We start from the raw sequence: 72,089 nt of genomic DNA, 5'->3' as shown, positions 1-72,089 counted from the left end.
TTTTGCCATTTCGGCATAGCTCACCAGCTTGGTTTGACATTCTTCTCTGGCAGGGACTTTGTCATTTTTAAGACTGGATTTAATGGTCATAGTGCCCCTCTTCTTTAGAAGATCCTGTTTATCACTTCTTTTCCTACTACGAAATGTGCTAAGAAAGCCCTGCTGCATTTAGGGGTTCCCTCCTGCTTATTCTGCTGAGTGGGACACTGGACCTCTGTCCTAGTCTTGTTCATGTTCATGTGGGTCACAGCCCATAAACGTTCAGTTCTGCGTACAAGACTGTGATCTTGCAACTGCGTGGTTACTTGATTATTGCAGCATGAACTTTCATGGGCAATGGTCTGCTTCATTAGATGCAGGACACAAACAATGAGCCCTCAACGTCTTAATTTGCGGGAAAACATTTTTTTGAAAAAATCCCTAAGGGTTAGAATTTCACCAGACACAGGAAATGTTATGGTTCCTGCCCCAACCACCCTGGGCAAATTTCTTTGGGGGGAAATCGTAAAATACTGCTTATCTCATTGTGATTTGGCGGGGGGGGGGCACAGAGGAGTGCCTGCACTCAAACTTTAAACTACAGGTAGATTAATGGTTTGATTAACAGGAGAGTCTGTGTCATTTCATTTCATAGCGTTAAACTCCACAACAATGATGCTATATTCTTCTGACTCTTCATTAAACCCAAGCTCTTGCCTTCTCACTTGTCATAATGCAAATCTTTTGTTCTCATCTTTCTTATTTGAACTAATATGATTCAAAGCTCTCTGTGGGTGTGTGGGTGTGCGTGTGCACTCGCGAATACACACACATACAGACTGTTGCCCTAAACACGTTATGTGAAGAGAAGGTGACCATTTGCCAGGGCCATAAACTTAGGTCCCCTTATTGCAGGCCCACTTATTGCAAGTTGTGAGTACCGTATTTTTTGCTCTATAAGACTCACTTTTTCCCTCCTAAAAAGTAAGGGGAAATGTGTGTGCGTCTTATGGAGTGAATGCAGGCTGCGCAGCTATCCCAGAAGCCAGAACAGCAAGAGGGATTGCTGCTTTCACTGTGCAGCGATCCCTCTTGCTATTCTGGCTTCTGAGATTCAGAATATTTTTTTTATTGTTTTCCTCCTCCAAAAACTAGGTGCGTCTTGTGGTCTGGTGCGTCTTATAGAGCAAAAAATACAGTATATTGGATCAGATGGCTTGGCTGGATCAGGTAAACTTAGCCTGCCTCTCTTTCCCTGCATATCCTGGACTGCCAATGCTCAACTGAGTTTCCAAGGGCAAGGCTTGAATTCTCCCGCAGTCCCACCACTTTAAAAAAATGAAATAAAATCAAACCAGTAGCTTTTCTTTTTTGTCTTTGGAATTTCATTTAAAGCCCCTGATCTACTTTGAAATGTCCTCTTAGCTGCACACTTTTTGTAGTTCAATTCAGACTATGGCAACACTCTTAAACTTTGCTCTATTCAAAAGCACTAATTCTTGCCCAAGGGTGAAGGGGGGAGAAAGGTGTCATGTTTTGCTTGTTTGGCTTTAGGCGCCTCACTGAGAAGGCTCCTGTCAAAATTAATTGGGGGTCCCTGGAAATGGGTAAGGGAAAGCTGAGGAAGGGGGGGGGAGCAAAATACTTGGCCTGTCCTTTCTTTAGATTTGGATTCCACTCCCATTTTGTCAAACAGCCCAGATCCACATGGATACACACAAACACATGCATGCATGTATGTATCTGAGGTGGAGCGAGATTTGTTCAAGGCAGAACTGAATTCAAAGTTTCCAATTTTAGAATGAAAAATTTTGGCTTAAGAGAGATTATCCACTGACTCAGGCCCACCTTTTCCCGGAACTCGCCATGCAATTTACTCCTTTCCAAGTCAAACTCTGCACACCCATTCTCAGCACACATGTGTCATTCGGGCTGCAATCCTAGGCACATTGACTCAAGAGAAAGCCCCATGAAATATCATAGGATTTAGTTCTGAGTATGCATGCAGAAGAGTGATGTTGAACAGCGGTAGTTGACTGCACACTTACTCAGGAGGAGTTAGGGCTGCAGACAGGACCTTGTGGGCCTCTCTTAGGGAAAATGATCCTTAGCCACAACTCTGAGCCCTGAGCAACGTTCACCCATTTGCTTGCCCTCAGCACCACGGGGACCAAACCAACCAACAAACATGGCATCAGGCTGAAACAAGTACCCTATAGAAACAAGTAACCAGGTGCAGGATAAAGATCAGAAAACTGTCAACAACTCAGACCAGCCTCTGCTCTTCCGCTTCTGTTTCACTACAAGTAGGTTCCACAGGAGAGCATATAGAGGGGCTACTTCTAACAGAGAATCTAGTCAGGACCTCAGTGAAAGCATTCTCATTTGAGGGTTTCAGGAGTCAGGACACAGCCTGAAATAGGAGCTTGATATCTCAGTCCTAATCACACACAGGGCCAGAGTAGATACTATGCTGGAGAAGTGTGAACAGCCTCCATTTTTGAGGGAAAGGGGTGTTGTTTTCTTTAACTAAAAGACAACCACTGGAGTCTATCAGTTCAAATGGAGAAACTTAACTCTCTTCCCCTTCTGTCATTCTTCTGCTCAGAATTGCCCTCCCTAAGCTGCTTTATTCCAGCAGAGAGAAGGATATGGGGATCCCATATCTTTTCCCTGTGGGTGGAAAAGCAGCTGGAGGAAGCAAACACCAGGGGGAACTTGCAGAAGGGGGTAGGGTTAAGCGGCTGCTGCTCTTGACAGTTTTCCAGCTTAAGAAAGGATCAGGAGAATATGTCTGTGACTCCTGCATAGTGTCCATTTTGGCCCTTCCTAGAAAGCACATTCCACTGATTTCAGTGCAACTTACTTTCCAACCCAAGTATGCTTTGGCCTGCACTGGCATGCAATCGAAAAAGGAACATAGTGGCTATGCAAACCTGAGCTTGGTGTCAACTCAGCAGTGCCACAGAGTCATCTCCTCATGTTTTTTCATCCGGTAGAGAACAAACATGCAACCTATAGCGTAGCACACAGGAGACATTTGTCTCCTAAGGAGTGGCACTGCATAATACCAAAAAGTGCCCTCCAGGATCCTCTTCAATGGTACAGACGGGTTGGGGTTTTTGTGTGTGTGTATGGCTAGCCTCTCCAAAACTCTCTAAGGGCTCATAAAGCTAACAGTCCTTGTAACATACATACCTACATACATCTAAACAATCATTATGTCTTACTCCCACCACTCCCCCAATTCTGAGTGAGATGGAAGTCAGCTGAAATTCCTACTATGGCTGTGTTTACTGAGAACTCGCTGCATCTGTGATGATAGACTGGGCAAGAGATGTAGGACATAATATAATGTTGGAGGATTAGGAAAGATTGTGGAAGAAAGGGATCAAGTTCACTGCATGTACTGTGTTAAAGGAAAATATAATGAAAATGATGTACAGATGGTAAAGATATATCATAACTGTGACAATCTATGTTGGAAATGTAAAGAAAAGGAAGGAACCTTTTATCATATGTGGTGGACCTGTCCCAAGGTGAAAGACTTCTGGGAAAAGATTTATAATGAATTTTAAAAAATGTTGAAATATACAGTTATAAAGAAACCAGAGGCCTTTCTTCTTGGAATAACAGGCTTGGAATTGCCCAAGAAAGATGTTAAATTATTTTTGTATGCTACAACTGCTGCTCAAATTTTACTTTCCAGTGCTGGCTTTCAAATCTGCATCCACACAACATTAGCCACAATGCACAATGTATCCTATACTTTGCTATCAAATGCTACTGTTTAATGCATTGTTTCTCAATGCATATGTATCCTATACTTTGCTATCAAATGCTACTGTTTGATGCATTGTTTCTCAAACCAGCTTCACATCGATTGTAGTCCTTACACTGTGCCTAATTCATTTCTAACCAAGGTACAAACACCTTTGCATGGGGTAAAGACATCCCCACTCTGTCAGCATCCTTGGGTCTGTACACAAACAAAAACGAATCTGACACAAATGAAGCTGTGCTGATGTGAACATCTGGGGAGAGAGGTTTGTGAAACATGAGGGGGGCAGCTTCACTGAGCTCTAAGGTGGTAATGTGAATGCCACCCTAGAATTCTTTGAGAGTTGCATCCAAACCTTATTCATGCCTTTGGTGAATGAATTTGGAGCACAGATGGGAAACTTAAGGACATGAGGGTTGCTCTTCTCTCTCTCCCCCCCCCCCTTTGGCATTGGCTTAGAGATGATGATGGGACAGGACACACATGCATAATAAAACTGATTAGCCGGAGTGACATCTGATTTTTTTCTGACATTCTGTTAAACCAAAGAGCTGTTTCCTTGAGGTTAAAGGGTTGTAGGACACATTGCAGATTTCATATAAGTAGTTTATTCCAAAATTAGAAATCCAACTAAACTGTGAGTCTGCTGTCGTTTCGCATTCACTGACACCAATCAAGATGACTCAGTGTCTACCATTTTTGCACCAACTGGTGTGGAGCTTCAAACAAGCCCTTCTGCAATTCACACATTGTAGGCCAGTTGTACTGTGTTTTGCTGGCTTTCTACCACCAAAGTCAACAGCAGATGTGGCAACGCATTTGCTAACAGATAGGCCTGTGTGACTTAACTATCTATCTACTTCCACCAACAAACACTAATTAATAAATGGTGATGGTGATAATGACGAGGATTCTGCTGTCCCAAACAGATACATGCAAAAGGTCAGGTCACTGCAATGTGGCTGTTATTAATAATCATCATTATGTCCACACCTAGAGTGACGCCCACAAGCCAACTGGTTCCTCAGGTAGCTAATATTCCTAGGAGGCTGGGAGAGAAAGGTGGCCTAATGAGTCTCTTGCCCAAGTATAAACAAAATCTTCCCAGCAGGAAGCCACAAGCTTTGTTCTAGAATTAGAGGCGCCATGTTTTCTTTGTCATTCAGATGACCATCTCTCCAATCCCGGACTGCTTGGTTTCTGTGAAGTGCCTTTTAACCTCCTTCCTAAAATACCAATTGCTTAGAATGAAGAAAGTGTGTCCACAGCCTTACAGTCCTTCTCCTTTAGGTGAAACTGGACATTTTGCCACAACATTTCTCTCTCTCTCTTGTTTGCAAAATGGAGGCCGATTTTTGTGGGATGGATGGACACATCAGCCATCATTCCAACATCCCTGACAAGCAACAATCCTGCAGACCTGCTCCCTGAGAACAAAAGCCCAAGGAGTTTCAGGAGGGTTTATACTCCCAACCAAGCATGGTGAAGGCTGCAAGCCTAAACACACTTACCTAGGAATAAGCTCAAAGGGGCTTCCTTCTGAGTAGACATGTACACAATTGCACTGTAAAAATCACCATTGCAAGGTACATTTCCCTTCTGTTTCTCCTACAACCTAACAAAGCACTACCCGAAAACCAAAGAATGCATTGGTTCTACATTTGTTAATGTGACAGAAGTGCACACTTGCAAGATGGCAAAGAAAGTCACTGCCACAAAGTCAGCCATCTCCGAAGCTGGCCCAATTGTTGCTGTGCAATGGGGAGGGGAGAGGAATCCTTCAGCAGTGCAGTTTGGTAGATATTATATTTTCGATATAATAGTCTTGAGTATGGGTGGATGGGGGGAAGGCTATTCAGTGTATAACTTGCCTTACTTTAGGAAAAAAAGAGCCCTCCTGCTCTTTCTGCTGAGTGAGAGTCCTGGACTTGCCCACCCCCAAAGCCCTGTCCTGGAGGTATCACTGACTAAATTATTGAGAGATCAATTTAGCAAACCTCTTGGAATTATTATTATTAGTAGTAGTAGTATTAGTATTATTACTACTACTACTACTATTGAGAGATATCACCTTTTAAAAATGAAGTAAAACTGAAATAACTGCAGTTCAGCTGTCAGGCCTTGTTGGTACAATCCCCTTCACACGCAAACACTGCGGAGCCTCGCGTGCAAAAGCTGACCCGGCCGGCCTACACTGTCTCGTGGAAATCTCCCGTTCCCAAGAAGGAAAGAAAGCAATATTTAATTCAGCTGCTGCGATGATCAAACGCTTTAGGGCTGCATCTCCTCCGTAGTCCTGACTGCCTTATCGGAATAAAAAACGTTAAAGCAGAAGGGAAATAAAAAAGGAGGTGCACCCAAAAAGTTACCCCAAAAAGTTGCTTTAAAGAGAGTCTAAAAAAACCTCAAGCAGCTGTTTTTAGAGCCAGATTCCTTCTTCCTCCACACAAATACAGCCCCCCAATAGTTTTTTTAAAACACCTTGTGCAATAAAAATAAAATTCATTTCTGCAGATCCGAAGGCGCTGGCATTCAACCAGCAGAACAAAGCAAAACTTCTTTGCGCAAGGAAAGGGAAAGCGCGGCGCTCTCCAGACCTTTGCGCAGGACTTGCCGCGCCGGGAAGTTCTCCTGCGCCAGCTTTTGCCATGGCTCCCCTTCCTTGCGCAGGAAAACTTCCCAGCAGACCGGGTCCTTGGCGGTCCTCCCCGCTACCCGGGGCCTGCACTCCTAAGGGCTGCCCGCGCAGTGCCCGCACAGAGCGGCGCGGGGGTCCCTCTCCTCCCCCGCTTCCATTTTCAAGGCGCCGTAACTTTTTCTCTCGAGGTAGAGACAGGCGCAAAAAGTCTGAAATAAAACCCTGGAATCGCCCCAAGAGACGGCTCTGGACTTTATCTCCTCACCGCTTCGTGAGGCCTCTTGCGCTGCTTGGAGCTTTTCTGTTTTGGCACAGAGGAAAAGTCGCGCGGGGGGAGGGGAGGTGGGAACGAGAGAGAGAGAGAGAGAGAGCGATCGAAGATCCCCAAAGATCGCTTTGGCCCGCCACAGCACCAAATTCGGAAGCAAGGGCCGGTACCTAAGTTCGAGGAGTCTTGGTGGATACAAGCACGTCACTGCCTGGTTTAAATGGGCTGGGGGCATTTAAGATGGCTAAGCAGTTCCACCAACAAGTTGAGGGAACACGGATCGCGCTGGAGCCTCATTCACACGTTCACGCGCGCGCACCGAAGGGACCCCTGGCGGGTTCGCGGCGGTACCTGCGCTCGCGCTCATCCCCCGGTGCCCCGCTGCTGCTCCTCTCCTCTCCCGCCTCTCCCTCACCCTTTCTTTCCCCGACGGCCGAAGTATCGACTGTAAGCTCCTCCGGGCAGCGACCTCTTTACGCCGCTCGCAAAAGCACCGCGCGGCGCGAAATAGTAGCAATAAATAAATGGAACGGCGACGACAACAACGGCAACCTAAGTAAGGACTTTCCTCCGAGCGGCTTCCGAGATCTTCCTACCAGGGAAGGAGGGCTTTTGGCCTCTCTCGCTCTGGGTCACCCTCTCCCCCCATTTTGGGGTAAGATAACGGCGGGCGCGGATCCCTTGCGCCAAGCTGACAATTGGTAAAGGCACGATTTGTACAGAACGGGGGGAGGAGAGGAAAGGAGAAGCCGGAGGGGCACCTGTGGACTTGCTTGACCTGACACCGCTTCAAATGAAAAGGCGCGGGTATTTGGGGACGGGGACCTCTGGGTTTGGTTCTCTCTGCGTCTTTTCTGTCCCCACTGGGAAAACATGAGTCTAGAGAGAGGAAGGGGGACCCTCCGGGACCCCCCACCCCAATTTGTTCTTTGTTCGCATAGAAAGCAGCAGCGCCTTCGACCCGGTCGTGACCTTCGCCCATCCTGACTATCCGGCCGCCACCTCCCTCTTCGCGCGCCTCCAGGGTTAGCCACACCCCGACCCGAAGGAGGCTTTGATTTCGCCTGTTACTTTGCAAAGTCGAAGCCCCCGGGTCGGGGCGGCGGCGGCGGCGGCGGCCGGGCTCTGGCAGGCCGAGCACAAAGGCGGGATTGTCCGCCGCTGCTTCGGAGGGAAAGTATTAATCAGAGAGGAAATTATTGATTTCCACGGCACGTACCATGACGGTGGAGAGAATTTGGCCCAACATCAGACTCCCATATATATATATTTTATCCTCAGACAAAAATAAAAAAGGAAAAAGCCAAGCACCACCAAGCGCAGGCAGGAGGACAGCGCAATCTCTCTCCACAAACCCTTCGACTTCTTGCTGCTGCTGCTGCAGTGGAGCAGGCGGAGGAGGAGGCGCAAAGTGTGGCTCTTCGACGAAGGCCCGAAGTGGACGAGCGGCGGCTGCAAAGTCCGGCGCGGCGCAGGCGGGGAGCGACCCGCCCAAAGGGGACGAGCGTTCGCCCGGCACCGGGCAAGCGAGGAAACCGCGCCTGGGCTCGCCGATCTTCCCAACCCCGCTTGGATCGTGTTTTACTCGCGCGGCTGCTCGAGTCGGAAGGAAATTGGCCTCCCAAAGACTGGAGAAATGCCACTTTCTGTGCCGCCCGATTTGCAACACTTCCAAGCTGGAGCGGTGCACTTTAGCGGAAGGGAGGGTGGCGGAGCGAGGGAGAGAAACCGGGCGCGCGGGGGGGGGGGGAGAGAGAGGCAGAAGTGGGGAAAGAGGGGGAGAGAGAGATAGAGACCGAGCAAGCGGAGCCGCGCCGTGTGTTAGGAGCTCCCGTGGGCTTTCCACTCTTTCGGGGTCTCGGCTCCTCGCTCCTTCCCTCCCTCCCTTTTCCTGCCCCGACCTACAGCCCCACCACTGCTCTATTTCTGGGTGTGGGGAGAGAGAGGGCGTGTGAGTTAGAGAGCGCGAAGGAACCGCGCGCTCCCGAGTGACTGAGCGAAATCGCGCCCGCCGCCGCCGCCTTCGGAGTTCAGTCGAGGCCGCTCCTGAGCCAAAAGAAAGGAGGCGCGCGGTGGGGGGGGGGAGAGAGAGAACAGGCAAGGAAATCTGGGGGTTCCGAGAAGCGGATGGAAAGCTAGAGAGAGATCAAACATCGTGGTCCAAAGGTGGCCCCTCGGGAGTGTGCACCGGGGGGAGAAGGAAACCAGTGATCTGGGGTGGGGGGGGGTGGAGTGGAAGAGGGGCGTCTTCCCCGAGTGGCCAGGAATCGGGGGACGTGGAGAGGAAATTGCCCGAGGAGTTCGACTGCTGTAAGGGATCGATCTCGGGGAGACCCGCCGGGATCTGGAAATCTCAAGAGAGGAGGGGGAAGGAGGAGGACCCCCCCCCCCCCGATTCCCGGCCTGGCCTTGTGCAACGAGCACCGCGCGCGCGCGCACAAAAACTTCGCTCTGGTTTCTTGTGTTTCCTCCCGCCCCCGTGGGAGTGAGGGTGGGATTTCATCCTTTATGTCGAAAAAGAGTTTGAGCCAAAGCAAAACTAGGTAACGGATGCGGCCGAGAAGGGGGGGGGGGGAGAGAGAGAAACGCCCCACCCGCCACGTTTGCTGCCCTGGAAATCTAGGCCGGCCCTGCTTTGACTCCTCCGCCGCCGACTGACTCCCGTTTGGCACTTCCCCCGCCCCCAAAGACAGGAATGGCTCCGGGGATCCTCCGTAACGTGCGCCGGTCTTGTTATAACGAGAGGCGGCCCCGACCCCCCCGCCGCTTCTTTCGCACGGAGCCCTCTCTTCAGGAGGTGGGGGCGCCTGGACAAAGACGTCCTGCCCCATTTTCCTCTATTCAGAAACAATAGCTTAGACCTTCCCTCCCTCCCTTCAGAAGCCAGAGAAGAGCCAAGCTTTCGGGATTCCCCCCCCCTTTCTTTTGGCGGGAGGGAAGCGGCAGAACCAAACGCGCCGAACCTCCCCGCGCCCCTTCCGCGAGCAAGCGCTAAGGGAAAAGTTCAGGCGCGGGCCTGGCGGGGTCAAGCGGGCGGGGGGAGCCTTTCGCCGGCCTGGCTCTTCTCCCAGGGCCGGGGGCGCGGGCAGCTGGCTGGGGCCCAGCTCCAGCCTCCCCCTTCAGCTGGACGGGGCTGCGGGGTGAGGGTTGCCGACGAGGCTTGCGCGCCTCAGGCGGACAGGGACGTAGCTGGACACTTGTAGTATGTGGCGTGTGTACGTGCCGCCTCCCCGCTCGCCATGGAACTGGCCGAGGCGCGGTCGCTCCGAGCGGCTCCATTGGCGCCCCGCGCTCCGGCGGCCTCCTTCGCGCCTCGCCTCTCGCCGCCGCGAGCGCAGGGGCGTTGTGAGCGGCGCTGCGCCGCCAAGCTTGCCTTTCGGCCTCTGCGCCGAACGCCGTCACGTGGAGACTAATATGCTAATCAAGGCAGGTGACTCATAGGAGGGGGAGGGAGGGACGGACAGAGAGGCTCCCCGCGGGGCTCGCCGCGTGCTTCCCCAACCCGGGAAATGCCCCGTCTCGTGGGAATGGTCGCTCCAATGCTGGTCGCCGGGAAGTTCTGCGCCCTTCGCTGTCCGACTGCGGCGGTCATTTTGGGAGCCTGTTGAACCCAGCGCGAATTTGCTTCGCGAGTAATCGGGACCACGGCGGCGTCAGCTTTAGAGAGAGGAGGAGGAGCGGGGAGGGCTTCGGCTCGAGTCCGTTTTCGTACCCCCCACGGGTGGAGAGAAAAAGAGAACTAAAAGAGAAACTTCCAAGCGTCTTTTTTGGAAGAAGCTTTTGGGGGTGGTTGTTTCTGCGTTTTGCTCCCTTCGCGCGTCACACACACGGCCCCCTTTCATTCTCCTTACCCGAAAATAAAATAGTCGATTAAATAAATATCAGAAACCCAATTTATTGTTGTTGTTATTACAATTATTAACGTGCTCGTCATCAAGTCCCAGGTGCATGGGATGAATTCCACAGGCTGCTAAATCCCTATTTTCTTCGGGCCCATCGTGCGCCCCCCAACCTTACATTAATCAACCTGGTTAATCTGGATCTAGACAGTTGGGTTTTATACGGTCCTATTGGCCAGCTGCTCCGAAGACGCTGCTCGATCCGGCGTTGCTTTCGGCAACAGGTTCCAAGTGGCTCTTTTGTTTCCCCTCTGCTTGGTTTGGATTTCCAGCTGAAATGGCTCCGAAGGAACCAGTCCGTGTAGACAGGCCGGCTGCAAAGCGGAGCGCCTAGCTTGGAGAAAGAGGGACGGCGGGCGGCGATTCCCTCTTAGTCCCCGGCCTTTCAGCCTTTCCGACCGGGGCCGCTGCAGTCGAGCTGCTGCTGGGAGGGCCGCGAGGAGCCACCTTTGCGCTTGGCAACCCGCATCTCCCTTCGGAGCTCAGGCAGCCCGAGTTGCCTCTTAGGCCCCGATCCTAGCTAGCCACGTTGCACATTCTTCTATGCAGCCCGACTGGGGAAGTTAAGCCTCCAGGCATTAAGTGGGGATGGCTGGCTTAGTCGCCATCCCGCCTAGGATCGCTCTGCGCGCAAGTCCCATCCGTTTCAAGGAAGCGCGTTTTGGGGGATCGCTCTCTCTTTCAGTCTCTAAGGAGAGCAAGCGCCCCCATCTCCAACCTCTTCCTTCCTTGGTTTAAGCGAGTTGTGGGGAGCGCTAACGTATTTGATGCGCTTAATAATATTAATATTAATGTTAACAACACCAACTCCTTACGCTGGAAGCATTGCGCACCCAGCAGAGAAGGGCGCTGCTGGGCCAAGAGTTGCCTTCTTTACCTTTGCCTCTTTGGGCGCCCACCCCACTGACCAGTTCAGCCTCTGCAGAATTTGCAAAGCAGCCGCTTGGGTCCCGTTTCATTTCCTGGAAGCTTCCGCGCAATTTCCCTGGGTGATTCAGGCAGGGACAGGGCTGTGGGGAGCAGAAAAATGCCCTGGGAGCGGCCCACCCAGAGCGAAGCCCTTTCAAAGGGGAGAGCCGAGTTGTTGCCACTCTTTACCCATCTCACTGAAATCCCTGAGACTTGAAGGAATTTCGGTTTGTCTGTCTGCATCCTGCTCTCTATTCCCCATGCCCCACACTTTTCAGGAAGCGCAAAAATAAGTCTGAAAGCGGATCGGAAAAGAAACGTTTCCCCCAAAGTAACTTTGGTAAGGAGCGCAGCAGGGATCCGTTTCTAACGCGATGCAACTTGCAGCCTGGGAGAGAGGCGGCTCTCGCAGAGTTCGCGTTCATTTCAGTGGGGCTTGCGCAGCAGACCTTGCCGGACTGAGACCCGTGTTCTGTTTTCATGATATATTTAGCCGAAAAGAACTTCCACTAGAAGTTGGTCATTTGCAGCATTTAAACGGAGATCTGGCAGTCGGGAATTTAAAAAATAATAGTGAATCAGAGCCAACAATAATTACATTCTTATTCTTCACGATTTTAACGTTGCACAAGAAAAAGGCGCTGGGCAATTAGCTCCAGCCTTTCTTTCATATAAGGAAGAGTTCAACGTTTTGTACGAATTGGGGAAAGTGAGCCTTTAGATGCTGCGTTTGTTTCCTCCAAACCCCCCAAATTAAAAAGCCGGCGCTCCCCCATAAATCTATGACATTTTTTATCTGTTTGTTTGTTTCCCAAGTATTCGCAACTTCCTAAGGCAAGACTTATGTGGTTTTGTTGGCTGATGTGCTTTAATTACAACATTTCCCCCCTTTCCCTGAGGGTGAAAAACCAATTTTTTTATTTAAAAAAAAATATTAAAGAAAACGGATCTTCCAGCATTAGTTAGAATTTAGGAATCATCAAACCATCGAAACTAAGTCAAATCACGGAAATTTCCTTCCCCCGACCCCTACCAAAGCAAAAACTAAACAGTGCATAGATTTACACACACACACACACACGGAAGTACTAAATTGAAATCAAAGTAAGTTTTAATTTAAAACAGTATCTTTGCTGGCCAGTTTCATCGCGGCCTTTGCTTTTTGTTCAGGTGTTTGTTTTAAAGCAGCGCGTCACACTTTTCTCTTGAGCATTCCCATTTCTTTCTACAACGAAATAGACATTTTCCTGCTTTCCAGGGTAAATCTAAACATTTCGGATGCGAGGGCGGAGTGGTGGGACAGGGGGTGGGGGCCGTCTTCGGGACGCCTACCTGGGAGTAAGTCCCAGTGATCTCAGCGGGACTTGCACGCAGGAAAGCAGATTTTATTTATTTCGGAAGGTGCGCCTCTCTGCACCAATAAACGCAGCGAAATGACACTTTGGGTGTGTGACATTCGTATGTGTGTGTGTGTGTGTGTGTGTGTGTGTGTCCCACTTCTGAGAAAAAACAACCACCACCCTCCTAATCTCAGCAGGGACACAAGGCAGGGGCGGCAGCCCGTTTGCGCAGAGACCTGTTGTGGGCTTGGATTTGCTGTGCCTGGTTGATTTTCGAAAGTGCCAGGGAAAGGAGTCGCCCCAGAAGAAATATCTGATCCGCATTTGCCATTTGAATAGCAAAAAGAGGGGAAAGAGGAGAGGAGAAAAAGCCATAGAGCCACGGCTAGAAAAACAAATTGTGAAACGCATAATGCGCGTGGAAAGTGGAGAAAGTGACTCATCCAGCTAAGCCTCCTTGCTATCAGCCTATTTGAACCGATACTGCCTTTTGAGTGGCAATGTCTGTCCGCCTGTCTCTCCGCCATTGCCTAAGGAAACAACGGAGTCCTGCGCGTATTTTGCACAGCGATTGCCAAGTGACCCATTGCCGCTGTTGGATGGGAATACGGAGGCAGGGGAGTCAATGGAAGCGCTCTGGGGTCCGCGCTCCTGGCCTGCGTCTCCCCCACCCCAGCGCGCGCGCAGTGGCTCCGCAGCGCAACGCGACTCCCCGCCCTGCGCGCATTCTGTGGCTGCTTATATAGGGCAAGGCAGCAAGATGATCTCCCTGCGGGGCTGGAGGCCAAGAGGACGGACCCAGCTGGGTCACTCTCAGCAGTACTTTAGCCAGCTGGTCCCTCTCTCTATCTCTGGACTACCAAGGGAGTCTTCCCCCACCACGGCCAAAGCTGGCAGTGCCCCCGTTTAGCAGATGCTGAACGCCATGCAATGATGTCTCCTAATTTTGTTGTTTTGTTAAAAACACACGCGCAATGTTGTTCGCTGCTCTGCCCAGCGGCCAAAGGGCCTCTCCTCTAAGGGACGGGGGGAATATTCCCCACAGGCCCGGCTGAGCTTGCCGCTTCCTTCCTGCACATCATGGGAACACGCAGCCCAGCCTTGCAGATAGCCTCAGTCTGGTACAGGTCTTTGCAAGCCACGAGTCAGTCGCTCCCCGGGCCTCTAGTTGTGGTTTGGAAATGGAATGCGTATAACAGGGAATGGGCGGAGAGCTGTCAACCAGGAGGTCTCCTTTGGGTTCCGAGCCCCCAACTGCAGAGCTAAAATATAAAACCACAGATTTGGAAAGGAAGCTCAAAAGGTCCTCTAGCCCAACCCCCTGCTGATGAACGAAAGCTGCTTTTTACAGCACCCATGAGAGGCGGCCATTCAGCTATCAAGGATGCTGCTGCTGTGTGGGGTTTATTGCACTGGCAAGGGACAGGGCATGATGAAGAGGGTGCCAGGGACTGGCAGGATGCTGATGAGGGGCTGGAGTCTGACTTGGGAGAGGGGGTCAGTGATATGTGGGCAACTGTTCTGGCCAGGAGGTAAGAATCAGAGGCAGGCGAAGCTCCAGAGCTAGAAGGTGGAGCACAAGATGGGTAAGAAGAAAATAAAGAGGAAGGCCAGGTGAGTGAAGAGCCATGTATATCCTTACCCTCTCCTGCACCACTGCCTCCCAGAACCAGGTGGGGATTGAAAAGGGATGAGCATAGGAAATTTCCATACAGGCCCAGTCTCTGGCTACTTGTGCACAGCCCAGCAGGGGAAGGTACCAAAACTGGTGGAGGGGGAGTGGCCCCCCGTTCCTGCAACTGTTCCATGAAATGTGGACCTGGGAATAGCTGCCTAGCCATTAGATTGTTGTGTATAGATATCCAGAGCTGTAGAAGCAACTGTGCTATTTTTAACAATAAATAGTTAAATATCTGCCAGGTGCGTTCTTTTGGCTGAGAAGCACCCTTGATGGAGTGGGGGGGGGTCACAGAATTACTTCTTAAAACCTTGTCAAAGTTTTAATTAGAGATGCACACACAGAGAAGTCTCTGAGTAGAAAAAAAATAATCAATCAAATGTGTGTCTTGTCTATTCTCCAATGAGCTCCGGTTACCTTTATAATAACATCACAACACTCTTGTGAGGCAGACTGCATTAAGCTGAGCGTGACTGGTCCAAAGCCATTTTGTGAGTTTGGGGAATAGGAAGGGCTAGAACCCAATTCTCTCCAGCCAGCCCCAGCCCAACATCCTGTCCAGTCCAGTATTCTAGATCTACAAGTGTCTTTATTGTTGGCCCAGGACACAATGACAAGGAAGAAGACACCTGGTGGGTCTGCCCGCCATAAGGCATATTGGAAAGCTATAAGGCACACTAAACATAAGAGACAGTGTCTGTCCAGGCAACTGGCAACTCATTACCATAGGTTGTTATCCTCGGTGACACTACTGGGAGTAGAAATTACTAGTTGCTGCATGATTAAGGCTCTTTGTGGGGCAATGTGAGGTGGGAAGATCTTTGCATCCTTCCTCTGAAGCCACAAATCCTCAGTCTGCAGTGCCTCTAAGGAGGCACAGTTGCTGGCAAAGGCCCAAATCACCCTCTGTCCCCTTCCCACTTATGGTTGTGCCTGTTGGTTCTCCCTTCCAGCCCTACAATAAGTGAATTCCCTCAAAAGGGCACAGCTTGCATGAGCAATGAGGGTGTGGTACCACTCCCAACTTTTCATGGTTTTCTGGGGTGTTTGTCCTCAGGGAATTCCAAGCACACTGCGTTCTCTCCCTTGATCTCCTTTCCCCCACGGTCAGCTGGATTGCAGAATGCCAATTGCCAAAATATTTGTTATTCCCATATATTGTGGCAGTTTTCCAGCTGGGCCACGGCCCTTGAAATTCAGGAATTAAAAACGATGACATTTACCTCCAGAATGCAAAGCAAACTTCACCTTTTATCTCTGTGGATCAAGGTTTTGCGCAAGGCACAGGGTCGGGTCAGTCTCTCTGTGTGTGTCTCAGTCCCCTGTCAATCCTAACCATATAGCTGAAACTATTTCCATGATCTTTAATTTGCTTCTTTTAAGCATGTGCAAGGATTGGTGCACTTATTGCCCCTTGTGCAGTGTGCTACGGGTGCCTCTGCGCTGATGAAAACAGACTGTGTTGGTCACTAATATTTTTCATGGCTACCAGGGGTGCCATCTGGGGAGGGGGGGTTGAGGGTCCACACCAGACCCCTCCAGGCCTTCTCCCGACACGTGATGTCACACTCGCATGATAGGCCCCCACAAAGTTGGGCGCAGCCTGGCGCCTGTGGTGGTTACCATGATCATTGTGGACAGCACAGTTACAAATCATGACAAAATCAGCATAACTGCCACCACCCTATACTAATTAGTAGGACCTCTTCCTTAAGATATTATTCCAGACTTAGAATGGCTACCTCCCATTGCAGTCTAAAACAGTACAGTCCGGAATTCTAGATGAACCTTGGGGTCCCTTTTAACTCTACAATTCTAAGATTCTATTATTCTAATTCCACACTCTCTCCCCCCGCCAAAAAAAAATCCAGTGTATTGATGTCATTCTGTCATGCCAAATGAGGTGGTGAAATTCCAGACGGTACCATTTTAGACTGTAGCGGGAGGTGGCCGTTCTAAATCTCCCTCATGTTTTGGTTTTAAAGGCTACATGTAGCCTTTTAAAAACAGACAAACATGGGACTTGTTGTTGTTTAGTCGTTTCGTCATGTCCGACTCTTGGTGACCCCATGGACCAGAGCACGCCAGGCACTCCTGTTTTCCACTGCCTCCCGCAGTTTGGTCAAACTCATGCTGGTAGCTTCGAGAACACTGTCCAACCATCTCGTCCTCTGTTGTCCCCTTCTCCTTGTGCCCTCCATCTTTCCCAACATCAGGGTCTTTTCCAGGGAGACTTCTCTTCTCATGAGGTGGCCAAAGTATTGGAGCCTCAGCTTCAGGATCTGTCCTTCCAGTGAGCGACACCACTGCAGTCTGAAGAGGCACAGCCCAAAATTCTACCACCATGTTTGTCTCTGTTGTGTAAAACAGCTAGTAGAAGTCAATAACGAGCATGGTCAAAGTCAAAAGCAGGCAACATTCAGAGTTCTGAAAGACCACAAAGGCTCCCGTGGTATTAGGGACCTTTGAGCTCAAACCAGGAAGCTTTTCGCCTGGAAGAGGGGTCTCACCTGCTGAGCTAGATGGGACTGTGTTTCGTCAGGGGCCTTCAGGCCAAATGCTGTTGCAGGCAGCCTGAAGTCTCTGAATTGGGCAGCTCTTACAAAGATTTGACTGGTGGTCAAGAGAGTAGTAACTCATCATTGCCAGCGTTGCCTTGGCACATGGGATGTGACCATCACCACTAGGGTTCTTTGGATTCTAGTTTATTCAAAAGGCAACACACACACACACACACACACACAAAAACAACAACAAACACCCCTACTTCATATGGCTTAGGTTGCCTAAGTGGCAACCTTTGCCAACTTATTGATGGTGAATGCTGCTGCTGACACCAACCTTGCAAGCCTCCTAATGGGGTCCTCCATTGGTTTTAACTCTTGCTGGATCCAGGAATTAGAAGGGATGCAGGCATACAGCCTAATCACCCCACCACCCCAAAAGCAACTCACAACACCTGGCTTGTTGCTATTCTTGGCTGTCTGTCTGTCTGACACTAACCCTGGTGGTTCTGTTGATGCTGCACTGAAGCATTTGTCTGAATGAACCCACAGCTGTCCATGGAGGCACAGGTCAATTCTGTGTCCAGGGCAGCTGTCTACCAGCTCCATCTGGTATGCAGGCTGAGACCCTACTTGCCTGCGGACTGTCTGAACAGAGTGGTGCATGCTCTGGTTATCTCCCGCTTGGACTACTGCAATGCGCTCTACATGGGGCTGCCTTTGAAGGTGACTCGGAAATTACAACTAATCCAGAATATGGCAGCTAGAGATCATATAACACTAGTCCTGTAAAACCTACATTGGCTCCCAGTACATTTCCGAGCACAATTCAAAGTGTTGGTGCTGACCTTTAAAGCCCTATATGGCCTCGGCCCAGTATACCTGAAGCAGCACCTCCACCCCCATCGTTCTGCCTGGACACTGAGGTCCAGCGCCGAGGGCCTTCTGGCGGTTCCCTCACTGTGAGAAGTGAGGTTACAGGGAAGCAGGCAGAAGGCCTTCTTGGTGGTGGCGCCCGCCCTGTGGAACGCCCTCCCATCAGATGTAAGGAAATAAACAACGATCTAACTTTTAGAAGACATCTGAAGGCAGCCCTGTTTAGGGAAGTTTTTAATGTCTAATGTTTTACAATTTAAGCTGCCCAGAATGGCTGGGGAAACCCAGCCAGATGGGTGGGGTATAAATAAAATTATTATTATTATTATTAAACAGGAGCCAGGCAGAGTGGTGAGTAAATGATAGTAAGGGATTGGAAGACAGAGCTGTGTTCCATGTAGCCCACCCTGTGCCCCCTAAGCTAACATGTCCAGTTGGTGTCTGTATGAGGAATGAGGGGAGGGCACCATGTTTCTCTTGGTCTCAGGCAGCAAAACACCTTGGGCTACATTTACTTCAAACCACAACTGCATGTGATGCTTTTTTCTTATTTGCAGCATACCCTGTTTCAGTGCAATCGTTTTTCAAAAAAGCAGCTGTGCGAGGCTACAGAGCACAGGGTGGGTGGGTTCAACAAACAAAACCATTTAATTATTTCCTTCTCTCTTCTGTTGTCCTATTTCCAGTTCCTGGCAGTGACCAGCCAGGCGCAAGAAGGGTGTGAAGCCCTCCTCTTTTATTTGTCCCCAGCACCAAGGATGAAGAGGTACACTGCCCTTGAATATGGAGGCTCCATCACAGCTTTCCATGATACCTTTCCATGACTTTATCCCCCTAAACTAATCACAGTACTTTGTGGCAGCAAATCCTATAAAAGATGGTTGTGTGAAGATATGCAGAAGAGGAGCCCTGCGCGGTCAGACCAAAGGAGTATCTGTTTCAACATTTTGTTCTCACAGTGGTTTAGTTTGTCCTGAATCTACTACCAATCAATTTCACTGGGTGATCCTGAACGCTAGTATTAGAGACAGGGAGAGAGACTCCTCTTTCCACATCAATCGTAATGGTGTAAGCTCTGCCAGGTCTCTCCAATACACCTACGCAGCCATCCTCTATATAAACTAAAATGTCATCAATGTTTTAGCCTTTCCTCCTAGAAAAGGAACTCCAGCTCCTTGACCTCTGGAGGTTTTTTCCTGTACATGATAATCTGAGTTATAATTTGGCATTTACAGCTACTTATTGAGATTTATAAGTTATGCCATCTTTAATCCTCCCCCTGAAGTGTTTTGCAGATACTGCATCACGCTAAATTTTCAGTCAGGACTCTGTATCATATCCAATACCAGACACAAGCCTAAGTATTCCAAGTCTCACACGAGCATTACTACAATTAAATCTGAAGACAGGCATACCAGATAGAGGAAGGGGGAAGCGTTTAATAACATTTGAACCAGGCAAGCTATTGAGAAATCCAAAACCATGATGCAATTCCTGGAATTTGCTGGAGCTGCCTGTGTAGGCTGTGCTCATGGGCATCCCATAGTTCATTTTTAATTGCATGTTGGCATTTCTGGACCAGGAGTTCTTCTACATAAATTTTGTAATTAAAAATTGCAATCAGGTAGCTGGGCATTTAGCCAAATCAAACTTCACAAAGATCATTTGTTTCCTTGGAAAGAAAATGTGTGGGTTTGAACAAAAATTTGTGAGATGAAATCTATTTTTATGTGACTGATCTGAAGTGATATGCAGCAGATTCTGACTGTGTGATCAGTCCAGAGTGTGTATAATAAATTTAACTCTTCTTTCTTTCTTTCTTTCTTTCTTTCTTTCTTTCTTTCTTTCTTTCTTTCTTTCTTTCTTTCTTTCTTCCTCCTTCCTTCCTTCCTTCCTTCCTTCCTTCCTTTATCAGATTGATTGAATGGGCAGCTAGACTATTATTCCTTCCTTTGGTGAAGATTTGGAACTGGAAACCAGTGTCAAAGGAGACATTCTTTATATAAGTGCTGGTGGCCATCTCTGGGCTCCCAGCAGGTGTCCCAATAGACAAGAATGTGAGTTGCAGGGATTTCCCCCTTTGCTTGAACAAAAGGCTATCATTGCAGGCTACTCGAGCTACCTGAATTTCAAGAATGGACCCCTGTTACATGCACTACTTGACTGCCCACTGGGAGTCTTCAGAGACCCCACTTCCGTTAGTAGCCTGATCAGCAATCAGACAGAAGTAGTCTTTCCAGGGCTGTGTCTGACCTGGTCCAGGAAGAGGGGTCTCACTGGGTTTCAGTTGTGTTGCACAGCCTTCCCCAAGCTGATATCTTACAACTCCCATCATCTCTGATCATTGGCCAGGCTGGCATTTGGGTGATGAGAATTGGAGTACAACAACATCTGGAAGACACCAGGTTTGGAAGTCTGGGTGAACTCACTCAGCAGGGAGAGGAAGGAGTTCTCGCCTCTGCCCTCATATTCTGGGCTTTGTCCCACTTCCAGGGAGCAAGGGGTACATCTCAATAAATGCCACAATAAAGACATTTGCTGAGATCAGAGTGGGCTTGATTAACTTTCCCTTTGATGACTTGGTTTGTGGCATTCCTTCATACCCATGTTTCAACTGTACACCGTATCTGGGACTGGGAAGAAAATTTCTTACAAGCCATATTATCTTGTGACCCCAAGTCCTCCTCCAATCTCCCCTGTAGTGTGTGTGACTGGGCTTACTTCAAGAGGACAACTCAAGTGCAGACAAGTGAATTGCTCTCCACTCATGATGCTGTGGAATGGACTGCATTGTCTCAGTGAATGATCGATGGAGGAGGGCACCTGGGGTAGGTGGGTTGGGCTTAGGTGGCGTTTTAGGGATGCGATTCGGTGATACCACTACCTCTGGTGGGCAATTGATTTCAGCCTCAGTCATGAGGATCTGTTTTGCTCCTGATATCTGTAAAATAGAAAATGAGGTAAGGGTATTTTAAAAGAGAGAAGGCGGAACAGAGCAAACTCTGGTCATGAAGAATATGCACGAGGCATAAGAATGTGGCCCATTTATTTGTTTCCACAAATATTTGGGCACTTGATCTTAAACATTTGCCCTGTAATATTTGCTCAGAGAGACATCCTGCTTCCAAGCACTTATTTGTTAGAATGGCAAGTCTTAAGATCATGCTTTAATGTCTAAATGATGCAAGTTATGCCCCTAAATCTGCAATATGGTAAGACTTAATAAATAACCTATTTAAATGAGAGAGAGAGAGAGAGAGAGAGAGAGAGAGAGAGAGAGAGAGAGAGAGAGAGTGTTTCCTTTAGCACATTGGGAGACGGTTGTTATTGAGCAACCACAAAGACTAGAAGTTATTAAATATTTCAAAAGTTAACCATTATTTCACCAGGAATCTCAAGATTTACTGTTCTGGGGAATTTCTGAAATGGAGAAAAGCAGTGCCTTAATCACAAAAACATTTGGACATCAAAGAGTTGCTTGGAAATGTTTTTCTGGTCCAAAAAGAAGATGCTGAAATCTTTATTCCAGTCATGACTTTTGGCTTTTGTTGGGGCCATACATTTCAATTTTGCACTGTAGCTATTTGTATCTCTCATAATCTAAAATCAATATGACAAAAAAAAGGTACAGCCAGAGCAGAGGAAATTTCATTTAGCCACAGATTCACTATGTAAATGTGAATGTAGAATCTAACATCTGCCGCAGAAATGGGGCTAGTTTGCACAAACTGCAATTATTTTGCTCTTTGCAGTCATGGAAATGGCTACAGCCAGGCCTCTCCCCACATGTAAGCTTCCGATTCACACTAAACCTTTGGCTGATATACACAGATGCATGCTTCTCACTGATGACTGCAATATCAAGTGACAAGTTGCTTGTGCAAATGAGCCTTCATGGAAATAATGCAACTGAAACAATGTTCAGGCCACCTCACAAATCATGAACAAAAGCAGCTGCTGATCATCATCAAGCATGGAGAAATCAATCAATCAATCATTGTTGGCTTACTTCTCGGAGCTGTTGTGAAGATAAAACTGTAAGGTACTTTGTCCACACACAAAAGTTAATACCGTAAATGCCATGGAACTATAATGAAACCAGGGTAACTTCATGCCAAGGTAAAACAAATTCTGCACCAAGAAAAACAGAATGCTGTGTTATATAAAACAGCAAATGTGTGTACTTCTGCTTATTTTCCACATTTTTTTCTGCTTCTTCTAGTCTTGGTAAAGGGCAAAGAGTAATGTTACGGTATTGAAACCAGGGCCAGATTTAGGTTTGATGAGGCCCTAAGCTACTGAAGGTAATGGGACCATTTATATGTCCAGCTGTCCTTTGTCAACAACAAATTGGCGCTGTTTTTTGTGTTGAATATATGCTATATGGTCATTTATAGACCTAATAGATATCTAAAGCCATTTGCACATAACAAAATATGCATTTTATCAAAGTAATTGTTGAACTGAAATACAATTAAGAAGAAGTATTTTAATAGTGAAATACAATTCAGAAGAAGTATATTAATAGTGAAATAATTATTAAGCTCTAACTGTATGTAGGTTTTATTTTATTTGTTTTTTATCTTATATTTTAGAAATGTACATCCAGGTTTTTTTTCCTTTAAATTTTTTTGGGGCCCCCGAGAGAGTGGCGCCCTAAGCTATAGACTGTTTAGTTTATACGTAAATCTGGCACTGATCATAACCCTACACTCTGATCAGCTCACCACTCTCTGGAAGCTGAGAAGTCATCAGGCATTACACATGTCACTTCCAGTCCACCTCCACTTTCAAAAGGGCTAGAAACAAAATTGCTGAGGTTCTCACAATAGCACTCTCTGTGCTCAATGCCAGTTTCTGAACTTGCACAACGTAGCAATGAATTCCACACAGGCCTGCTTCTCACTTTGTGTTGTAAAAACCATTCACACACCATTTCCCAGAAACCAAAAGATTGTTTTGCTGGTCCTCAGCGCACTTGCCATCATCATAGAGAGATGCCAGGTTGCTTCCAGAGAGTGAGGCAGAGCCGGATGTGTGGAAAAGCAGCTGCAGGGGGATTTCTGGTGGCTCAGGAAAAAGGTATGGGCATGACTCAAGAAATCATGTAACCTTTGCAAGTAGCAAACGTTTGCCAAGTCCCTGTTTTGTGGATTATGCAGGAGGACTGTGGGGGAAGAGGCCTGGGGCCCCGAGAAAGAACACACCGTGCGAGGGCTCTGCTTTCATCAAGAACAGTCATTTACTGTTAATGTCTCTCCTCTGCCTCCTTGGCATCAGATAAACTCTTGAGGAAAGAGTCCTGGGCCAGTTTCCAGGGCTTCCATGTTACTCTGCTGTGGCAACCAATGTGTTACTGCAAGCCGCATGCCCTAGAGACTGCTGCAATCCTCAGCCACAGCACGAGAGAGCAAGTGAGTGTTCTACTCCTCTCCTGATTAAAAAAAGAGAGGCCCTGATTCATTAATATAAATATATTAATATTGTTGCATGCCACTCCAAGTGGTGTGAGATTGCAGGGGTTTGCGTTTCCTTTTGGGAATGAGGCACAGCAGAGACTATGGTGTTTCTGATACATGGTTTATTTACACATATCTACACAACTGGAGCCTATGAGGGAGGGATTCACAGCATCAAAACGTACTGGATCCAGGGGTTAGAATGACCTCATTTGCAGTCTACTTCCTCCCCCACAACTCATAACAATATTATCTGGCCTATATCTCCTTGTTACGTTGAAGCTTACCTTCAAATTTCACGCCAACAAGAAGAGCGGCAATCTGATTATCACATGAGTCACCTATCCATTTTATCACATGAGTCACCTATCCAGTCTTCCTCCAGGAAGCCCCCATTTTATCCTCACAACAACTGTTGGAGGCTGAAGGTACTGACTGACCCGACAGGTTAACCAAGAAGCTTCATGACAGAGCAGGGATTTAAACCTGTATCCAGTGTGACCTCGTCAGGTTGCTTCTCAGCTTTGCAGATGTTCTGCACCAGATCCACCATCACTGAGGTTTCCCAAGCATTGTTATTGGCAGTTGAGACAACTTTTCATTCATGAGCTAGATCAAAGCATCAGTCTTCATAACTATGCCCTTTATCAGTTAATTTAAATGAATGTTGCTAAACCTAAGCTGCCAATTAGCTTAGATGCAAGGTTCTTAGATGCCTAAATAAATAACAAAGAGTAGAACTGATGCTTGTGCTTTCAAGCCGGCAGTCGGAAGCATCTTGATGTCACTGATTGCAGCACGTCTTGCAGTATATTATTTGAATGAATGCAATTTTAAAAATATATGCCCTTTATTTCTTTCACAATGGAGGCACTTGGGAAGGCACGGTCAAGGTAACCTGTTTCCAAAGTTGTCAGCCTGCAGCCTACAGATGGTTTCCTCCCCTTTGTACTATCCAACTGGAAACAATTTCTGATCCATTTGGACTGGGCAGAGGGGTGTATTGAGGCTCTTGCTGAAGAGTACTTGCCCCAAATTTGGGTCTTGGCTTCCAGGATTCAACAAAGAGAAGTTTCAGGCAGCTGTTTGTCCACAAAACCCCAAAGAACACTGACACATTGTTTTGCAGGTACAGTGGTACCTCGGGTTAAGAACTTAATTCGTTCTGGAGGTCCATTCTTAACCTGAAACTGTTCTTAACCTGAAGCACCACTTTAGCTAATGGGGCCTCCTGCTGCCGCCATGCCACCGGAGCACAATTTCTGTTCTCATCCTGAAGCAAAGTTCTTAACCCGAGGTACTATTTCTGGGTTAGCAGAGTCTGTAACCTGAAGCGTCTGTAATCTGAAGCATCTGTAACCCAAGGTACCACTGTACTGATTTCAGTGCTGGACCACCAACAGGCTTATTTACTCAGAAAATGCAGAAGATTAATCTTCTGCAGACAAGGGAGTGCAGGATGCAGAGAGTGCCATGCACAGCCTCTGAATGATTTCAGCCCATGGCTCCCCATAACTCCACCCCACTCCACAACTCTCACACCCCTGACAGGTAGCAGCATGCAAAGTCCTGTCCCAGCCCAATACCCCCTCTTTACTCTGTCAGATGATCCATTTATAGTGTAATAAATGAGCAGTTTGTTACTCATTTGCTGTGGGGAATCCTCGAGGCTGAGATTGGGGGGCGGGGGCAATAGTATTCATCCCAGTGACAAAAATATTGCAGTTTGAGTGCTTTAAAAATTCAGGCTTCCCATAACAGAAGTTCATCCTCGAGAGCAGATGGTTGGATCTTCATGGCATGAAATGACTAAGTTTTTAGAAAGTTTCTGGGGAAATGTGTTCTTCCTCGAGCCATGTAATTCTAATTGTCATTGCACAGTGGAACGCAGTTGCACAACTATCCTTGGATAATGGCTATAAAATCAGCAGGCAATAGCAGCTTAATCCATTGCGTCAATGCATGTGCCATGTTGCAACGTTTATAGGGTTCCTTAAAAATTGTTTAGAGGATGAGAAATCCAGTGCCGCAGCACTCTCAAGCATGGTTGCACAAATGTAGTCCCATGATCCTTTGTAATGCTTCAGACTGCTTGGATATGACTCTTAAGTCTACTCTACAGCTCCACAAGCTGCACATTATCCAACAATCCACATCCAAGCATCCTCTTAAATGTAAACAGGATCCTGGTTGGGACACACCTTTCAAACTGCACATTGTTTGTTCATACCCTTTAAAATATAGCCAATTGAAGACCTGTTTTGGTCGCTTGTGGAGTCTGGTTGGGCTTGGTTAGAAGTTCTAAATATAAAATTTTGACTGACTTGAGTTTTGGCATCAGCGCCTGGATATGCCACATACATCTAGCACTCCAGCAATTAAGGGGTGCTTTGCATCTTTAATTATCACGTTGTCACTATTGGGCTATCTGGGCCAATTATCTACTGAAGTCCATTAGTATTCACAGTAAGCAGTGCCTGGCTTGTGAACTTTGGTTAGAGAGCAGACTTTACTTATTGCAATTACACACAGAGAGAGATGCTTGTAGGGAAGAAAATAATAAAGTTGTTTATTGCAGGAAATATATAACTTGGACAGAAAAGGTTTATAGTTCTAGTCTAACGAGAAGGACACGGCAGCCATGCTCAATCCTTTACTCTCTCAAACAACAGCTGAAAGGTGACTTCTCATCTTGAGGTCCAAGAGACAATGAGGAGGAGGAAGAAATTGCAAACAGAATGTAACCTAAGATGTATCAGTCTAAAGAACAAAGAGAGAGAAGTCAGCCTAGAGATAAAAGTACGGGGATAGCTTGGGATCTGGAGGTTCCTAACTTTGTCTGAACTCCATTCAAACCCTTCTTTTGCATGCTGAGTTGCACTCAAATGTACAACAATTACATCCTCCCCTACAACCCTTACGTGCCTAGCTGTACCCACATCCTCCTCACATTAAATCCTTGCCAAGATGTCCCCCATTTGCAACTGACTATAGCTCTTTTTTAGGTTACCCGGGTACCCTTGCCTCTACACATGTGGACTGACCTTATCTCCTTCTAATATGTCAGAACAAGAAGTGGGGATGCACCATGGATGGCTGTTATTCTTCCCGGATTCACCTGAATCCAAGGGCTGCTCGCACTGTCACTCCAGCTGGCCCAGGACTTCCTGGACACACCGTTCAAAGGGGCAGGAAATAAAAAGGGATGGATTCTATTCTTGGAGGAAACATGGCTTTTATTCACTTTTCTGGATCTTCATTGTGCCTTACTATCCTTGCATGGAATCTGGGGCCACCCAATGAACTTAACGTTGGAATATTCAAGGTGGACAAAAGCAAACACTTCTTCAAACAGTGCAGCATGGAGTTCATTACCACAAGCTGTAGTAATGTTGTTGATGATGATGATAAAAATTTATTTATACTCCACCCATCTAGCTGGGTTTCCCCAGCTCCCAACAGAATATTTAAAACACGATAAAACATCAAACATTAAAAACTTCCCTAAACAGGGCTGCCTTCAGATGTCTTCTGAAAGTCAGGTAGTTGTTTATTTACTTGACATCTGATGGGAGGGTGTTCCGCAGAAGGCCCTCAGAGCTGGACCTCAGTGTCCAGGCTGAACGATGGGTGTGGAAAAGCTCCTTCAGGTATACTGGGCCACCAACCTGGGGTGTGTCGGTGTGTTTCTGGAGGATAAGGCTATCAGTGGCCTCTAGCCGCAATGCCTGTGTACAACCCCCAGTGTTGGAGGCAATATCTCTCTGAATAACAGTTGCAGGGAGTCCCAGAGGCATCTGGATAGCCACAGTGAAATTTGTATGCAAGGCTAGATGCGCCCACCTGCTCCAACAGACTCTTCCAAGGCCCTTGCATTCTTACAACTGCAGCACAAGTCAGGCCGCAACATAATGACAACCACAAGACAATCTCAGGATAAATCCATTTTAAAAATAAATTCCCGATCCCAAAGTGATTAGCTGGAGCTGGGGCATGGCTGGGAGCAAGTGGAAGAGATGTGTCTGTGGAAGCTTAACAGCTGGGACATTCTGGCTGCATTTTTTACAGTCTCGGGTAGCTTACAGATGGAGAGAATGCTTAGATTCTCCTCTTCCCCGCACCCACTACCCTGCTCCTAACTCTGGTGACAGAAGAAGTTCCAATGAATTGAGAGAAAAAGAGTTCATGCCAAAACGTCTCCTGGATCTTGACATGCAATGAACACCTTGCATGGCTCTGCTGCTCTGGGGTGAAGGGGGCAAAGGGAGCGCCTCTTTCTGCTTTCAGGAATGCCCACCAACCAACCACCAGATGACTGGAAAGCAATTCAGAAGATCTGGGCCTGGCCTGGGCTAGCCAGCTCTTTTCTGGCAAGCCCTAGAGCAGCTGCAGGCCACGCCTGCCATCTCCTTTCCTCAGCCCCGCCGTGTCCCACCTCCAGGGCCAAGCTCCCTGCAGCTGTGCTGACTGCATCTCAAGGCACCAGGCCAGCACCACTGCTGTACCTGTGCTGCCCTCTACTGATTCTTCCACAAAAGGACTGAGCGGCCAGTCCCAAGTGTCGGCAAATCGAGCAGTGTGAGACTGTCCGACAGTCATGAGACACTTTGAAAAGAGCCAACGGACCCATTTGCTTCCCTCTTGTTCTGAGCCTACGTTGGATCCGCTCTCCAATCGTATTTGCACCCATTCGAGCTGGAACAAAAGAACACCCATCCTCCTGATGGAAAACAAGGCTTTTGAGATTTCACGGCAAACCTTTTTTTTTTTTTTTTTGCTTCAAAATGCATCTCTGCATCTATTAAAACTATCTTGGCTATGTCAGAAAAGTTGTCAACACTGCAAAATGCACAACAGATGACTAAATTGACTGGTTTGTTCATCTGCCTCACTCATTTCAGTGGAGACTGCTGCAGGAACATAGGAAACGGCCTTAGTTATCTATTTTAATCCAATATCATATTCTCTGGCTGGAAGGAGCTCTCCGGGTTTTCAGGCAGGGAAGGGTCTCTCCTATCACCTGCTACTACCCAGATCATCCCAAGAGGAGAAGCCAAGGACTGAACTTGGATCTTTCTGCATGCAAGGTGTAGGCTCCAGCAGAGAGGCACGGCTCCACTCATTATCTAAGCCTTAGGCCAGTGGTTCTCAACTTGTGGGTCCCCAGATGTTGTTGGACTACAACTCCCATCATTCTTAGCCAGCTTTGGCTTATGGATGATGGGAGTTGTAGTCCAACAACATCTGGGGACCCACAGGTTGAGAACCACTGCCATAGACTCTAATGGCTCTCATGCGAATCCAGAGGACAGGAATGGTATTCAGTGGCAATGATCAATTCATTAGCCATCACCACCTCATGTGGGCAGAGGAATTCCATGAATGGCAGCCACACAAGCCCAGTGCCAGCAGACAGAAGAGCCTCTTATCAGCCTGATCTGGCCATGCCGCCACTCACTGGTCTCCCCTTGATGGCCATTTCAGTAGTGGGCTGGCAGCAACGCTGCTTTTGAACAAGAGCAAAGCTCAGTTCTCACCTGTGGCTTCCAGCCAGCTCATATTGCAATGCCTTGGCCTATAGTTAGAGCAAGGAACTATACTTTGTGAGGTGGAGGACAATCGGTGGCACCATGCCAAGGCTCCCCAGTCTGGCGCTGGCCCTGCCTGAGCTACACCAAGGCACTTCTATATGGCAGGAGAATCTTGAACAGGGTTCTCCTAAAGAGAAAACCATTCCTGTCTTTGCCTCAGAGCTACCAAGTGCAGTCAGGCATCTGCCAGAAAGTAAAGCAGGATTTCCGGTGCCAGAAACTGAGAAGATCTCACTGGGGATCCTTGTGGGTCCCACTTCCCAGCAGGTTCCCTCATCAGTGGAAGGAGGGTCTCACCATTTTGAGGGGTCTCGCCAAGTTGTGTTGGGATCTGTCACCTCTTTCTTCTTTGGCGATCACTCGTAGCCGAGTAAGATTGTCTTCCATAAACACGGTTTTAACAATGAGCCCATAAGTGAGTGTGGAGGCCAATTCTGGACCCACACGTCCTTCCACAGTGGGGATGTTGGTTCCCGGATGGGAGTCCCGGGTGGGAGCACAGTGTGGATTTGTCAAGCATGCCTTCCTCTTAGCACATTTCTCCCTTGCGTTCTGAGTCTGAGTGTCTTCAAAGTCCATGACACCTTTGGTAAAGGCTGTTCTCCAACTGGAGCACTCACAGGCCAGTGTTTCCCAGTTGTCGGTGTTTATACTACATTTTTTAAGATTTGTCAAGATAGTCTTTAAACCTCTTTTGTTGACCACCAACATTATGTTTTCCATTTTTAAGTTCAGAATAGAGTAGTTGCTTTGGAAGACGATCATCAGGCATCTGCACAACATGACCAGTCCAATGAAATTGATGTTGAAGAATCATTGCTGAGCTTTGCTTCATCCAGTACACAGATATTAGTTCACCTGTCTTCCCAAGTGATGTGTAAGATTTTTCAGAGACACCACTGATGGAATCTTTTGAGAAGCTGGAGATGGTGTTTGTAAGTGGTCCATGTTTCACAAGCATACAGTATGGCTGGTAGTACAATAGCTTTGTAAACAAGCATTTTGGTTTCCTTGCGAATGTCCCGGTCCTCAAACACTCTGTACTTCATTCAGGAGAAAGCCACACTCGGAGAGCTCAGGTGATGCTGGATTTTGGCATCAATGTTGACCCTTGTGGAAAGATAACTGCCTAGGTAGGAGAAGTGATTGCCATTTTCCAACGTTACACCATTGAGTTGGATTTGTGGCGCTGCAGAGGGGTTATTTTGTACTTGTTGGTGCAGTACTTTGGTTTTTTGGATGTTGGATCTGTCACCACCAGGCACCTGAAGCAGGAGGGACTTCCAAGGCTCCGTAACCTCAGCCATGGAGCAGAACTTGGGGACAGCCACCAGCCATCAAGGAAGCTGAATCCACAGGAAAGCTAAAGCTAGAAGCCCTCAGTCGGTCTCCTCTGCACATCTCCCAGCTAGTCAACATCCTTCTTAAATTGTGGTACCCAGAACTGGACACAGTACGTGAGATGTGGCAGAATAGAGTGGGACTGTTACTTCCCTTTTGAATTATGGTGCTGAAAGAGACTCTTGAGAGTCCCATGGACTGCAAGAAGATCAGACCTCTCCATTCTGAAGGAAATCAGCCCTGAGTGCTCACTGGAAGGACAGATCCTGAAGCTGAGGCTCCAATACTTTGGCCACCTCATGAGAAGAGAAGACTCCCTGGAAAAGACCCTGATGTTGGGAAAGATGGAGGGCACAAGGAGAAGGGAACGACAGAGGACGAGATGGTTGGATGGTGGTCTTGAAGCTACCAGCATGAGTTTGACCAAACTGTGGGAGGCAGTGGAAGACAGGAGTGCCTGGCGTGCTCTGGTCCATGGGGTCACGAAGAGTCGGACACGACTAAACGACTAAACAACAACAACAATTACTTCCCTTGATCTGGATATTATATTTCTGCTGATGCAGCCAAGAACAGCATTAGCTTGTCAAAACAAAAACAAATACAAAGAAAAATTGCACAGCCATGCTGCAGAATATCTCACAGTCTGAGCCTCCATAGTTGAACAATGTCAAACAGAAAAGTCAGGGACAAACTGACCATGATTCAATTTTACTCATATTTTAGCACCCCTGCTCCACCCCCTCCCACACCCCATGAAGATATCCAAAGAGCTGTTCTCGGTGTGAGAAAATCCATGCAACAGCCCTGGGAGCAACTCTTGTGTGAAGGGGGAACAGAAATGGCAAGTGCTGGAACAGCTGGCCTTCAAATGGAAAAAACAAATGACACCTTTCCCACTTCTTAAAATGGGGTGCAACCAGGGTTTTTTCCCCCACTAGAAATCAGTTCCAGCCCTTCTTAAGTGGATGCCATTGCCACCCTAAGAGAACGAGGGGTTATGCTGAGTTCCGGCACCAACTGCAAAGTTCACTGCCGTGCTCTCGCACAACGCCTCCTTCTGCAGGAGAACTTCCTGATGGTTTGCATTCCACATTCCTTCCCTGTTTACTCTTGCCAGCAGCTTCCTCCTCTGCTTCTGTCAGTGGCATTGTGTGGGGAGAGCCAGGGGTGGTGGCCCTGAGTGCATTGGGGAGACACATTTTACTCTTTGTCACCCTGCCAGCCCCATGCAGGGCTGAGTAAGGAGGACACAACAGACATGCACCCTTCCTGTTCAGGGCCTATGCCTGTTGCATCCTCCTCATGCAGCCTTGCAACACCACAATGTAGCTCAGGGCTGGAAGGCAGCGTGAATGTGCCCTTCAGGTGAATGCCTGTTGTGCCCACCAAGGGCTGTGGGCAGGCAGGGGCACAGCATGGCGTGGCCCTGCTTGGCAGCAGGGGGTTGGCAGGGGAGCGGGTTGGCCACTATCTGCACTCCACCCCCTGTTTTTGTGACTTTCTCACACTGAATTTTAGATGGAAGTTACTTGATGGAAGGGGACGCAGGTGGCTCTGCGGTGTAAACCACTGAGCCTTGGGCTTTCCGATCGGAAGGTCGGCGGTTCAAATCCCTGGGACGGGGTGAGCTCCCATTGCTCTGTCCCAGCTCCTGCCAACCTAGCAGTTCAAAAGCACACCAGTGCAAGCAGATAAATAGGTACTGCTCCAGCGGGAAAGTAAACGGTGTTTCCGTGCACTACTCTGGTTCGCCAGAAGCAGCTTAGTCACGTTGGCCACATGACATGGAAAAACTGTCTGCGGACAAACGTTGGCTCCCTCGGCCAGTAAAGCGAGATGAGCGCCACAACCCCAGAGTCGTTTGTGACTGGAATTAACTGTTCGGGGTCCTTTACCTTTTCTTTTTTTTTTTACTTGATGGAAGGGACCTATCCTTTTGTATTCTGCAAAGTCTATCTGCCTCTTGAAGCATCTTCCTCAGCTTGCCTCATGCTGGAGTCGACTTAGCCCCCCTCAAATTATCTGCCTCAGGTCACCAGCCGACTGGGTGTGAGTGTGTGTTATTCCCTTCATCTCCCACATCTGCCTCAATGGATGTCCCTGTGAGGAGGGTAGGGCCACGTAATGTGTTAACAAGCTAGCAGGGGGACTAACTCTCCAATGGGACCCACTCCCTGATAATGAGGCAAAAAGGTGCTGTGATGATCACACAGCACTGAGGTTAGAAACCATGTTATTATCCACAGAGCGTAAAGGCCAGATCAGGAGGGATTTGGTGGAAGTGGGGGGAGGGGAGCAGCTCAGCAAATACACTGTGTTGGGGGATGAATCACTTTCCCTTTCAGGCATTGAAAGGGCCTATAAATAAACCTCAGAGAGACCAAAATAGCTTCCTTTCCTCAAGAACCTTTTGTTCAATGAGGTTAAGGAAGCGAAATTACTTCGCCTAGCATTGGAAGACAACCCCCCTTCACCAGGCATGGGGCAAAGGCGGGGCAGGAGGAGGGGTGGCTATTTCCCCTTGGGTTCCCTTGCTGGGCTTGGAGACAGAAAACGAGTCTCTTGCTGGTGGTGGGCATAACACAGCTGATAAAGGGGCCCTCCCTAGAACAGATTTGCAGCCTCATGTGCGTGTGGCGGTGGTGGGGCAGTTGCTGTGGGGGCTGCGTGATTCATGCATTGTGTTTGGGGCAGAGAAGGTACAACAACCAAGGCAATTTGCCTGCAGATGTCATAGGACAGGCTTCCTCAACCTCGGCCCTCCAGATGTTTTTTGCCTACAACTCCCATGATCCCTGGCTAGCAGAAGCAGTGGTCAGGGATGGTGGGAATTGTAGTCTCAAAACATCTGGAGGGCCGAGGTTGAGGAAGCCTGTCATAGGAGGTCCCTGTTCAGAGAAATTCAAAAGTAGCTGTGGGGGCTGGATGAATTGGCCCAGGGCAGCAGCTGTGCCTAACCCAGAGGTGAGCATCCTGAGACTTTAGGTTCAGCCTAATTTCATGCAGGTAACAAGAAGGGGGGGAAACAGCAGGGAGGGGTGACAGAGGGAGGGAGGGAGAAGGGGTGCCAGCCCACTTTTGGCTCTGGTGTTTTTTCCACTTTTCCTTCTGCTGATTCCACCTCCTCTGTTTTGAATACCTTCTCAAAGCACCATTCACCTGCTTAATGGTCTTCAGGTATGCCAACTAGAATAAATTATTGGGATGGCAGATAAGCCTTGCCCAGCATAATCCACCACATGACATGGTGCATATGTGCATATTCACACAGCATATGAATGGCAATGTTCATCAACTTAGGAATGCCTCTGCCCCCTCAAATATTTTATTGGTGGGAGGGCAAAGGGACCTCGGCTCCTAGGAGTCGGCTCCTTTGATGGTCTTCACCAGCAGATATCAGCCCCACTGAGGGAAAAGACAGGTGCCCCCATTATGCTTCCAAAGTGGTTATTGTCTGCTTGGAGGAAGGCCCAAGTTGATCTGGAAAGTGGGACGGAGATGAGGGGGCAAATGTATCCAGGCCAGTACAGCTTCTTTGAGCCAATTGCCTCTTGACAGCTCTTTTTAAACAAACAAATAATAATAATAATAATAATAATAATAATAATAATAATAATGGCACCAGAGGATCTGATCGTGGATCCGTCGCATCACATGTAATGTGGCCCTCTCTCCAAATGACACTCTTGATAACAGAACAAATAAGGAAATAAAGTAAGTTACTGAAGGTTTGCTGCCCTGCAGTAGGACTCAGAACTTGTTGCTTGAGTCAAGGAAAGGATTGCCACACATCTGGGATTTCAAAGGCGGAAGTGATGTCTGGGGGGAATTTCAGAAAGGCGGGTGAAAAATCGCATTATTGTAAAAAAAGATTTTTAAAAAGCTCAACCGGGGTGTCCTGGTTTTTACTTTTTGAAATATAGCAACCCTAGCAAGGAGCCATCAGCTTGCCTCAAGTGGAAGGGGGCTTGCTGTGTTTCAAATGTTGGGGCTGAGCAACCCCAACTCTTCATCCAGTCGAAACAAAATAAAAAAAAATCCTTCCAGTAGCACCTTAGAGACCAACTAAGTTTGTTATTGGTATGAGCTTTTGTGTGCATGCACACTTCTTCAGATACCAGTGTAAGTTAAGAGGCGAGAGGCACAGATCCTTCCTTAGAGCCCTGCATGGTTGTTCAGGTAAGTAAGGGCAGCATTTACAAAAAAAAACAAAAACGAAACAAAAAAACCAAGTAAACCAGCAAAAAGTTGCACCATCTGTTTTGGAGGTGCCATTTGCCTTCCCTTGATGACTATTGATGGAGGTATGGTCCTACCTTATACCACAGGTCCACCTAGCTCTGGCTAGCAGTGGCTCTCCAAGGCCTCAGGCAAGGAAGGCTATTTTCTAGACTGCCATACTTTCTGACAACCCTTTTAAACTGCAGGCACAGGCAGGTGCGGTGGGGTGTTGAGCCTATGGCCCTCCTTGGGAGTGCAAAGCAAGTGCTTTACTGCCGCCGAGCAGCGAACGTCAAGGATGACGAGCCCGGAAATCTGTCCTGGTTTAAAGAACAAGGGTGGTGTGGAAGGGCACCTGTGGATTCCAGGTCAGTTGGGGCAGGGGGAAAGGCGAGCCCAGCGCAGCTTGGGAGAGTGAAAGCAACTGGCAAGAGAGAGCAGCCTCGCTGGTGTGGCAGATGCGATGGCTTCAAGACAAACAGCCACTTAGAAGACGACACTAGTTTGCAAAGTGAGGGGAGAGAATGTGGTCCCTGGTCCCCAGCAGCCTCTGAGAAACAACAGCAGCTTTGGGAAGAGAGGGGCACCAGGAGGGGGAATAGGGATTATGGAGCACTACAAGGGGTGTTGTTTTTTTGTCCAGCGAAGAAGAATTCCACTGTGCTGCCCTGTCAAGGGAGGAGAGGGGGCTGGCACTGGCAGCAGCAGGGTGGGACAAGGGGAGGGCTGTTATAACTGGTGTTGGCTTGTTGGCAGTTCTCCTGCAGGCAGAATTGTCTGGCTCCTGACTGCTGCAGACGTTTGCAAGGGCAGGAAGGGACCACCTGTGCCAATGCTGTAGCTAGGTAGGTAGAAGGGGCAGTGCCAGGGGGACGGGGTGGTTTGGGACGGGTACTTTATTTGTGCTTTAAATATATAGATATATATTTCATTCCCAACTTTCTGTCTCACTTCTGAATGACCAAAGGCAGTTCACTGTCACACACAAAAATTAAAACAATTCTATAATGTTAAAGGCGCCACTTTGCTGGTGTCAGTACAACACAGGCAATGTGGGGCACAGGTGGGCGTTGTCATGCCTGGGGGAGGGATTGATTGAGATGCTCAAGCCTAGCCGTACTGTTTATTTACTCCAGTGACATACCTCTGAGAAGGAGGGGAGGGGAAATGGCTGGTGCTTTGAACGCTGGACTCTCCCACAGCATGCAGAGAGCGCGCGAAAAAGTGGTCTCTGTGAGAAGGCTGTCAAAAAAGTCACATCCTACTAAGCGAAAGAATGAAAGATCATTACCCGCCTTCTTTCTCTTCCCCCCTCCCCAATTTGCTCTCCTACAACCTCACAAGGTCTATGACAGCAGTGCCTCGCACTGAATGCAACTGACTTGTAGAAAGGACTCTATGAATTGAAAACAAAGATGTTGAAGGTGCCCTTGTTAACTATGAAAATCATTGAACAGAAACATTTTTTTAAAGTGACATGCTAGCTTGAGAGAGTCATAACCCCCCTCCCCCAACTCTCTCTGTCTCTGTCTTTCTCTTTTTATAAATTTGGGAACAATGACTCCAAGCCCAATAGTGTCAGCCTGACACATTCTGGTCCACCCTGAAATGTATTTGGGTGGTGTGAGGGCTCCCTCACATATGACAGAAATATAGGAAATCTGCATGTATTCCCATGTACATGTTTGCCATGCTGAACAGTGTGTACATATGGTGAAAAGGCTGCATCTCAAGTGATGTTGAGCATGCCAATCCCTTTGTAGAAATGATGATAGCAGAGGCAATCAGCCAAAAGTGTTGGTGCTGGTGGCGTACAATCCAAATTCCCCATCCCGGTGGTACTCCCAAATTTTCTACCTGGAGCAGTCTGCCTCACTCTTCCTGACGGTGTGCATTATGATCCCCAAGTCCTCCTTTCTCCTGCTTTCTGCTGTTCAAATGAAGAATTCCTAACACCAGCCACATCAGATGCATTGTGGGGCTTTAAGGCTCAGAACCTGGTCAGAAAATCCATCCATTCATTGACTCGTTCAGGGTTTTGTTTTTTTAAAAAGTGAAGTCAATGTGACTTACAATCAACTATTTAAATAGTAAACATTAAACTGCAAACCAGTAAACTAAAAGACAGACAACAGCAAAAGAGAATAATCGAATGAAAATAAAAGTCCCAGAAAAATAAAAAAACAGAAGCAATCAATAAAACAGGGGAACAAACCTCATTCCAGCAGCAAAACAGCAGTAAATGCTGCTTAATCCACCACAGGAACACAGGAAGCTGCCATACTGAGTCAGACAATTGTGTTTAGTGACTGATTGAACTTCGGAACTTTTGCATGTAAAATTCTCCTTCCTCAACCTTGCAATATATATATATATTAATATTAAAGCTGCTTCTGAAGGACTTCTTGAAAAACTGGTTCTTTTGCCTGATGCTGAAAGTGCTTGGTGTTGGGCCAAGCTAGACTCTATGGGGAGGGCATTCCATAAATTTGGTATCACCACTGAAAAGGCCCTGCTCCTATTACGCACCTTCAGTCCGCAGGGGCACACAGAGCAGGACCTCAGATGCTGAAAGTTGTGTAGAGGAAGGGCGAGCTTTAATATCAATAATACCACTAAAATAGGTAGAATTTGCACAGGTAATTTTATGTGTTCTGAGTGCTCTGCATACATACTCTCAATAATCATTGCAACAACCATGTAAAGTAGGCCAGTATTATTATTCCCTGTCTTGCAGATGTGGGGCTCGGGTTGAATAGTACTGGCTCACCTAAATCCAACCAGTGAGTATGTGGCTGTGCTGAGGTTTGTTTTGTTTTTTTAAAATAACTATTAGGAACTTGCCAGCTGCTAGTCAGGCTTTACACTGCCTACAAGAGTTCTATAAGTCAGTGGGCTAAAGGAAATCCCACCCCCCACTGTTCTAAACCTTGTTTCTCTACAACAAGGAGGGAAATTTTTGGTGGCATTTTGCATTGGTGACATATTACTTCTACCTTCGTTGGTTTCCTATTTGTTTCTGGACCTCGTTTATATCAACTTTATAGTGTTGGTGTTAGTATTAAGACTCCTAAATGGACCAGGACTCATTTACATTAGGGACTGTCTATCTACTTCCTTATGAACCTGCTTAGCAATTAAGCAAGCAAGGATGGAAATCTTGTAGATATGTGAAATCACATCGGAGTGCGTATTCTCCATGGCAGTGGGTACCAATTTATGAAATGTTCTCATTAGAATTCTAACAAACCTAGAGGACATATTTCCTGACCATAGAAGAGGTACTCAAAATGAAGTCAAGATACTCAGTAATTAAAATATATTCCTTTACCGTGTACGTGTGTGTGTGTTTAAAAATGACTTTACAAGGATAATCTAATTGGCCAATGAGATGTACAAATATAAATCATAATGTTAATATTATGGCTTATTTTTGTATGTCTCGTGTGGCCAACAAGTTTATCCTTGTAAAGTCCTTTTTAGTAATATATATATATATATATATATCTGGTACAGAAATACATTTTATTGATTTAGTACCTTGACGTCATTTTCTGCGCTCACTAGTAATCTGTTGTAGGTCTTCAGGTATCTTATAAGGACATTTCTGTTTCAGCAGGCTTGGTTGGCTACTGTGATTTTAAATCTGCTATTTTTATAGGTTTTGTATTTCCTGATTGAGATTCTGTTATTTCATTAGACTTTTATGCTGCTATCAATTATAGAAAATCTATTGAAAAGTAACGATATTGATTCTTCATTTTTGTGTTTTAAATTTTGTACACTGCCTTATGTTTTTTTTCAGAAAAATGATTAATAACAATAATATAAAAATATTAGAAGTAGGGGAAGTAATAGCTGGTGTTTGATGCCTTTATCATGATGATAATCTACATCACCATTCTTCCAGCTACTAACTCATCGCTGTTCTTGAGCACTACTCCCATAGCATTTGAGTCGCACATCAATTTGACAACTCCTACTTTGTCACTCTGGTTTGTCCATGAGATAATTTCAAGTCAAACAAAAAATACGATGATTATTGGGTGTGTGTTTTTTCTACAGTAAAGTGCTTTGCATCGGTCTTCATTCACCACCCGATGCGATAGGACACTTCCACTCCCCCACATTTTGTAAGTCAGTAACCAGAGACAGTGACTTCTCTAACATAATCTAGGGAACCATGTGACATCTACACAAATGCTGCCATATCTTCCACACACATTGCCATGCGGCAACCCATGTGAGATAACCTACTGCATACATTGCCAGCTGTGTTCTTGCCACTGGTTGCCTCTACCACCGATACAAGTTGTCCAAACAGGTGCTAGAGACAGACAAAACGAATGGCTGAACAGCAACTGATTTCTGTTCATGGTCACCTAAGTACCTCTGCTTCAAAAACCCACAAATGTCAAATTTCAGTGTGCGTCTCCCTCATTTTAAAGTAGCCCATAGCATTTCAGAATTATTGAGTACCATCCCGCAATAGTTTAACCCAGATGTTTTCAACCTTTTTGACTCCACGGCTCTCTTGACCAACCACCTTCTTCCTGTGGTGCACCTGTGGGGCTCAGGAGCCCAGTTCTGTCACCTCTTGCCTGCAGAGCTGGCAACCTCTCACACTTCTCTGAACACCCGCCCTTGTGAAGTGTTTCCTCAGCTTCCTCCCCTCTCCCCTCTCCTTGGGAGTCCTCTGGGCAGCCGCTACTGCTGCCCCTGGTCTCTGAGCTGCCCCCTGACCAGCCCCAGAGGCACCATTCACCTGCACAGCTTGTAGCCAGGGATGCTGCAACAAACACCTGTGCAAGCCTTTGGGAGGCAGAGACGCAAGAGGGCATCAAAGGAGGGAGGGAAGGAAAGAGGGACAGAGGCCAGCGTTGCCCACGGCACCCCTGACCATCATTCAAGGCAGCCCAGGGTGCCACGGCACACTGGTTGAAAACCACTGGATGATGTGGGCAGTTTATATTCTAGATTCAGAGGTGCCTTGACCATGAGATAAGGGGAGTCACCCACTTCTGGCCAAGCTGCATTGGAACGAATGGAAACTGCCAGGCTGAGTGGGGGCTTGAACCTGGAACTGGTCCTGGAAGTTGCTATTCAGTAAGGCTAGCTCATAACTGTCCTGGGTTAGTTAATAATAATAATAATAATAATAATAATAATAATAATAATAATAATAATAATTCATACCCTGCTCTCCCCGGCCAGAGCTGGACTCAGAGCGGTTAACACCAGTAAAATTACAATAAAAACATAAGGGGGGGGGACAATTTAAAATACAGGTTAAAATGCAATTTAAAATGCAGTCTCATTTTAAAAGTAGCCCATGGATCAAAACCGTAAGGTGAGGGAAAACATAAGGGTCAGACTGAGTCCAAACCAAAGGCCAGGCAGAACAGCTCTGTCTTGCAGGCCCTACGGAAAGATGTCAAGTCCCGCAGGGCCCTAGTTTCTTGTGACAGAGCGTTCCACCAAGTCGGGGTGAGTTAGCAGGAACACCATTTGGATTCCCAGTCTGACGTTACGTACGTATTAGCGACTTAAAACACAACGAGGTCAGTGCAGTTGCACATTGTTGTGCACACTAGAAAGGGAACGTAGATGCCTTTACCTGATGCGCATTACCTGCTTGGTCCCCCTGCCCCCAAACTCCTGTTCATGAAGCTGCCACCTGCGCCATGTGCAATGCGGTATTTCTTAAGGTATTTCCCAAGAAGCTACAAGACAGCTATGCGTCATGGGCAGTGTTGTGTGCACACAGATTCAAAAGCCAGTGCTGGGTGTGCACTGGAGCTAGAGAAAATGGTAATGTGTACACAGCCTCAGGCATCAAATTGTCTTAGGCTGGTGCGAACGTACAGTCTGTGAAAGTTCTCCCCGCTACAGGACTCATTATGAAACTTACGCTTGTTGTCAAACGTTGGACTTTCTTTGAGCCAGTGCCAAACCGAAACAGAGCGTCAGCTCCCATGCCAAATAGCAGTTTGCTGCTGTGGGGGTGGGGCTCCATTAGGATCGGTGCCCCGATGGAAAATGTCAAACCCTTCTCTCCCCACATGCTGCAGCCCCAGTCCTGAATAGGGAGCCCAGCAGCTGCTGTTTGCAGTGAGAAATAGATACATGAAATATTAAACAATATGCTCAGTAAATTAATAGTAACATAAGTAGTAGTGGTAGTAATTTTAACAATAAATTACCTGCCCTTCACCAGCAGAACTGAGGGTGGTTTACAGCCAGGGCCATCTTTACCCAGGGGTGCAAGGGGTGCGGGACACCCGGGCCCCAAATTTGGGGGGAGGCCAAATGTATACCTACTGTATACTGGTCCCTCTCGATCGGCGGCAGTGAAAAGCAATGGATTGAAAGTCCCTGCACCCCTCCTCAACAACTTTGAGTTCACCTTCCCTAAAAAAAAAGCTCAATTAAAGTTAATTTGGAGGTTGGCTAAACTAAATTTGGGGGCGCTGGCGGATCTTTGCACCCCAGCGGCGCATATGCTAAAGACAGCCCTGTTTCCAACCATTTAAAATTCATTATAAAGAAGGATAAAATAAATTACAGTCACAGGAATAGGGTGGGTCTTGAAAGCATACATCTCATATGTCAAAGCCTGGGTAGAGAAGTGAGTCTTCAGCATTTGTCAAAAACTGTACAGTGAAAATGCCAGGCGTACCTCTAACAGGTAGTTTGGACAGCTGATCTACATCCATGCTGAAAACCTAGGGGCTGACTGTGTACCTGTTTGTTCTTCCTGTGCCTATACACTCTCTGGCACAAAAGGTGACATAGATAGTGCCATTTACCTCCTTTTACTTCATAACAATCTCTTGCACATCTGTGCAAAACTGCAACATAATTTCACTGCAAGTGTGGTAACATTGCACCATTGCAATTCTCTTAAATCATTATAAAAAAAACCCCACATGCAGCAAAAGACCCTCTAAAACCCTAGGGTGGCAGGTGTGCATAACTTGTCTGTGCATTCCCAGGGCAGCCTAGTTTCTCCAGTTTAATTCTAAGGTACGTGGACACTGTGGATGTATGTAAAGCCACATGGAGTGTATTAGGAAGCAGACAAAATATAGATGATCAAGTAAACAATTGGAGCCAGCTGCACCAAAAGGAAGAGAAGCCACCTGTCGGGTGAAAAGGTCCAAAGTATTGAAATAGTTAGTAATGGGAACTGGAGATGAAAAATATGACGTGATCATCGTTCGGTACAAAAAAACCAAGTAGGTATTACTTGTAGCACCACACCAAACCATTATCCGCATGCACATACCAAACACCGCTGTGTACACACAATTAAAAAAAATTACAGAGATGCCAGAGTAAATATTAACTGTTTGCAGATAGCTAAAATAAAAATGCTTTTAAAATAGAATATTTTCATGCTGTTTTCGGAGAATTTGAACATTTGCAGGTCCCTTTATTTAATAAGTATTTTAAATTCTTGATCAACTTAATTCTAAACTGAGCAACTTTCAAAACACAAATTTCCTTCCTCTCTGTTTGAGATTGCACTCTAAGCAAGGTATTGCATTAGCACGCAATGCTATTTGCAAATGTAGTTGCCGGCACAAGGAGTTTGACAGGGAGCGCTTTGAAGAAAGCTGGCCCAGCCTTCTCTTGCGCCTTTAACAGGGATTTATCTGCAGAGATCAGCCCATAAAGCATTTCATGGCATGGAGATAAGCAAGATCACCTGCAAATGTGATCATGGAGATCAAAACAGCGCTGAGGTAGCAGCTTTCAAAAGCTGACAACCAAACTCCAAGGGCGATGGTCTGCTTGTTTGGTGCTGCTATCTATTCTGTGCCACCCGCAATTATCCCACAAGTCGTTTTTGACTAACAGTGATGCACATAAAGACTGGCACAGTCCAAATGTGGCTAAAGTATGTCAGGTATATTAATTCAGCAACCTGTCACTGATAAAACATTGCTAGAGGAAGCAGCTGTCTGGAAGGGGTGTCAGAATTTGCAGATGTTCAGGTGCAGTTATGCTCCTTACAAATGCGACTCAAATGACGGTGCTTGGAGGAAGAGAGATTTTTCTCACTCTCACAATTCACGTCTGTGTGTATATGCACATGGGTAAATAGGTAGCATTTTCACTTTTCTGAATATGTATGGCAAATACAGTATGGCAAGTATATCAAAGAGATATAGAAGTACAGGCCTCCTCAGGATTGAGAGGAGAATCTTCATTAGCAGTTCCTCCAACTGTCCCTATTTTCTAGGGTCATCCCTGATTTGTAGAAGCCGTCCCAGTTTCTGAGGTGGGATCTATACACATATAAAAATCGCTGTGAAAATGCTTTTTTAAAAAAAGTTCTGAAAAATATATTGAATTTGCCATAGCTCACCATCGCCATCTAGTGTCACATTTGTATATTGCACTTTACAGCACATTTAAAGCATTTTATTTGCAGCAGTATAGCTGAATCCTGGTTTCATCCAGGAATGTCCCACTTTTCCTTAGGATGTCCCTATTTTCAATGGGGAAAGCTGGAGGGTATGTTATCTGACCCCCGAACTTTCTGAAAGCAATCCTTTATAGGGAAGGTTTTTTTTAAAAAAAAAAAGTTTAATGTTTAATTATGTTTTAATATATGTTGGAAGTGCTCCAGAGTGGCTGGAGCAACCCAGTAAGATGTGTGGGGTAAAAATAGTAAAATTATTACTATGGAATGGGACGTCCCTATTTTCATCAGAGAAATGTTAGAGGGCGTGCATTGGCTGTTAAATGTATCTTCGCTGAAAATGCAGAAAGTGGTGTGGGAGGCTTCGGTTGCCTCAGGCACTTCTCTCCCCACCTCCAAAATTGGAAGTGAACCACCAGCTAAGGCAGAAAAATACCCCAAGCAATTGGAGGGCTGGGATTGCCCCCCCCCCCCATTTATGGCCTCTTTTGAAGTTAACATTACACACTCTCCACCCTTTGACAGCCATTATATGTATGTCAGTTCACAACCTTCCACTTTTAAACATACAGCTGGAGGCAGACATGTGAACAAGCACGGTTGCACCGTCAAATAGTTAAGGATGCTGGGAATTATAGCTCTTTGAGAGGTAAACTACAGTTTCCAGAGTTTCTAGAGGGAAATAACAGGCTTTCAATGTTTGGTGTGTACACGGATCGGCTCTCACAGGCAGATGAGGTAGTGAACCTCTGTTTGGGCTGTCTCATGGGGGGGGGTGTCGCATAATTGAACTATCCGTATAGATATATAGATATAGCACTGTACATAGAAAACTGGTTGTCAGGAATAAGAGTTCTTCACTTGAAAGGTTGGGGAGGCAGAACACAAAGAGGGGCAGAAGACATGTGTTGCAAGGGACAGCAGGAAAGGACCAAATTTGGGGGGCAAGAAGAGGTGGGAAGGGAAGTCTGAATTGAGATGGAGGGTCAACGACCTAAGTGGGCATGGAGCGGGCAAAAAAGGAGGGAGGTGAAAGATGGAGAAAACCCTCACACACACGACTGTTTGCTTTTGTGTAGGTGGTTTGGGAGGGGATGCAGCCAACGTTTCACTCACTGATCCAAATAGTTTAACTTACTCATATTCCATGCTGACTCCTTTCCCAAAGCACAGTGTTAACACATAAAAGTACACAGTACAATATCCAATTAAAAAGTCATAAATCGGATCTGTGTAATGATTTTAATCTATTTTCCTAATACAGTACCGAAAAAGGGCTGACCAAATAAAACCAGCGGTGGTTTTATAAGGCATTCGTAATAACAACATACAGAAGGAAATTCACGTTACAAAGACAGTTCCCACTTCTGTACGGCTTTATCACAAAAGCCTTCCCACTTGTTAGGGAGGGACACTGGGGGTGCGCTCGTGTTAATGCCATTTCTAAAGGATCCCAGAGCAGGCAAACTAAAGGGCGATGGGTGTGGAATCATGCTTGATATGTCATATCGCAGGGTATGGAGATTTCCAGTTCCCTTTTGCTACCTGAAAAGGATGAATAACATGGAAAGTTCTATCCTGCTAGATTGTTTAGATTATAATCCATGCATATCACCTTCATTTGTCTGATACTGTAAATCTTCTTTCTGTCTTCCAGAGACAAGCCTCCTATGTTTGGGGCTTTGCTGATGATGCGGTCCCACCATTTTTGATAAATCAGACATCTTGTTGATGCATATTCAGTGCTGAGATTTTTAAGTGAAATCTAAAGTTGCCTGCTTTTCTCAGTGGTGGCTATCTAGTCTTTTACATATTGTATGTGTTTGGATTATTAATGTATTTGGACGACTTTGGGTGATTTTACAATTTTATTGTTTAAACCTATGCCAATAAAGGCCAATAACAACAATAATAACAATAACTTAAACAGTGCCACTAATAATTCAAACATCCTTCTCAAATTTGGAAAAGGAGTTATTTCTTTAATTTTGGGGGAAATCCAAAAATTCCCTTGACCACCGCAGAGCTGAACACCAAATGTAGAGCCTGACATGCAAAAGTTGTCCCCAACCAGTATTAGAGACCCTTCAGAACTAGGCTGCTTATTAATTTGATTATAACTTACATTTATTAATCGCCTATTAACACTAGTTTCCAAAATGAAATAGGTGATTGTGTAGCAGGAAGATTGTGTGGCAGGATTTAGTATATTATGTTGTTTTACAATCTAGCATAAGGTGACACCATTATATGATATATTGTGAACAAACCATGGATGCAGTAGTACCTGAGCTATATATTTAAAACCTCGCAATTGTGGCACTAATTGTCCTGTTAATACATAGAGAAACAGAAATGGGTGCAGAAATCAGGGATAGTGTTTTCCTTAATAATGGATTGGGGACACCAGCTCCTGCCCCACTGCTTAAAGTGGTGTCCAAACTTTTTTCAAAGAGAGCCAGATTTGATGAAGTGGAGGGCTGTGAGGGCCGACCAAAGCTGTTGACCTTTTTTTTAGGATTGAAGTTGTTAAGCTTTTTTTATGGTTTAAGTTGTCAAGGTTTTCTTTAGGATTTTACCCCAGGAAATAAAACTGCCACAGAAGCCAGAGATTAAACCGACTGGCGGGCCGGATTAGGCCCCTGAAACGGACTTTGGACAGCCCACTTAGACCCCCTTCTCTGCTTTTCCAGAATATGGGAGAGAACCCAGGAGTCCTGGTGTCAGCTTCGCCTCATTCCACTGCACTCCTCCTCCCCCCCCCACCTGCCCTTTCTCTTTCACTTGCTTTCACTCTGAAGATCGGCTTTTCTTGTTTCGTCTGCTCTGCTGCCTGCTAGCACTCGCCCCGTTCCCCACGGAAAGCCTATCCAGGAGGGGGGTGGGGGTGGGCATGTTGGCATGGGTAGAAGGGAAGGGGGTGGCACAAGGAGACTGGCAAAGCTGCCAGCCAGGGGCAGACTGGGTCATGGCTGTTGGCACCGAGTCTCTGCCTTCTCTGTGTGAGCTGCATTAGTGATAGAAACGCAATGCCCCCTTCGGACAATAAAAGTGTTCTCTCCCCCAACCCAATCGCCCCCTAATCTGATGCCAGGGCTTTGGAGATGAAGTTCCCATCGCTGGAAGAAAACAGATGCCACCTCCTATTCAGCAGGCTGGTATAGAGCACAACAATGGCCCAGCACACAGCCTGTGCCAACTGAGGGGGGTACCCTATTGAGCCTGCCTCTCCCCAAATAACAGCTGCACAGAGACGGCTTAGGAGAGGAAACCGCTGCCAAGCCATCCCTACCCAGGGGCATGGGGTGGGGAAGGGGATGTGCCTTCTTTAAGGAGAGTGCCCAGGGCAGACAATTGCCGTCCTCCTCGGCTGCGGGGATTTCACAGGTTTACGCGCGCCTCTCGGGCGTCACCATGGCACCTTCTTGGCACACTCTGCCCATGCAAGACAGAGCCGGCGTTGCCATGGCACCAGCGGGCACCTCGTCAATCGAGGCTTTGTTCAAAGTTCTACCCCTTGAAACTGGAATTTCAGGACATGAGAGGCGGCTGAGGGGAGATCCCTAAGCCCAATATAGCCCCCACCCCTGCCAGGACTCCAGACATCCAACCCCCCCACCCCCCACCCGCCCGCCAATATCTCCAGTCTGTCAGACACTCTTTTCTGCTCTAAAGGCCTAGCTCTGTCCCCGCTCAATAGCCTCCGCAGCAAAGAGACACTCAGAGACATTTTGGCAGAACAATCTGCCTCCTCTACCCATTCCCAGCAATGGCAAAATAATAATAATAATAATAATAATAATAATAATAATAATAATAATAATAATATCTAACCCACAATTCCCTGTACTTTAATGGCACCCCAAAATCTGCTGCCGAATGGAGCCACGGCCTAACTGCAACGAGGCTTGCTGATCAGCCCTTTCCTGAAGATTTCTCCCTCAAATTTCCCATTGCCACAGGGTCCACAGAGGCATCATTCACTGGCAGTGTCTGTGTTTGTGCAGTAAGGGGCCTGGGTTACAGTGGGGCAGGTGCTTCCACCTTGAATCGTGTGCAGGTGTTGCTTACACATCCCCTCCAAGTGTCCCAGCTTTCCAGGGACAATCCCAGAATTACAAAAGCCGTCCCGGTTTCTGCTCTGATGCCCAGTTGCCCTATCCACAACTTGGAGAACAATTAAAAGTGGTGTGGGGTGTGTGTGTGAAAAATGGAGTCCTGTTTATACTGAAAATAAAATACCTGCACCAAATGAAGGAAACAGTGAAGCTGGCATACAAAGTCCTTCCTATAATTTTGAAGGCAAAGGTACCTTATCCACTTTAAATTCTTCAATTGCAATGCTTCCTGAGCCAGCCATTTTTTTAAGGAAACGTGTAGAGTGTTTATTCCTTTATTGGAAAATGGAGCCTGACCCTGTCTACTCAGAAGTAAGTCCTACTGTATTCAATGGAACTTACTCCCAGGAAACTGGGTAAAGACTGTGCGGCCTTACATTGCAATCCTAAGCATTTTTACTCAGAACTAACTTTCGCTGAATTAAATAGGATTTACTCTCTGGTATGTCCCTGATCATTTTCACAGTTTCTATTGATTGATTGATTGATTGATTTAATATACCATCCTATACCCTGGGCTCTCAGGGCAGTTCACATAATAAAATCAAGATACAGTATAAAACCCACCTTTTTCTCTGACAAGGACTCAAAGCAGCTCACAGCTAGCATTTTATTTCATTCCATTTATCTATTGAAAGCGTTGAACATTTGCTTGTATATTTTTTCTTTACAACATTCCTGTGAGGGAGGTTAGACTGAGAGGTTGTAATTGCCTCAAGGTGACAGATGTGTGTGGCAAGATCAAACACGGGAGAAGCTTCCTGATGTAGAAGAGAATGTCCCTATATTCATTTGAGAAATGTTGGAGGGTGTGGGGTCAGGATGGGGTATTGCATAGGAAGAGGGACCATTTTTCAGAGAGGGGAAGGAGGGTACGCTTATAGGCCAAGCCAGGTCTGCTGAACTTCCCCTCTTCTGCACAATTATTCATGGTGACGGAGGAGCCTTGCCCTCTCTTTCACCTGCGGCTGCCTCAGAACAGGCAACTCCAATGGGGAGAGAGGAAAGGAAGGCCTACTAATCTGAGAAAAGAGGGTGCCTCTTGGCACATTGCAGAAGAGTCCAGAAGAATAAATGGCTGCCTGCTGGAGCGGAGGCCACAGAAGAATCTCGAAAGCACAACTCTATTTTGCAGGGGTGGGGAAGGTCTTTTTGAGCCTGGAGAGCCACATTGTCTAGTGAGCAACCTTCTGGGGGCCATATGCCATGGGTAGGCAAACCAAGGCCCGGATCCGGCCCAGTCGCCTTCTAAATCCGGGCAGCGGACGGTCCGGGAATCAGCGTGTTTTTACATGAGTAGAATGTGTCCTTTTATTTAAAATGCATCTCTGAGTTATTTGTGGGGCATAGGAATTCGTTCATTCCCACCCAAAAAAAATTTAGTCCAGCCCCACCACAAGGTCTGACCAGCCCCCTGCTGAAAAAGTTTGCTGACCCCTGCCGTATGCCAATGGTGAGTGGGGTCACAGGCAAAACTGGGGAGGGCAAAGGATGTGACTCTTTTGCACAGTAGGCTGAATTCCAGCCACACACACACACACACACACACACACACACCAGTGGTTACTACACCCACATATCTCTCCATACTACATTCAGGCCAGCAAGATGCTTTCTTGCAGATTGAAGGCACATTGCAGCCAGGCAAAAGCCCCTGGGAAAAACACAAAGGCTGGCTTATGCAGAGTGTGGACAAGAGGTAGGCCTGGGGGCACAGGTGCTGGGGCCCTGGGTGCCATGGCTCCCACAAAATGTTGAATGAGGGTGCAGGGCACCCATAAAGTGCAGTGAGATGGCATCATCATGCCCACCCACCCCCAGAGTGGTGACAACACTATGTCAGTGCGCCCTGCTACGTGCGCAAGTGACGTCATCTCGCTGGGGGCTTGATGACGTAGTAGTGCGCACACCACAATGGGTGTGATTACATAGTATGTGCGCCTGGCAGCATGCATGTGCACCCTGGAGACAGTGTGCAGCCCCAGGCACCTGCAGTTGTGGGGTGCAAGCCGGCGCCACTGCCCAGGGGCTAGATAGAGGCGCCTGCTTTAAGGACAAGGTTCCCCCCACATTATTCCCCACAGGATAAGGAATAAAAGAGCTGTAAGGTTATTGTAGCCCCTTCCAGCCCAGCCCAAAGACAAAGCAATCTGCTCACCAACCTCCCTTTCCACTGAAGTAAAGGCAAGTCTTGCTTTCCTTAATCAACGAAGGAGCTCCATGGTGTCCGACAAGGAGTGGTTTTTCGGACTGCTTCGTGTATAAAGAAAAATTATTCACGAAGACAACTGCTAGGAATGAAAAGTAGTATATAACCGCGTTCGTCGTCAGGTATGAAAATCATACAAGTATCTCTTTGGCTACGATTATGCTGCCTCTGCTTTTGGCCTCTGCAATTGCAGCAAAAGAGATTAAGGTAGGTAGGCGTGTTGGTCTGACGCAGTCAAAGTATATTAAAAAAATTAAAAAATTGTCCAGTAGCACCTCAGAGACTGACTATGTTTGTTCTTGGTATAAGCTTTCGTGTGCATGCGCACGAAAGCTTATACCCAGAACAAACTTAGTCAGTCTCTGAGGTGCTACTGGATATATATATATATATATATATATATATATATATATATATGCATTTTTCTTTAAGGTTAGTTCTGTGTAGGGAAAGGGCCATGTGAGACATACTTTTTAAATGTAAAGATTTAGTTTTTTAATACAGAGAAATAACTCCCATCAAGATCCCTCACCCACTCACAACTTCCTAAAACAACCCCTTCCCCACACTCAACATTACCTGTTTATCAGCAGCCAGCAAAAAATGATGCTTTGTTAACAAAAACCCCTCTCATATTTTCTTTCTCTGCTTTCAAAAGAGGAGCCTAATTCATGATTTGTGTAGGCTACCGCTTTCCGATTTTTAACGAAAGGTCTAGACTCACCATTAGTTTCTCAAGTACAAATACAGGGTTGTGGTGGTGTCATGCCGTGGTTTTTTGTGTTCTTTGCTTTTGTGTGTTCTCTGGACTCTAAACAGTGGCTAATCTTAACTATGGATAACAAAAACAAGCCCACTTCATAAACTATGGTTTGAAAAAGAGCTTGATTCCAACAATACCTAGTTAAGATTAACCTTAGTTTGTCTGGGTTTAGATGGAATGAAAAGCTGTGGTTAATCTAAAATGGGAGTGAAACCTTCCAAAGCCTCTTTGCACCAGAAAAAAAAGGGAGAGTACAATTTCTCATAATGTCGAACTATGGCATAGTGCTACATTTGAAACGGCCAAACGTGTGTAACTTGAGTACTTTGGAAAAGTTGTCCATATGCAATTACTATCAACAGTACTCTGTGATCAACAATAATCATAAGAGTACATTTTACCTGAAGAGCCTATTGAGCGAAGACTGGTGTTGCCAAACAATTATTCAGGAATATGAATCCGAGTCCTTTGGACTACAGTATCTCCAAATAGCCATATGTCAGTATTTATCAATATTTTAAAAGAAGGGGTTTGAAAGTTCTCCAACTTTATACAGTACTATAAACTGCCCTGTGATCCTCAGATGAAGGGTGTATATAAATTTGATTTAAATTAATAAAAATAACTCATATCAATGGCCCTTTTAAGGTCCCTACTAAGTATTTCTAATGTGAACTCACCCATGACTTTAAAGTTTTTTATACAGAAGGTATTTTGTCCCTTAGAAGAGTCCACAGATACAATGAAAACATTTTTATTCAAAATGGATTACCTAAGGATTCATTGTCATCTTATCGTCACAGATCTTAAGTAGAAAAATAATAGTAGTAGTTATTTCATAGTAAAAGCTACACCCTCGGAAAAGCTCAGCCCCAATGCTAGAAACATGTCTCACAATTGTAGATAATTTTCATTATCTTATTTTTATATGAAGTTTCCTGAAGGAAAATTAAATTAGCCTTTAGTTTTCCCATAGCTTAGCCATTGTTTCCCCCCCTCAAATTATGGTGGTTTTTTATCACTGTTATTATCTTTCTAAATATCTGTATATATAAAAACAAGAGACAAGTTTCCTTGTAAACATATTCAACTATATATTATTCCTTTACAGTAGAAAATGAGGCTTGAAGCTGCTTTAGCTTTACATATATATAAAGATGCTTATCTTCTGTCATTTGATTGTTTTAAAAGAAAAAACAGGTTTTGTGAAATTATTTTAAATACACTAAGCTAATTGGAATGTCGCCGTAATTAAAAGGCATTCACCCAATCAAAAATTATGCTCTGTAGAAAAATTTAGGCTATCAATTCAAAAGCTACACAATTGTTGAATTAAAAATATCAACATTTACAATCTATCATATACAGAGTGGAAAATTAATGAGGAATATAAAATTACATGTGTTAAACCAATCAGTGGTATACTAATTATTATTTTTTAAAAAATGAGTAAATTAGAAAAAAATATTAGAAGAATACTGGCAATTCACATGCGAGCAAAAATGGAAAGCAATATTTGAATCTAAATATACCCTTTTGACACTTTTGAGGGAAAAATGCTGATATTGTTGCTTCTGCAATAATCATATCCATTCTTTGAGGAACAGCTGTCTACAGAGTAACGGGGTGCAGATTATTATAGCCAGTGCTTTTTTCTGGGGGTACGCATACCCCTAAACATTTTGTGAATCTAAGTTGGGCCTCACTGAGGGGCAGTATTTCAATATGAGTAGGAAAATGAGAGTACCCCTAAACATTTTTTTTAAAGAAAAAAAGCACTGATTATAGCACCTTGAAGCTGCTTGTGATAGGTCTGAGGATCTAAAAAGTTGCCTTCAGTTATAGCCAGTGTCTTCCCTCCTTTCTTGGGTCCTCCATGACTCTCCCCCTGGTCTGAGCTCCAGGGGTAAATAGCTGTTTCGAGGTGTGTGTGTGTGTGTGTGCAGGTTGCGAGGGAGGTGATTTTCAGCAGGAAAATGGCACAGGAGAAATGTTTTTTAATTAATCCGGACGCCGCATGGTCCTAGTCCTCATCAGGTGCACCCACATATTGTTTTATCTAAATAGGAGAAAACCTCCATCACAGGAGCCAAAGATACGGCTTAGGTTACACTACTTTGGCCCCCAAGACGATGCCTACATGCAAACATACGTGACCAAACCCTTGCGGCCTTCAGCACTCCCACCCCCCAGTCAAGGAAAACCACATTAGGAGGGGATGCTTAACCCTTTCCCACCTGCTGCTTCTCCATTTCACATCACCCTCTCCCAAAGCAGCTTTATCAGCGCGGCGGGGAAAGGGGAGCTGTGGCTGTTCAGTTACACACATTTGCGTGCAATACTTAGTGGGCTAGCAAGAGCTGTGCTAGAACTGAGAGCGGACAGCTCAGCCTTAATGCCTGTATTTATCCATAGTTACCTACAGAAGCCTCTTCCTTGTCTCTCCTCCGTTCCTTTGTCTCCCCCATGGCAAAAGTTAGATTGTAAGCTTGTCGGAGCGGGGATCTTCCCTTTTGCTTGTTTGTTAGTAGTCAGTATTAGGTTCTGTGGGGCACAATGCTGGTGTGAAATAAAGCAGGCACATTGCTTGGTGCTTAAAGGACTCATGGGGCACAGGCCCGTGGCACCAATCTGCCTACACCTGGGCAAATTAAAATCGTGGGTGACTGGGGTATTCTTGGCACTCCATTTGACTGTGTGTCCCAGTCTTCCTGTATATAATGCTTTAAAAAATATTATTAAAAGGAGGGTGTGGAACAGGGCGAACAGGGCTGTAGGTGAAAGGAAACCGCTCTGTGCGTAAAGCAAAGTGTGACATTGCCTTCACAATACGGAAAAGATGTTTCATATATAGCCAGAATGCACTGATGAATGGTGAGGTCATGGTGAGGTCTGTCCCGAAATAAGAGATTTGAGAGCCTCTCTCTGTGTTTTCGGGGGGGGGGGGGATGGGAGAGAGAAAGGGATGCCCCAACCGCCGCTAAACCAGGCTGGTATTCACAAATGTTCTTGTTTAAAAATAGGAAGTACAGTGACTGTCTCCAGCTTGTCTGTTCACTGTTTTTATGTCCTCTAACTCCCAGTTTTCTTTACTTCTTTACTTCTTTCCTTTAACGGTTATTTTTAAAAATGGGAAGCACATAGCCAAGAAGGATGTTTAAAAATAAAAATGTAAAGGCTCCTAAAATGACAGGAGGGCAGGTTAGAGAGTGGGAGGGAGTGCTGCTGCTTTTTGTACAGAAAATAATTGTCCTCATCATCTCACAATCGAGATGCGCAGCAGGGAGGCAGATAGCCACCTAGGATGTTAACTGTACAATTTTTTATTTTTTATCTAAAGGAAATATGCGGCGGCATTGAGTTGTATAATGACGGCAACATGGCTATGAACAGCAGTCACGGGAGCACCAGATCAAAGTGTTCATATCCCAAAACGCACAGCCTATCTAGTAAAAAAGTGACACCCCCAAAATAGAAGCAGGAAGAGTAGTATCAAACTGGCCAACAAGCATAGCTGTCAGCTTTTCCCTTTTCTTGTGAGGAATCCTATTCGGAATAAGGGAATTTCCCTTTAAAAAAGGGAACAGTGGACAGCTATGCCAACATGGCACTTTTACTGGAAACATGCAGGCTGATGCTTTAAAAAGGAACTTCTTTATTTATTCCCCACCCCACCCTTCAACTAATATAGGAAGAATCCAGTAATTTTAACATAAAGAGTGAAGTCTTCCACAAGTAAGACCACCGAGAAGCAATAATATGGTAAGAAAAAGTGGAAGGAAATTGGAGGGGGGGCCCTCTCTGGCTCCCACAATTGTGGTCAGATTATTAGTTGACAGGACTGACCTATTTCATTGCCCGAGGTGAAAGACCAGGTTGTGCCTCCTCACTCATATTCCACATATGGCTCCACAGAAGCCAATTGGACTGGGAGCTGAAATGGACTTGGATGCTGGCAAGACAACACCTCCTACAGGTAAACAGGTTATCTTAGGAGGTACAACACAGCTCTGTTCTCCAGCATCTCCCTGCGGTGTCTGCCACCTGAAGCAACTGCCTAATGGTAGGGCTGGCCCTGTTTTCGGTGAATGTTATATGAGTGGAACAAAGAGCTATCCACCCACAATGCAAGTATTGTTAATGAGTCTCCAGCAGCACGCATCAGGGTCAGTCTACAATGTACTGTTGCCAAAGATGGAGCAGCAAATGGCAGTATCTCATTCCCCAGTAAAGGTGCATAATACCCAAGAGGTTGCTCAAGTTTCACTCACTTTCTCTTTCTGTCTCTCTTTCGTCCCAGTGTACTGTATACAGCAGGGGTCAGCAAACTTTTTCAGCAGGGGGCCGGTCCACTGTCCCTCAGACCTTGTGGGGGGGGGCGGACTATATTTTTTGGGGGGGGAAGAATGGATTCCTATGCCCCACAAATAACCCAGAGATGCATTTTAAATAAAAGCACACATTCTACTCATGTAAAAACATCAGGCAGGCCCCACAAATAACCCAGAGATGCTTTTTAAATAAAAGGACACATTCTACTCATGTAAAAACATGCTGATTCCTGGACCATCCGCGGGCCGGATTTAGAAGGCAATTGGGCTACATCCAGTCCCCGGGCCTTAGTTTGCCTACCCATGGTATATAGTGTTAAGTTTTAATTAAGTTGTAAGTTTGTTAAGTCTGCTGCAACTGGATTTCTTATGGACGGTGCCAGTCTTGGATGTTATTGGATTTGTGACCATTATGCTCATTTGCCTTCAGTAGCAGTAAAGCTCTGCTGGATGAAATATTGCCTCCAGTCTACTTTTGAGAATCCTGCAATGTGTTTAAGTTTTTACTCTGCTAACTATACATTGGAATCTACTCTGGATCAATATTGAGTAGACTTTCAATGACAGTTTTGGTACCCAGGGGAGAAAACCCCACAGGTGCCTTTCTCTGGCAGTAATAATAATAACAGAAATAATATATATATATTGCCCTTTCACGACACCCAAGATCAGCTGCACGAGACAAAGTTACGACTGGGTGGCAGTGAGTAGCAGTCACTGGTGAGGTGGGAGCTAAGAGCAGCCTGTAGTCGAGACGGAAGAAGCCAGAGCCAGGAGACTGAGTCAAGGAGCAAGCCGCAAGTTAGGGCCAAAGAATGCCGGAATGCACTGAAGCTCAGGAAGACTTTGCTCAGCTGGAACAGGAAGCTCTGTTATGTATTGAAGTTCTCACCCTGGCCACCAGGGGTATCATGTATATAGTTTTCACTCAGGTCCACGTCAGTTAATTTAGGCAGGAAACCTTGGGTTGTTGTTGTTACAATGTTGACAGCTGGCTGCCTATAAAAGCAGGCCGGCTGAGCTGTTTGCTGTTCAGTTCAGTTCCAGCTTACTTATAAAGAACTACAGTGGTACCTTGGGTTAAGAACTTAATTCGTTCTGGAGGTCTGTTCTTAACCTGAAACTGTTCTTAACCTGAGGCACCACTTTAGCTAATGGGGCCTCCTGCTGCCGCTGTGCCGCCACCACACAATTTATGTTCTCATCCTGAAGCAAAGTTCTTAACCCAAGGTACTATTTCTGGGTTAGCAGAGTCTGTAACCTGAAGCGTCTGTAACCCGAGGTACCACTGTACTTGGAGAAATCTCTGTGTCGTCTGCTATGTCCACCCACTATTTAATAAACCCTTTATGCTCTTTTCTACATGGAAGGATCCAAAGATCTCACTCTGTGTGGGCAAAGTTAGTCCAGGGCCTGAAGGTGTTTTACTGTGAAGCAGCCACCCATAAGTTGCATGCCCCACCTCACGAGGAGCTCCACACGGATCTGTCAGCTTCTGGCAGAGCTAGCTTTGCTGCCCTTGTAGCAGTTGCTCAGTAGGGTGAAGTTTCCCCTTTAGGGCATCGGATACTAGGGAAACTCTATAGTATGAGGCAAGGCAAAGAAAATTAAAAACCTCCTTCATGCGAAAGGTGCAGTTTCTTCAGGGAATATTATTGGTCCCACTCAATGAGAAGCTGGGAAGGATGGTATTTAGTTTGAATGCAGTATGCGATGCCGTACATCCCTGAGGGTGCAGGCAAAGTGTGAGGGGGTGAATATAAATTTTAATTATATTTACTTCCCTGAAGAGGCTGAACACCTGTGGCTTCCATCTATCAAGGTCCATTTATATTCGTGAAACAACTGAGTCAGCATGTGAATCATGGGAATTGGGGGAGTAGGGGAGGGCTCTTTAATGAAAGCCACCCCAATTGCTCTGTTCTAGCCAAACCCAGTAAACAGTGGTAAGTAAAGGGGCCATTATAAAGTTAAGGGGAATCAGAATCCCTTTGCCCCCCCCCCTGTAGGCATTATAGCGAATCAAGGTTCATTTTGACCAAGTGGAAGTAGTCCTTAGGAACTTTAATATCAAAGTAATTCTAAAAATGAATATCCCAGAAGAAAACTGGGATAGAACAAATAATAATAATGCTTAATAATAATTTATTTGTAGATGCCTAGATATGATCACATGACAGGTGGCATACACATATTTTAAAATAAATGAATAACATTGCTGGTGTTTTTATTCAATTAACTGTTCCCACGAGCGGAAGCCCATGCAAGGCTAACCTTATTGGCATCGCACCATCTCTTGAAGACGTTCCTGTTTACACAAGGATTCCCCTGATCTCTTGACTTGAACCTACTGTTTTAAAATGCTTTAATCTGCTATTTTAAATCTTTAAATTGTTTTTTTAATGGCTAGTTTTATGGTACATTTTATTTGTGAATGTTAAATTTAATGTTTTGATGAAATTGGTTTATTGTGTACACAGAAACCATCTTGGCAATTAAGTGGTATATAAATAAATATACATGCATGCATGCATACATAATTTTATTTGTATGCTGCCTTTCCACAGTTCAAAACTTGCTCAAGGCTGCTTAATACGTGCAAAAAAGCATAACTGCAAGTTACAAAAGTAGTCGTAAGCAATAAATAAAACATCAGAAAATACACAGGCAAATGGAACGATTTCTGCATAAATCACAAGATCTAAAATATACAAAAAGCCAACAGCAACATCCCCCCCCCAACAAAACCCCAAAACAATACCCCAGCCCAAGTGTCTGTTCAACAGCCTCAGCTTTTGTAGCTGGAGTCAGTCTAGGCCCCACACTCCCAAGCCAGGTGGAAAAAGGCTGCAAAGCAGGGAACAGGTCTTCCAGGGCTCACAGCCAATATATCCCTTAATAATGTTATTACTGTATTAAATAACAACAACAACAATAACAACAACAGAAGCAGCAATAATAATGGACCGTTTTTAGTTGTATTAACCTTAAAAGTATTTGGGAGTTTCCTTTTCACAGAACATCTTTCTTCTTTATTTGGCAGTTGGGTTCATTTTTGAGGTTGATTAGTCAAGATTTCTCAGTTCATTATTCATGACTCTGCAGTTTGTAATGTGTGACTTAGCAATGTGTTATTTTGAAACTTCCACACAGCTATGCATGCTATAAAGGCTGACAGCTTTTCAATTTAGATGTCAGAGTAACAGGTTAAAACGGCAAAGTCACAGATTACAAAGTGCAAAGCTATAAAAGAACAAAGAGCAATATAACAAAACCCCTTTGTGCTATTCTAATGGGGTCTTCGCAAACGTGGCGAGAACAACTTCACATTCACGTATTGCAGCTTTGTGGGATGCAGATTTATATTTCCCTTCCTGTTCTAATTGATGTAAACAATTGTTGTGTATTAACAAAGATCAAATAGACCAATGGAAAAAATAAAACCTTAGCCATAAACCAAGCTAAATGAACAAATAAGAAGGAAAGTAGCTACAAATATCATGTAGAGCAAACTTGTATTTTATGTGCATTGCCTGTATGTGACATACCCACCAACATTTCTCTGATGAAAATAGGGGTGTAAATAATAATAATAATAATAATAATAATAATAATAATAATAATAATGCCCTGCCCATCTGACTCTGGGCACCTTTCAACAAATAGAAAAACATAATAAAACATTAAACATTTAAAAGCTTCCCTATACAGGACTGCCTTCAGGTCTCTTCTAAAGGTCTCTTCATGAGCCAACAGTGTGACGCAGCAGCTTAAAAAGCCAATGCAATTCTGGGCTGCATCAATAGGAGTATAGCATCTAGATCAAGGGAAGTAATAGTGCCACTGTATTCTGCTCTGGTCAGACCTCACCTGGAGTACTGTGTCCAGTTCTGGGCACCACAGTTCAAGAAGGACACTGACAAACTGGAACGTGTCCAGAGGAGGGCAACCAAAATGGTCAAAGGCCTGGAAACGATGCCTTATGAGGAACGGCTAAGGGAGCTGGGCATGTTTAGCCTGGAGAAGAGGAGGTTAAGGGGTGATATGATAGCCATGTTCAAATATATAAAAGGATGTCACATAGAGGAGGGAGAAAGGTTGTTTTCTGCTGCTCCAGAGAAGCGGACACGGAGCAATGGATCCAAACTACAAGAAAGAAGATTCCACCTAAACATTAGGAAGAACTTCCTGACAGTAAGAGCTGTTCGACAGTGGAATTTGCTGCCAAGGAGTGTGGTGGAGTCTCCTACTTTGGAGGTCTTTAAGCAGAGGCTTGACAACCAGATATCAGGAGTGCTCTGATGGTGTTTCCTGCTTGGCAGGGGGTTGGACTCGATGGCCCTTTTGGTCTCTTCCAACTCTATGAATCTATGATTCTATTCTATGATTCTATGAACGGTTGTCTAGTTACTTATCTTCTTGGCTCAGGGATCACAGAACTCCATATCCCCCATATGAAAATCGGGACACCCTAAGGAAAAGCGGGACATTCCGGGATCAAATCAGAAACTGAGACGGCTTTTGTAAATCTGGGACTGCCCCTGGAAAATAGGGACACTTGGAGAGTCTGATGTTGTGATTTCAGCCACAGCGGCTGAAGGCAGGCTAGCGAGGGCAAGGATTAGAGGTGGGTGCAAGGTGGAAACCCCAAGTAAATCTGGCACAAAAAAGAGCTTACGCTCTGAGCCTTTTTCCCTGGGCAAATCCCACGTGGAGCACCTTGAGTTCAGGGCACCTTAGCCAGTGGCGTAGTGGATCTGGGAATGGTGTGGATGCTCTTATGAGATCCCACCGGGAAATCCAACTTCCCACAAGATCTCACAAGAACCACCCCACCATTCCCAGAGCCATTGCACTCTGCACAGACACTGAAGTAGGACTGGTCTAGAAAGAAAGGCCAAGATATTTAAAGCTGTTTTCATGCCAGGTCAACTTGGGGCTTCCAGCTTCCTCCCACCTCTGATTCTCCCCATTATGGGCTGCCATATAGATAGTGGGCTAGCTAGCTGCATGGTTGCTCCAAAGGTAATTTTGGTTCTATGCAATTTCCGTGTATACATGTAACCCTTGGAACCGAAATTTCGTTGTATGATGCAAGTTGCTTGCAACTTAATAAACGAAGGTAATTTCCAGATGGCTTGTTTGAATATAGTCCCATTTCAGACCCATCAATATAAACCAAATATTTATTATGGCCAACCAGCCATTAAAAAAAGTAGTATTAAAAAACAAATAGAAACCTACAGTCTCAGGAGAACAAAGCTGACAAGTTAGTAGCTAACAATCGCAGCAGGTCTAAGTGGTTTTGCAACATTCAGATATAATACTACCTGTTTGGTGGTAGCTTTGTTAGACCCTTGAAGGAAGATACTCCAAAGTGTGTTCTGTATTTCCCCCTTTGTTCCTGAAGAATGGATTCAAATAATGCTTAAGGAGACCTTTATTCATAAAATTCATTCACATCCAGGGCTGTCTTAAACATATGTGGCGCCGGGGTGCAGTCCCAGGCACGCAGGAGAGTGGAGCCAGCCGACCGCCTCAGCATCTTGCTGGCTCGGTAGCTCCCAAACTCACAGTGCAGAGCCAACGGTTAGGCTATTCCCTGGACTCAACTCTCAGGCCCCGGACTCTCGGCCTGGTGCCCCTGAGAGTCCGGTGCCAGGGTGCCCCTCACCCCTAGTGCCTATGGGTAAGACATGGTTCACATCCTTAGCATATTTCCTTTCTCCTCCTTCTCAGCTGCTGGGTCCTGCTCAGGACAAACTCCCTAAACATCAACTCACGATCAAGAGAATACAAAAGGGTCTCTGATTATATCGCCCTCCAAAATGTCTGGGAGCAAAGCGTTCCAGAAAAGGAAATCCTAATGTCCTGCCAGACAAATATATCCCAAACTGGCTGGAACTGCAGGGAGGACCACTTGTGATAGCGCATAACCCTCCGCCAACATCCCTCTGATGAAAAAAGGGTCATTTCTCACTCCCACACAACTGACCCTCCTCGACCCCCATTTCTTGCCCCCACCCCAAGCATTTCCTATCAGAAGAAGGGTGATTGCAACTAAACACTACACACCAATGGGACACAATACATATGACCTCCACTGTCCTGAGAGAACCCCTTAATTCTGATTTATGAAAAGAAAAACACACACCCATAAATTTTATAAAGGGGTTAAACTCAGGCACACATTTTTTTAAAAAATTAATGAATGAATCAAATGCTCCTTGCGTTCTGCTCTGCTCCTCCTTTCATCCTGCCCAGGGCAGCCCTGCCTTCTGACGGCCCCTTGGTGGTGGCAACCTCTTTTCCCTCATCGCCTGCTCTCCAGCAAGCGCTTTGAGCTGCCCAAGGGAGGAGGCCTGCAGCAGTGGCCATGGAGAGACTACGGAGAGGCAATAGGATGCTCCTTCACTGCTGCTGCCTGGGACAAGCGCCGGCTCATCATTGTCCCTGAGCTCAGCAGCGGCAGCCCTGGCAGGGGAGATGGGGACATTCCAAGATAAAATCAGAAGTTGAAGGGAGGTGTTTTTTTTTCATAATTCCAGGACTGTCCCTGGAAAATAGGGACACGGAGAGTATGATAGCATAGAGCCTACTTGGGTCTCCTCTCTGGCAGAGCCACCCTCCACTAGCGAAGCTGCTCAATTGTATTAAGCAAGGGCTGAGCCTCACTCAAAGGTGTTGGCTCTTGGTGGCTGAGGCACAGTGGCTCCCAATCTTTTTTTTAAGGGGGCCAGGCCCCCTCAATTCTGGAGAAGCTGGCACCTCTGGCCTCACTCAATATCCAGTGTGGTGTAGTGGTTAAGAGCAGTAGACTCATAATCTGGTGAACTGGGTTCGATTCCCCGCTCCTCCACATGCAGCTGCTGGGTGACCTTGGGCTACTCACAATTCTCTGAAGTCTCTCAGCCCCACTCACCTCACAGTGTTTGTTGTGGGGGGAGGAAGGGAAAGGAGAATGTTAGCCTCTTTGAGTATCCTTCGGGTAGTGATGAAGCGGGATATCAAATCCAAATGATTCTTCTTCCATACCTTTTTTCTGATGGAAGACACATAAGGCCTTTTTGTAGAAATGGGGAACCCATGGCATCTCCCAGTTGTACATCGTATTACCAATGTGAAGTATGATCATCAGAGCTGTATCTCCCACTAAGTTCATTAGCCTGCATTTCAGCCCGAGGCGGTTTTCTCCAGGGGACACATGTATGCGCACCTTTGTCTTCAGTGGCTTGAGAGACAAAGAGCAACTCACACACCCAATATGGAGATTTGCAACTGAATGTCATGTGATCTAGGTTAGATACCACGTGAGAGATAGCAGAGACACATGCACAGTTAATTATCAACCCATCAAGTACTCAGAGAGCTCTTCTTAGTGTCCATGCAATTTCCCAAACCCCTTTAGCAATACAGTTGTACCTTGGTTGTTGAACGGAATCTGTTCTGGAAGTCCGTTTGACTTCTGAAAATGTTCGACAACCAAGGCACAGCTTTCGATAGTCTGCAGGAGCTTCCTGCACACAATTGGGAGCCATGTAAGCAGCGTCAGACATTTGGCTTCCAAAGAACGTTCGCAAACTGGAACACTCACTTCCGGGTTTGCGGCATTCAGGAGCCAAAATGTTCGACTCCCAAGGTGTTCGGCTTCCAAGGTATGGCTGTACAAATACATCGCATATACAGTCGTTACACAATTGTATTTAATTGAGGGATGGAGTTGGGTACCATCTGCATATTGGTGACAGTCAAGTCTACATCTCTGGTTAATCCCAGTCTTTTCCTATAGATACCGTATTTTTCAGTGTATAAGACGACCCCTATTTTCTGGGACTCCAAATTAAGGAAATGGGAGATTGCCCCAAGTTGTTAAGCTTTTTTTGGGGGGGATGTGCAGAGTTGTTGAGGGAACCACCACTGCCAATTGCACGCATTGACGAAGCCACCAATCATCTGCCTCCAATCGCCTGTCCCCCCTCTGCACTATCCGTGTATAAGATGACCCCCAATTTTAAACATTTTTTAATAATAAAAACCCCTCGTCTTATACACAGAGAAATATGGTATTAAATAGCAGGGGATAAAACTTGCAGTTCCCTGAGGAACTGCATAGCCTGACTGCAAGGAGGTAACTCTGCACCACCTTCTAAAATTGGCCTTCTTTGAAGGAGCCGAACCACTGCAACACTGTGGCTCCAGAACTCAACCCAGAGAGACTATCCAGAAGGATACCATGTGCTGAGAAGTGCAAGAGAACCAAAAGAAGCACACTCTCCGTGACTTACTCTTGGAAGAGGTCATCCATCAGAGCAACAAAGGAACTTTCCATTCCAAAGCCAGACCCAAAGCCCCACATAAATGGTGGTTAGCTGGATTTAATAATAAATAATCTCTTGAATGTATTTTTGTAACATCAAGTCTTCTTTGATTGAGAGAGATTTTTATTTTTGAAAATTGGAACTTGTTGCTCCAAGGACAAAAGTATGTGTTGGGGAGGGTAGCACTAAAGCAAAGGGAAGAGGGGTGACAACGGATCACGCTCACCCCTTTGTACTGAAACTTTCTCTTTTTCTTTTTTTAAAAAGGGGTCTGTACTGAAGCTGAGGGCAAGAAAAAAACCACCTCTCTTCTACAGGCCATGCCTGAGCTGTGCAGCACTATTGCTTTATTTTGCACTTTAAAAAAAACACACCAAAGCAGCCCATATTTGGCCTGGCTGGCTCACAAAACCCAGTGTTACAGGAAGAGCGCTTGCGCCCGCTTGCTGTAATCAGAGAGGTAATTCTGTTTTTCCTGGCAGAGGCCTCTGCCGAGACTGCTGTGTGCGATGTATGGAACAGATTCTTTTTTCCGGCGCCCTGCCAAAGTGACCATCTGCTTCCAGTTCTAACCCCCCTTGCTCCCCCCCAATCTGTGGCTGTTCACTGAAGTGTGTGTGTGTGTGTGTACACACACACACATGCACGCGTAAAGGCCTGCTTCATTCCTGCACCCACCCCCAGGTCGTGTATCAAGACCCGGCCAGAAACGAGGCAGGATGTCAAGGGGATGCCTCACCTGCATTGATCCAAAACGTGGCCGAGATAAGAATCTGTCCCTTTTCTTTCCTCAAAAAAACATCTGCTGGTCTGCAAACAGCCTTTGCGTTGCTTCAATCTGAGGCTTCTAAACATCTGTAAATAGAGAAGGCCGCATCAAGTCCTTCCCAGAGCTGGCTATGCGAAACGAGAATCTCTCCTCGCAGCAGCACTGCAGATGCCACCACCATTGCGGCCACCACCCCAAACTGTTGCTGTAACAAATACCGCACCCCCCAACTCATAGCTTCTCTTCTCTTATGGGACCACGGGAGTCCCATGGGACCAGAGATCCAGAAAGAACACGAGTCTCCTTTCCATAACATTCCAAATCAAGGGCATCACTAGCTTGAATGACAGTAAAGACAGCTGTGTGAGAGTCAGGCAGTTCTGACCCACGGAGTTGTTGTTTTTCCCCTCAGCAAACCCCATGGAAAGAAATAAGAGCACATTCTTGCACAGCCCCTCTTCATTTCAGTGGGGCTGGCACAGGAGAACTCTCTGGCAGATTGTGAGCCCAGGTTCATTAACAAGAGAGGAGAAATTTGAGTTTTCTGCCTCTTGCACCGAAAAGGTCTTTGGCCAGCTCTGCTCTAGTTTGCCATTTTGTTGTTGTTGTTAGGGTCAAGCTACTGCTGCCCATCTATTATCCCCATAAAAGTAAAGGTAAAGGGACCCCTGACCATTAGGTCCAGTCGTGGCCGACTCAGGGGTTGCGGCGCTCATCTCGCTTTATTGGCCGAGGGAGCCGGCATACAGCTTCCGGGTCATGTGGCCAGCATGACTAAGCCGCTTCTGGCGAACCAGAGCAGCGCACGGAAACTCCGTTTACCTTCCTGCTGGAGTGGTACCTATTTATCTACTTGCACTTTGACATGCTTTCGAACTGCTAGGTGGGCAGGAGCAGGGACCGAGCAACGGGAGCTCACCCCATCACGAGGATTCGAACCGCCAACCTTCTGATCGGCAAGTCCTAGGCTCTGTGGTTTAACCCACAGCGCCACCCGCGTCCCTATTATCCCCATACATGCAAGCAATTTTATCTTTTAATTTTTGCCTGAACAACACTGAACCAGACAGCAATCTTTTATTTCCACATTCCTCGTGTAAATGGTCATCTGCCAAACGAGAAGAGAATTACAGATGTCTTTGCTTTGCAGAAATGCTGAGTGCTTCTAGTTGCACTCTGGAATGGATAGGGCCCACGTGGTGAAGAAAGCGCGCCCCATTCTGCGGCTCAGTGGTGCAAAACACCCTTCAGCTTTTCCCAAGCTTGAGCTCTTTCTATCGCAACAACTTTTACCTGATGTACAAATTCACTCTCAAAATCACTAGGGCCTTTTCATTTTCATAATAGTGGCAGTAACAGGTAAAACAATCAGCACACTCATTTATTAGTGCTTCATTAGCAGAAATTGTGTCCAGCTACGAGGGCAGTTAATGACTGAACAATCGTGATGGGCCATATGTTTGGCGCGAGATTTATTATTAAGTGCTTCCAACGGGGACAGATTCTCATCGCAGAATGGTGTAAGCCATTGGTGTAAAGACTGCAGCGTGGAACCCATTTCTTTTCTGGTTAATATATATGGAATCTCAAAAGAATGACACTGCTATCAACAAAGGTAAGGAGCAGACAAAGGTGAGAGCAGACAGAGAATCCATTTTCTTTGCTAGCCCACTGGCCCCTGTTCCCTAAGGCCTTAGAAGTTCTGGAGCACCATCTGGTTTTATGAGGAGTTCCAACCAGAGGCTCCTGCAGGTGACCTATTTATCCTGATTTGCTTGCAGAATGCTAAGGCAGAGGTTAGATTAAACCCAGTCTTTCTTAATTCGGTTATACAACAATGAACATTCACCAAGGAGTCATCTTGACTTGCTTGTGGGGTGTTCCCATTAACCACTCATCCACTCTGTCCTTTTCAATGCATTTCCCAATCACTTTCCTAACTGCAAAATGTTAGGATTTGTTAAAATGGATTTATTTGTTTTTTGCACCAGGGCAGCTTTCACCAATCTCATGCGCTCCTGGTGAATTGGACTACAACTCCCATCAGTCCTAGCCAATGTATGCAAATGCATAGTGTCCAGGTCACGAGAAGTAATAGTTTCACGCTGTTCTGCATTGTCTGTTGTACTGTGTCCACTTAACGTTGAATTCCTTCGCCCTGTATCAAGCAGAGGGTCAGATTAGAGACAATTGTCAAGAACCATTCCAAGTCTATGAATCTAGAAACAAAATGATCAGTGAAAAGGTCGCTTACGGGTTATCTGAGCTTCGAGCCAGGGAGTGACTTGTTAGGGCTTATCTACATTTCTTCATGTCCTGCTACTTAAGTGTGATTTTTCCTGAATTTAACTGGGGGGAAATGGCAATTTGGGCTTTTCTCTGGATTGATGTTTGCTCCGATTTAGCACGAAGGGCAAGGGGGAAACTGCTCCAACCTGTGCTTTCTAGGCACAGGACAAGCAGAAATGTGGACAAGCCCTTAGTCAAAGTAGATGGGCAAAATCTCCTTCCCCCATTCCACCTTCTTCCCATTTCTGCCTGTTCTTCAGGGCTCTTTTGCATCTTCAGACAATGAATGAAGGTGCCTTCATAGGTGCCTCCAGAACTGCTTAGCTCTGAAGCAGTGGGAGGTCTCGCAAAGCCAATATTAATGCCGTCTTCCTATGGTGGAGAAAGAACTGGGGGGAAGTGAGAAAAGGGGTTATTATTACCACTTACAGATATCTGGGACGCGGGTGACGCTGTGGGTTAAACCACAGAGCCTAGGACTTGCTGATCAGAAGGTCGGCGGTTCGAATCCCCGCGATGGGGTGAGCTCCCATTGCTCGGTCCCTGCTCCTGCCAACCTAGCAGTTCGAAAGGATGTCAAAGTGCAAGTAGATAAATAGGTACCGCTCCGGCGGGAAGGTAAACGGTGTTTCTGTGCGCTGCTTTGGTTCACTAGAAGAGGCTTAGTCATGCTGGCCACATGACCTGGAAGCTGTATGGCGGCTCCCTTGGCCAATAACGCGAGATGAGCACTGCAACCCCAGAGTCAGCCATGACTGGACCTAACGGTCAGGGGTCCCTTTACCTTTACAGAGGCTTTTGAAGGGGTGCAGAGTATGAGATGCTTCCTAGGACCTACAAGGGTATCACCTTTAAAGCAAAGGACCTACTTGTGGCTCAAGATTATGGTCCATGGCCTGCTTAGTGAATCCTAGTGTTAATATAATGGGTTCTTCTATGACTTAAGGGATCACTGGCAAACCTTATGCTCTGTTGCATTAATGAAAAGAGAAAAGTGTTGGGTTTGCTCCAGTACAACGTTATTAATTTTCTCTGTGTAAATTTATACATCCAGATGCAGATCCTTGATTCTTTCCAAAGTCTACATCACCAGCACACCATCCGGGGTTTCCAGGAATTGATCCACTGGTTCAGAAGACACACAGGGATATTTGTACATCAAAATTCTTACTTTTGTGGTTGGCCCTCCAAAACAAATAACCCCTGGTGGCCTCATTTGAGGTAGCTGTGTGTGTGTGTGTGTGTGTGTGAGAGAGAGAGAGAGAGAGAGAGAGAGAGAGAGAGAGAGAGAGAGAATGGATGCAAGACATGGATGCAGAGAATGCTCTCTACTGCTGAATTTTGAGTATGTACATACACATTAGTGGCTTAAAATGCAGAGAGGTAATTTCCCCTTGCTGTATTTCAAGTTGCTTTCCCCCCGTTGATTTACTCACCAGAGGGAAGAAGGGGGTGTCTTCACCTGATGTGCATTACCTGATTTGCTTCCCCCGTTTCCACAACCCTTCCCCTCCCAGCTCCTATTTAGTGAAGCTGTCTTCACTGCCTATACTCACCAGGCCTATCTTCTGCCCTTCAAACCAGCTTCAGATTCAGCTACTGTCCAAGTGTTTCTGTACATCATGGCTACAATGCAGCCCAGAGTTTATTGCACTGGGATCCAGAATGACATGCTGGATTGTGGCCTACAGCCTTGCCCTGAATTGGTACTGGGGTGAGTGCTGGTTTAAAAGCTAGTCTCTTCCAGAACAGGTCAGGGACTGGGAGGCTGATCTTGACTGACCCACCCATGTCTTGAAGAAGAAGAAGAAGAAGAGTTTGGATTTGATATCCCACCTTTCACTCCCTTTAAGGAGTCTCAAAGCGGCTAACATTCTCCTTTCCTTTCCTCCCCCACAACAAACACTCTATGAGGTGAGTGGGGCTGAGAGACTTCAGAGAAGTGTGACTAGCCCAAGGTCACCCAGCAGCTGCATGTGGAGGAGCGGAGACGCGAACCCAGTTCACCAGATTACGAGTCTATCGCTCTTAATCACTACGCCACACTGGCTCTTGTTATGATGATTCTCTTCAGCATATCAGGATGTGCCATTTAATCCCCAGAAACTGAATTGTTAGTGGATAGGACAGGTGCCTTAATCGATGGTAAAGAATTTTTGAAACAACCAAATAGGAATTTGAGTATTGCCCTCCCCCAAATACCTGTTTTATTGGTTTGTTTTTCGTCCCCATGTTGCTGCTCTGCCAATAACAGAGCAAAAGAAAACATGAATTGATGTTTAGCCCTGACTGACCCATCAAAAGTGGAACTGCAATTTCCCGCTTGAACTTTTTCTACATTTCTCCCATTGCTCTACTTCCATTTCCACATATAACCCAGACATAACAGCCTCGGCAGCAAAGCACGCCACCACCAAAACAGCTACATGCACAGTTTGGGTGTAACTTTGAAATTGTAATTTAATATCCCCATAATGGATTTGGATGAGAAAGGACACCTCTCAGATCTGCAGTAGATTCAGAATTGGAAAGGATTAAAACCCGAAGCATTCAGAATGGTCTTAACAAACGGGTTAGCTGGGTAGGCAGAAGCAGAATGAATCAATGAGGACAAATGTAAAAGGCATGTGCAGGGAAAATGAAGCAAATATACTGTCAGAAGCAGCTACATTGCTTCTATAAAAGATATAGGAGTTATGGAGAGTAAGAAATTGAGTATGAGCCAACAGTGTAATGCTGAGGCACATAAGGCTAATGCTATGTTAAATGCCCAGCCAAGTAGAGTCACTGTCTCCTCTCTGCTGAACCAGGAGGAAAAGAAGGAAAAGATGCAGTTTGCACTGCGTTCCATGATCTGCATTTGCCCTCCACCTTCCTGGTTTTCTCATGCAAAAGCTCGTCCCTAATACAAGAGGCAGAAACTCACCTGCAACAGCCTGGAAAGAACTGACCAGCTTAATGCCTTCATTAATGAAGCTCTTTACTTTAGTTTCTCTCTTACTTTTCAATGGCAAGTTGCACCCATGCACTCATTCATCTAGAGCGTTTGTTAATTTTTGTTGGATGTAATACACTGGGAGCAGTCAAGTACAACATTCCTTGTTTTGCTAGAGTGGACATGCAGGAGAATGTTTGGTCCAGCCAATCAAATTTCCTGTTCCTCCTGGCCTGGAGCATCCTTCCTTGCATGTGACTAGTGGGTGAGCATGACCTTTCCAGACCTGGTAAATGCCCAAGGCATGCTGCCACTCTCAGGGGCGTAGGGGGGGTGGTGGTGGTGGGCCACCCTGGGTGTCATCCTGGGGTGTGTGAGTGGGTGTGTGTGACAAAAAGGCACTCCGCAGGGGTGCACAGCATGGCCGCCGCTCTGGGCACCCATGCAGCTAACTCTGCCACTGGCCACTCTCTCTCTTTTCCATCTTCCCTTCGTCCTGAGAACTTCCCAGATTGCAAACTGCAGTCATTAGGTCAAACCACATATGGGGTAAACCTGTCTGTACATGTTTGTAACTTTAAGCCTTAAGCCTGCCTTCAGGGATCAAACTATGCTCTGCCTGATCGTGAGTAAACTTTCTTTTTATTGCTTATGAATAAGACTGTGGCGTCTTTATTCTTTTAGGAGGGATTCAATGGGTCTTACCAGGAAAATATTAGAACACATTTCAATCTGGAAAAGCCAGGTTGAATTGCGTATTGTCTTAAGAAACTCACAAGAGTTTGAAACAAGTTTTCTGCTGTGTAAAGGGGAATGCACTCTGCTAAGTAAAGGAACCTGCTAGCGCAAGTTAAAAAGGATATTAAAGGACCCCTGACCATTAAGTCCAGTCATGACTGACTCTGGGGTTGTGGCGCTCATCCCGCTTTATTGGCTGAGGGAGCCGGCATACAGCTTCCGGGTCATGTGGCCAGCATGACTAAGCCACTTCTGGCAAACCAGAGCAGCGCACAGAAACGTCATTTACCTTCCAGCTGGAGTGGTACCTATTTATCTACTTGCACTTTGACATGCTTTTGAACTGCTAGGTTGGCAGGAGCAGGGACCGAGTAACGGGAGCTCACCCCGTCATGGGGATTCGAACCACCGATCTTCTGATCGGCAAGTCCTAGGCTCAGTGGTTTAACCCACAGCGCCACCCACATCCCTCAAAAAGGATATTAATACACATATATCCTCTCCTGCCACCCTGAACATTCCCACAATTTTTTTACAGCAGAAACAAATGCTGGCTATTTCATTCCTAGAACACAACTGCTTTGCGGATCTTGCTTCAAGTTCCACTGCTCTATCTCACCCCTGTGGGGTCCTGTGTCAAAACCTATTTGCAGCACAGAATCATAGAACTGTAGAGTTGGAAGGGACCGTGGGGGTCATCTAGTACAACTCTCTGCAACGCAGGAATCTTTTGCCTATTGTGGGGCTTGAACCCACAACCCCAAAACCCTGAGTTTAAGAGTCTCAAGCTCTGCTGACAGAGCTATCCCAGATGATCATGTCTGGCTTAATCCTGAGCCCAAAAGCAGACATTATGGCACACACACACACACACACACACACACACACACACGTGCCACTATAACCAGTAGCATTGCATCCCCTCCCCAGTGTTTCATAGTACAAAAGATGTGATGTGATGTCATCACACTGCACATTTCCCTGTCCAATGCCCCTCTAATGGGCCAATAAGCTGAAACGAGGCGGTGGAACTCGTAATATAATTTCATCATGTCACTTTTTTATTATTTTATTACTAGACATTAGGAAAGAAAGAGGAGAAGTGGTGCTGTTGCTCTTGGTGGAAGGCTCACATATGCTGTAATATCTAATTACAGCCTTAGTCCTCATCCTTGGCTGAAACAAAGCCTAACTTCTTAAAATCTTACAACTGCATTTGCTCAAATTTATCCTTTGCTAAACCTTGGCTCTCCCACTTTATTCTTGAGTTGTTTCTCTCATTGTTCAGAATAAGCTTTTAAGCCCCTCGTCGGGCAAGAGTCAGTATTTGTTTGAATGGTTTGAATTTTTTTTACCATGTCACATCAGGGATAGCCAAAATGGTGACCTTCAAATGTTGCTGGACACACATCAACAATGACCAGCATCACCAATGGTTAGGAATGATGGGAGATGTAGCCTAATAATGTCTGGATGACACCAGATTAGCTATTCCTGATACACATTAATGCCACTGCATACATGTATGATATTGATCTATCCATCTATTTTGTGTGTGTGTGTGTGTGTGTGTGTGTGTAGACACACAAAATACAATGTTCATGCTTCCATCACTCTTGGAAGAGCCAAGAGTGACAGAGCAGAACTTAATGGTTTGTTACACCATTAGACACTACAGCAGGTACAGGAACTGCATGCATTATATAACCACAGGCAACGATATGTCAGGTGGAGGGGTTTATATTGGGAAAACCCTGCACTGTGGTTCCATTCCCATCAAGCTGCTTTTAAGCTTAGAAAAAGGTGTCAGGAAATCTAATAATGGATCTCCCATATCTCATCTGCTCAGCTCTTTGTGTGAGCTTCCTTGAATTACGAGTTGCAAGTTACATATTCCAGATGCTCTGCCTGATCTCTGTGCATAAGGAGCAGTGAAAACACCATAAGTACAGTATTGGAGGCAATACATATGTTAGAGGTGCCATTTCTGCATCACAAAGACAACAGTATCACAAAGCAAAGTCATGTGGATTTTGGGGCCTTTAAAGGTGGCAGAATAAAAGACAGACAAATCTCACCAGTGTGGTGTAGTGGTTAAGAGCGGTGGACTCGTAATCCGGTGAACCAGGTTCGCGTCCCCGCTCCTCCACATGCAGCTGCTGGCCATAGCTGTCCACTTTCCCCTTTTCTTGCGAGGAATCCTATTCGGAATAAGGGAATTTCCCTTTAAAAAAGGGAAACATTGACAGCTATGCTGCTGGGTGACCTTGGGCTGGTCACAGTTCTCTGAAGTCTCTCAGTCTCACTCACTTCACAGATTGTTTGTTGTGGGGGAGGAAAGGAAAGGAGATTGTTAGCCGCTTTGAGACTCCTTAGGGTAGTTATAAAGCAGGATATCAAATCCAAACTCCTCCTCCTCTTCTTCTTCTTCTTCTTCTTCTTCTTCTTCTTCTTCTTCTTCTTCTTCTTCTTCTTCACCCAAGTGGCATGATCAGTTGGGAAGTTGTTCTTTGCAAACCCTATAGCAAGGATAGGAACTATGTCACCACCCAATGTTATTGGATTCCTGTTCCCATGGGCCACAGTCAGTATGGCTAATGGCCAGAAGTGATGGCAGTTTTAGTCCAGCAATATACAGAGGTCCACATGTTCCCCATCCTTGACCTGTAGGAATTATTAAGTTACTCAAGATCACAGCTCT

The 72,089-nt window shown here is 46.1% G+C and overlaps 1 protein-coding gene and 1 long non-coding RNA gene across 3 annotated transcripts in view; one reads left to right on the top strand and one right to left on the bottom strand.

Moving 5' to 3' along the window:
* NFIX (nuclear factor I X) overlaps window positions 1–8,019 on the bottom strand; it is a 252,987-nt gene extending 244,968 nt beyond the window's left edge. Inside the window, exon 1 of the mRNA XM_081176619.1 lies at window positions 7,886–8,019. The gene's annotated coding sequence lies outside the window, so the exon portion shown is untranslated. The remainder of the gene's footprint in view (window positions 1–7,885) is intronic.
* A 27,229-nt stretch (window positions 8,020–35,248) lies between these two features.
* Window positions 35,249–67,497, top strand: LOC308577025. 2 transcript variants are annotated; one of them, XR_014003354.1, is made up of 4 exons: window positions 35,249–35,332; window positions 62,508–62,700; window positions 66,770–66,936; window positions 66,982–67,497. It is a non-coding gene; the product is annotated as an uncharacterized lncRNA (long non-coding RNA). The 2 variants fall into 2 exon arrangements; XR_014003355.1 differs by having other exon boundaries at window positions 66,770–67,497.
* Window positions 67,498–72,089: the final 4,592 nt, after the last annotated feature.

The sequence above is a fragment of the Podarcis bocagei genome (genome assembly GCF_964188305.1).
Source record: "Podarcis bocagei genome assembly, chromosome: 17".
NCBI lineage: Eukaryota > Metazoa > Chordata > Lepidosauria > Squamata > Lacertidae > Podarcis > Podarcis bocagei.
This window is presented reverse-complemented; position numbering and strand designations above follow the sequence as displayed.